At 50.0% G+C, this 72089-nt stretch overlaps 1 protein-coding gene and 1 pseudogene across 1 annotated transcript; both read right to left on the bottom strand.

Annotated features, from left to right (window-relative positions):
* Positions 1 to 20106: 20106 nt before the first annotated feature.
* LOC144140043 (uncharacterized) lies at positions 20107 to 41883 on the bottom strand. Its single transcript, XM_077672251.1, has 4 exons — positions 41836 to 41883; positions 40815 to 41453; positions 38774 to 39391; positions 20107 to 20193 (listed from the first exon to the last, which is right to left on the bottom strand). The coding sequence occupies exons 1-4, from the start codon at positions 41881 to 41883 to the stop codon at positions 20107 to 20109; spliced, it is 1392 nt and encodes a 463-aa protein (XP_077528377.1).
* A 282-nt stretch (positions 41884 to 42165) lies between these two features.
* On the bottom strand, positions 42166 to 45608 carry LOC144140042 (uncharacterized; annotated as a pseudogene).
* Between the last annotated feature and the right edge of the window lie 26481 nt (positions 45609 to 72089).

Raw genomic sequence — 72089 nt, 5'->3', positions numbered from 1 at the left:
TCTGGATCAAACTCTGGACGTCCTCGTCGTCGTCGCCGTCATCGTGAGGCAGCATTGCATCAAGCATGGTTTCCGCCTCGCGTCCATGGACAAGTGCAAACAGTGCCATGCGCGTTGTTTCTTGCCGGGCGGTATTATAAGCAAATGTCACATAAGGAAGAATTTTGTCCCAGCATTTGTGTTCCACATCAACGTACATGCTCAGCATGTCAGCAAGGGTTTTGTTCAACCACTCGGTCAGGCCGTTCTTTTGCGGGTGGTAAGCGGTTGATTGCCGCCGGGAGGTACCTGTGAGGTTCGTTATGGCGCGTACAAGGTCGGCATTAAACGTGGCTCCCCTGTCTGCAATAAGAATCGACGGGGCGCCGTGGCGCAGAACGATGTTTTCAATGGAAAACTGGGCCACCGAGAGTGCTGTGCAGCGCTGAAGCGCTTTCGTTTCTGCGTACCGCGGTAAATAGTAGGTAGCGACAATTATCCACTTGTTGCCTGCGTGGGAGGTTGGAAAGGGTTCCAAGAAATCCATGCCTATCTGCTCAAATGGTCTTTTCGGTACTTGAACCGGCTGCAGTAATCCAGCTGGTCGGCCCTGCGGAGTCTTGCGTCGTTGGCATTCACGGCACGTCTGTATGTACTGCTTCACGGTGGCGGCAAGGTTCGGCCAGTAATAATTCTGTTTTATCCTGGACGTCGTCCGAGCGTAACCCAGGTGGCCAGCCGCTGGGTCGTCGTGGCACGCCCGTAGTATTTCAGTTTGAAGACACGCGGGGACAACTAGGAGGTAGTCCCTTACGCAAGGAGCATTGTTTCGCTTGTAAAGGATGTTGTTGCGCAAGCAGAAGAACTTCCACCCGCGTGCGAAGGGCCTCGGAACGTTGCTATTCCGGCCTTGTAAGAAGTCTAAAAGGGGCGCAACTCCTCGTCCTCCATCTGTTGCTGAGACAAGATGGCAGCGTCCAGCGCAACGAGGAAGGCCGGTTCGTCATCATCATCTTCATTGTCGGCGTGCTCGACTGGCGCTCGTGAAAGGAAGTCAGCGTCAGAGTGTTGCTTTCCGGACTTATAAATCACCGTTATGTCGAACTCCTGAAGTCGGAGGCACCAGCGAGCTAAACGTCCCGTGGGGTTCTTTAAATTGGCCATCCAACACAGGGAGTGGTGGTCGCTTACTACTTGGAAAGGGCGGTCGTAGAGGTAGGATCGAAATTTTATGACCGCCCATACAACGGCCAGACATTCTTTTTCTGTTGCCGAATAGTTGGTAGTCGCCCGAGAAAGGTTTCGTCTTGCATACGCGACTACTCTGTCCGCACCGTCTCGCGACTGTACAAGTACAGCTCCAAGAGCGACGTTACTAGCGTCTGTATGGAACTTGGTCGCAGCTTCGTCGTCAAAGTAGGCGAGAACCGGCGGCATTTGTAAGCGAAACCTGAGTTCTTCGAAAGCAGCCTGGTGCTTCCAGTCCAATGGAAGGTGACATCATTACGGGTGAAGGATGTTAACGGGGCCGCCATGTTTGAGAAGTTTTCTATAAACCTCCGGTAATAGGAACAAAGGCCTAGAAATCGTCGAACAGCCTTTTTGTCCGCAGAGGTCGGGAATTTGGTCACCGCTGCTGTCTTCTCACGATCGGGTTTGACAACGGCCTGGCTGACAACATGGCCCAAGAAAATTAGCTCCTGTTATCCAAAATTACATTTTTTCCGCTTTCAGCTTGAGACCGGCCGATCGAATGGCGTGAAGAACGGTAGATAGCCGTTGCAAATATTCCTCAAATGTGGGTGCAAACACGATAACATCGTCGAGATAAACCAAGCACGTCTGCAACTTCAAGTCAGATAAAACAGTGTCCGTCATCCTTTGAAATGTGGCAGGTGCGGAACACAGCCCAAAAGGGAAAACCTTAAACTCACAAAGGCCATTCGGTGTTATAAAGGCGATCTCTCTCGCGGTCACGCTTATCAACCTCGATTTGCCAATACCCACTTTTCAAATCCATCGATGAAAAGTAACGGGCATGACGAAGCCTGTCGAGGGAATCGTCTTTCCCAGGCAGCGGGTACAGGTCCTTTTTTGTGACTTGGTTCAGCTTCCTGTAATATACGCAGAATCGCAATGTCCTTGTCTTTCTTTCTTACAAAACCACGGGGGACGCCCAAGGACTCCGAGATGGCTGGATAACGTCGCCTGGCTACATCTGTTCAACTTGGCTTAGGATGGCGTCGCGCTTATTGGTAGATACACGATACGGGTTTCGGCGAATAGGTCTCACAGCATCGGCCGTAATGATGCGATGCTTCGTCAGTGGTGTTCGGCGCACAGCAGACGATGATGAAAAACAGCCTTTAAACCTCATTAGCAACTCACGAAGGGCTCGCTGCTCCGCGTGAGGTAAGCTCGAATTGATGTCAAGGATAGGATCGGGAGCGCCTTCTCCAGGTTCAGTGCCTTCTAATACAAAACAGTCATCGTTGCCCCCGATTTCCTCGAAGTAAGCAACGATGGCACCCTTAGCGACGTGGCGGCGTTCCTTGCCAAAATTGGTCAGCAATAATGCCGCACGGCCCTCGGTGAGGTGCAGCACACCTCGAGTAACTGCGATGTAGTGATTCAGCAACAGGGCGTCCAGACGCTCGGTGATACCATTGACGGTACAGCGAACATCACACATCACAGAAACTATCCTGCAAGACCGCGGCGGCACGTTCACATCATCGTCGATAACACGCAACGGCGCACGCCGTACTCCATGTTCTGGGCGGCGATTGCTCGCGGCGAACTTAATGGAGCGCTCCCCAACGTCGATGAAAGGGTTGTGCTCACTTAAGAAGTCCATTCCTAGAATTAAATCTTTGCAGCACTCCGGGAGGACGACAAAACGTGCAACGAACTCGGAGTCGCCGATACCAATCCTGGCGGTACATTTGCCCACAGGCGTCATTAGGTGACCACCAGCCGATCTAATCTGGAGCCCGAACCACGGTGTCTTTACTTTTCTTCGGCGATCAGCGAGTGTTTCGCTGATTACGGAGTAGTCCGCACCAGTGTCGACTAAACCAGTTAATTAGTGCCCGTTTATGAACATTACAATGTCCGCGCTGCCAATTTCACCGATACTTATTCTACTCGCCGTGCGATCAGACGGCGACGTCATGGCTCCCGTCGGCGGAATAGTCGGTGCTGTCGGCAAGGTCGCGTGTTCTGCTGGGGAAGCTGCGTGTTCAGTCGACGAGGTCATCGTTTGTCGTATCGGCGAGGTCGTGTCTTCGGTCGGTGGCGTAGTTGGTTCTCGAAGGTCTTGCAAAGGCCTGCCGGTAGCAACCTTGCCTCCTGAGGTTGCGGCGGTTAGTTTCCCCGCCCACGGCTAGGGGATCTTCCACGCGGCGGTCCTCGGGGGTCTCGACGGTCAGGTGACGAGCCGCTAGATGGTGACTGTGAACGTCGGAGGATCGGCGGGGGAAGGTGACTGCGAACGTAGGAGAATCGGCGCGGGACTTTGTCTGGCAGTAAGGTAATCTTTGATTTCCGCAGGTGTTTGGTAAAAGCGAGGTCGTGAGGCGGCGGGTGAAAATCCACGAAGCCCAATTTCACGGTATGGGCAACGGCGGTAAACGTGGCCTGCTTAGCCACAATGATAGCACAGTGGCTGGTTGTTGTCATCGCTCCAAACGTCCATGTTGCGCACCTGCGTTCCATGCGAACTCTGTTGTTGGGACCGAGAGTACGTGGCGGAATCTGCACTCTGGAGTCGGGGGTCGGTTCGAGGCACCAGGGGCGGCAGTGGCGTGTGTGCGATGGGCAGCTGGCGACGTTGAGCTGTTACATAACTCGCCCGTTGCGGCTGTACCTGCTGCTCCGCGATCGAAAGCGCTTCTCTGATCTCTTGGCGAACCACATCAGCAACCGAGGCAGGTGCACGTTACAGCCCGCCAATGCCACTCAATTGCAGCTCTCCTCGCACAATTGAGTGGATGATGTCTCTAAGAGTTGTATCATTGGCCATACTTGTTAGGGCGCCAGCAGTACCGGACGAAGTGCCGTTCACGCGATTGAATGGCCGGCATCTTTCTTGCAGGGCTCGCTCGATGGCTGTTGAAATGTCACGTGTTGCATCGGCGCCAATAGACGACTCTGAGGACGAAGAAGTGGTTTTGTGCGCGTGCTCTCTCACCATTGTCATTCAGAGCTCTGGCGCTCGCGCTTGGAACTCTGTGCTCGAGCTATCCCACTAAAAAGGCTCCGGCTGCTTGTACTGACCCGGTCCTCTCCTTCAAGGACCCCGGCTCAGCATCTGCGTGTTTATAATACGCGACACTGGTGGCGGTGCGGGGTACGACAACACCATGCAAAGGACCCCTTCGGCCAGTCCGGAACGGCCTCGCCCGGTCCACACACCTGTCCATCGGGCTAGCCGTCGCAAACGTGGACTGTCTCCAGAGTACGGTCGCCTTGACTTGACGGCACCTAGACGTCAGGCTTCGGAACCTCAAGTAATGGCGCAAGCACTTACTCCCCAGGTAACTCTCCAACAGCCATGTACCCTAGCCATCTTTCAGGGTGAGGTGTTTGAGGACTTCGAGTACTGACTGGAGCAGTTTGAGCGGGTCGCATCGTTCAACCAGTCGGAAGCTCGCCAAGCGCTGCGCGAGGACTATTACGCGCTCGAACATGGTGCAAGGACGGGGTTCGAGAACCGCGAGGTGAGGTTGTATACGTGGGAAGAATTCGGGCAGGAGCTTCTGGAAAGTTTCGCTACCACAGACCATCGGGACCTTGCACAGCGGCCGTTGGAGTCGCGGATCCAGAAACCCGATCAAATACGTGACAAGATGCTATTTGTACAACATTTAAACAACATTTTTTACGCATGTTCAATACCATAGTCGAAGTAGCCTTGGCATGTCAACATCGAAAGCGGGCATATATTAGATGTAGACCTGGCGGAAATCAAGAAAATACAATATGCGTCTAAAGGAAAATAAGAACAAACCATTGGTTAGTTCTCTTGACCTTGGAGGGAACGTACGAGGGAATTTGATGGGAGGGAACGTACGTGGCCTGTCAGAGAATTTCTGTCCTATTGTGCGCAGAATTAAACTTAATTTAAATGTGCCAGTGCGTGGGTGCTAAGGGGAAACCTTCACGTGATGATTTCCTGTTGTTGTTGGCAGCTTAGCTAGCAATACATAGTCAGCAGATGACAAGCGACGCCGCGAGCGAATGATCCGGTGGAAAAAATTCCCTGATTTTATGCGTCGGCCCGCAGAAAGGTCGGTTAGTTTCAAGTATGGAAGGGCCGAAGTTAGTGAAACGTTGCGGTCATATCGGCAGCAGATAAATCATACGGCTTTCTTTCGTATGGCGCAAAGGTGTCCTGAAATACCTTCCGCTGATGCATGGATGTACATGTAACCAAATAAAGCAATGTATTAGCAATATCCTCCCGCAAGAATTTTGTTAAAGCGATGAGTATTAGCTGAGAAATCGTAAATCAGAAACCACGCGTTATTGTCGCGCCGCATTTCCTCCTCCTTTGAACTGTTGAAAGCGCGCGAGCATTCCCTTCCATGATGCTGTGCTCCTCAGCGGCGACGTACTTCTGCTGAAGGCTGGAAAACGCACGAAAGACCTGGCCGCATGTGTGCGGCTTGGCCTTGCCCTTTCGCGGTATACGTTGCTGCAGTTGACATCGGCGGGACGTGACGTTTTATTGTCGCCGAACTCGCAGTAGCCGCACGGGGATGATCGTGCGCTCCTTCCCTTTGATGCACCTTCCCAGCACTTCAATCATGTCCCCAGTTCAGCTTGAGGCGACCCGTGGTGGAGAGCGGCAACGTTGGCAAAACATGCTCCACCGCGGCTCTGAGCTTTCTAGCGCTGGCGCGAGTACCTTTTTGACTATTTCAAACATAGAGGTTCGGTTGCCTTGGCAAAAAGGCGCAAACCGCCCTCGAAGTTTAGTTGCGGTTGCGTGAGCCCGGTTCCGCTTGGGGCCCAATCTTGCGACATGTGGGCACAGCAGGCGTAGCACTCAGTCCCATTGGGAAGTGCGCGATGCGTTTGGCATTGTAAAAATACAGGAGGCGATGGTGTTTGTGTTGTGGACGCGTTTGTTTCGCGATGAAATGCGGGTCTCGCGATGACATGCGGCGTCTGCGGGTGGATAGTGCTTCCCAAGGTTTGGATTATCTTTCTCAAGCGACGTACGACTCAACCTCGCATGGGGTATGCACAGTTTGCGTGGCTAAAAGCCTTGTCGGTTTGCGCGCCAGAGTTAAGTGAGTTGCTGTTCGTCCCCGCGAACCGCGCGCGCGGTGAGTGCCGAACTTGCGACGGGTAGGAGGATGCAACCGATGGTCTGTCAATCGCGGTTCTGACTTGCAACGCATGTTGTAGTGTTGTGTTCGTTTGAAACGTATCTCTGGATTGTTCTGAAGTTGAATGAAATGTATGCGTCAAACCCGGGCATTCGGCTCAGGGCGTTCTCTGCGATTGCACGAAAGAAGTTCCACGGGGCTTCAACACTTTCTTTAGGAACATATTTAGGTAAGAGAATATCCGTGTCGTGTTATGGCCGTGTTGCATTCAATACAAACGGTTGAGCGTTTGTTTACACTTTTTAGATAGTCGTAAAATGCCCAAGCACTCCGGCACTCCGCTGGCAGATCAGCAGGCGAGCCGACGCTGAGAAGACGACACATCTCTTTGCCGGAAGTGCATAAAAAAGCCGCCCAATAGCAGGATGTCTACCTCATGGCGAACATCTGGGAATTGGTGACGTAGACATGTAAAAATGGCGGCGTCCAAAAACGCGCGGGGAAGGGTGAGAAAAGAGCGACAAACTTTGCAACAAAAGTGTGAGCTTTCCGCTGCGCGTAAAAGAGTAATACTTGGCACAGATGACACTGACGGTCCAGTCTGACGATTGCGCTAATTCATTTAGTGTGCTGAAAACGCCTTTTAGGGCCCCTTTAATTGCGGTTGATATCACATTGTTTGTGCGGCTTCCACACCACAAAGGTGTAGTGAAGTATCGGGCCCATTTGTGTTTGGTACATGAGTAGCATTGTGTCTTGTGGGGCTTTGGTAAGTGTACGTTTCAGATAACCAAGTTTATTTTTAGCTTTAGCCGAGATGTAATCGATATGCTTAGACCAAGATAAGGTATCTGTAATGTAAACGCTAAGATATTTAAAATGCGCAACCGTTTGCACTTAAATATTAGCTGAAGACTATAAGAAATTGAACGGGGATGCAATAATAGCTGTAATGGACTTGTGCCGTCCATTGTGCACTTGTGCCGTCACAAGGGCTGTTCATCTAGAGCTCGTGGAAGACCAAACAAAAAACTTCATCTGCGCCTTGCGGAGGTTCGTGTCCCGACGGGAGTTGTGTAAAACCATCTACAGCGACAACGCACGAAGTTTTGTGCGGGCTTTGAAAGAGCTTCAAAGGTTATGGAAAGCTATCAGACACCCCGATGTCCTTACATTTTTTACGACGTTTAGAATACACTGGAAATTTATCTGCCCAAGTTCTCCTTGGTGGGGTGGTTTCTACGAGTGACTGATCCGATCTATCAAGATGTGCTTAAAGCAAATGTTGGGCAGGCGTCTAGTATGTTACACGGAATTGGATACACTTTTAACCGAAGTGGAGGCCCCTGACCTAGATATTTAACGGCGTAAACGAACAGTGCCACCGCTTCTTTGTCACATGAACCTGATGATGATGCAGCGTCGTCTGCTACCGCGTAGACGAGGAAGAAGTTAGAAGTTCCAACATTCTCCCCCGCCGACAGATGACGTAAGTTGGCCAGAGTAGAACGGTTTTTGCTGAGCGGAGCTATTGACTATATACTTCGGCAGACAAAGCGTCGTCGAATGTCCCTGTTACTAATCGAGGAGTGGTATCCGGAACCGGTTGAGAACTTGGGTCAGGATATCTCGTACTCCCCCATGGTGGACCTGTGCGGGGGCGTGCTGGATCACAGGCGATGTTAAGTTCTTTCTTTGTTCCTTCTTTCAGGTGGGCACCAGTCGTTGCGGTGTACTTCCTCTCGAGATCGACACTTTTTCGTAGTTTTTTCGTTGAACTGTGGAGCCGCACCGTCGCAGCATCAAGGTTATACCCTAGGTCAAGGCTTGGTTTCCACGGGAAAACCCCTTCTCGCTCGTTCGTCTGTTCCAATGCTTTTTCAAGCTTTGTCCTCACCAGTTCAGTCTCTGAGTTTTGTGCGGCCTTGCCTTTTACGCCGATGTTTCCAAAGGTCGAGTAACGGTTCAGAGACTTCGAATCCTTGTTGTCTTCCACACCTGCTCGGAGCACGATAGCGTTGGCACAGTGCATAACGCTTTCTCCTAATGGCAAAGGTCCCTGAACAGTCCAGCCTAGCAAGGTTTCGACGGCTTTGAGCGTAGTGTTCACTTCCTTTACGTTGCCTGTCACAAGATCCCAGTAGTGATCGCATCCAATCATTATCGATATTTTGGTTTCGCAGTATTGTTGTGCGCAGATTGCCCGAGCGTCCAAGTGCATTCCTTCCATTGTCTTGATGACTTGGTAGTTTGGTGTGGGAATATGGTCGTTGCATATTTTGTCGATTTCAAGCGCTTCAATCGGCACAGGCTTTTCTGTCACTGCGGCAACGACGAAGGCCCGCACTTTTCTGATGGTTCTTTTCGTTTTCTGCCCTCCGGAAACCTCCACAGTCAAACATTCCTCTCCTAAAAACTCGCATCCTAGTTTCTTCGAAGCTTCTGCGGTGATGAAACTCCGTTGGCTTCCGCCATCGAAAAGAATTCGGTCGTGTCCCGAGGATGCGGAGCCCGCGACTGTTGCTGTCAAAGTTTGGAGGAGGACCGTGGGGCCAGTTTGCCGAGAAACCAGGCTGACTGGTGTAAAAGCAACGTTGCGGCTGCTCAGGGCGTCTGCCGTGCACATGGTGGTTGCATGCTTTCGAGCACACTTGCCGCACCGTAGTCGACCTCGGCAGTCCTTGGACAAGTGGCCTTTCTTCAGACATCTGAAGCATCGACCTTCCTTGGCGAGCAGCTGCTTTTTCCGTGTGATGTTCCATTCATCAAAGTCGCAGACCTCTGAACGATGCTTTGTGGACTGGCAGAACAGGCATCGCTGAGTGTTCTTCGCTGAAGTGTGTAGAACCGACACGGTGTGCACGTCACAGTGTCGCTGCTGTCTAGGTTGCTCTTCTAGGTTCAGAGCGACGTCTGAGGTGCTTACTCCCGTAAGGTTCTCCACGGCTTCTTGACACTGGACTTGATGATCGATGAACTCGAGAAGCTGCTGAAGCTCTTGTTCGGGCTGTACCGTCTGGTTCTGTCGGTCCCTTATGGCTTGAGTTGAGGTGGATGCCGTTGTTGAAGGTGTCGGTGGGCTAAAGCGCTCGTGAAACTCCAGAACCATGTCGCAAGGCAGTACTCTGAGGAGGATCTCCCGTAGCATTAGGCAGTAATTACCAGTACTAATGCCAAGTGCCTTCAAACTTCGTACGTGTACTTGAACCTCGTCGTATAGCCGTCAAAGTTGATGCACGTTCGAAGACGACGAAACTGATTTTAAGTCCAGGAGGCCTCTGAGGTGATCTTGAATGATGAGCCTTTCGTCACCGAAGCGCTTCTTCCGGATGTCGATAGCGTCTTTGTAACACTCCTCGCTGGCCTGGAGTCCAGAGAGGGCCGATGCGGCAGCTCCGATCAGGAGGGTGTTGAAATAGTTAAATTTGTCTGCAGTGCTCAGTTCATCATCGTTATGCACTGCCGACACAAACTGCACCCAAAAGTGCTGCCAGTTTTTTTTGTTTCCGTCAAACTTTATGAGGTCAAGCTGAGGCAACTTAACCTTGCTGGGGATCGGTGTCTGGTAATTCGGCGGTCGCGTAGGTCTGGATGCCAGCGCATCTTGCAACCTGAAGCGCAGGGCCGCTGTCGTGTTCACGACCTTGTCCCCATATTTGCCCGCATCCGACGTCTCGCTTTCGAATAGGCTGTCTGGTGTCTCGTCAAATATGAGGTCGTCCTGTTTCTTTATCTGCTGGTGGAGCGCTTGGATTCGTTCAAGCAGAACGCTCACCTCGGACGCCAAAAGTCCAGGTTGCCCTCGCAGTGCCTCTTCCGCTTCGGTTATTATGCCGTCCAGTTGTAAGCGGAGGCTCTGGCGACGTCGTAGTAGCCGTTGCATAGCGGTCAGCTGGCAGCCGGGGTTTCTGGGGCCAAGGTCGCCGGCGCCGCGTCGGTTCAAAGGGCTTGCGCGGCTCCGGGCGTCGATGAGGTAGGCCTTGTCGCGAGATCCCGGGTTTCCGGCACCATGTAATGGACCTCGAGGTCCTCCGGCTGCCAAGCTGTCGATAGAGAGCGGAGAGAGCACGTCAGATGATAATGAGGGCTTTAATCGTACTGGAGCGCGTAAAGCGCCAGCGCGTGCCACCGCTTCTTTGTCACATGAAACTGATGATGATGCAGCGCCGTCTGCTACCGCGTAGGCGAGGAAGAAGTTCCAACAATAGCAAAAGACATGACTACCACTTAGCTAAAACAATGGTCATCTACCATAATTCACACCATGCGGAAAATGTTCATAATGACCCGGTTATTGCATCGTGCAGGACGTAATCATCCACACAAAAGCGAATGTCGTTAGCTAAGTCATTTGTGTATATTAGGAATATAATGGCCCCAGCACTGACCCCATACAAACACCCGATGACACAGTGGATAATGGTGATTCTGACCCATTACATTCGACAAATTGGGAGCGATTGGTGAGAAAGTTTGAGATCCAGTTAACGACTTTTGTGTTATTCGATATGATATGTAATTTGCAGATGAATTTTGCTTGGGGCACTGTATGTAAAGCTTTCGATAAATCAATAAATTTAGCATCGGTTTGGGTTACGAGATTAAGATTTTGAGTGATGTCATGTACAAGTTCGGTTAATTCGATTAGTGAAACCTCACCTGAACCGTAGTTGAACGTTAGACAAAAAAAATATGTTATTCATTCCTATATACTGCAATATGTGTTTGTAGATTATCTGCTCCAGCATTTTACACGAGTAAAGTATTAGTGATATGGGCCTGTAAATACTGAATAGTTGCTTGTCGCCGGATTTATATAATGCCAACACTTTAGCTATTTTCCATTAGCTAGGGACTGTACTTGTTACAAGTGATTTATTGAAGATAATAGTTAGATAGCGGCATCTCCATAAAAAGTAGCGTACTGAAACTATGCTAGGAATACCGTCATGTCTTTGGGATTTCTGCACGTTAAGGTTAGGTATACGATTTAGTACACCTGCATCACTGACCGTGACATCACGTATGGCTAGAGAAGGTTTAGGACTCGAAAACGGTGGAGAGTGGCCGTTATCTCTGCTGAACACTGAATGAAAGAACGTAATAAATGTGCTTGAGATTTTTACTGGATCACTTGTAGTTATGTTGGATATTTTAAATGAGTTAGATGCTGTGTTTTTGGGCAATATAGATGACTAAATTTTTGGGGGTTGCTAGTTAGCAAGCTATGTAGCTCCACTGAGAAAAAGAAATTCCTCGCACACTTTAATTGTTTTTAAATTCTTGCTTTGATTTTTCGAATGTGGCGACACAATGCGGGCGACTGGTGGATTTCGAACGCCTTGGTCTACGCACACGTCGTGACAACTGAATTTGCCCATTTACCCAAAGGTCATTCCCATTTTTCTTCTTAGTTTTGATGGCAACGAAAGCTTGCATACAAGATGTAACGAGGCTTTCGAAGGTGCTAACCAGCCAGTCAATATCGCTAATAATGCTAAGCTCCGAAAAAGATTCGAAGGGATCGGCTAAAGTGACAAATATTGAATGATCATCGGCGAAGTTAAAATCCGGAAAAAAGATTGATACAGGCGTATCTGGAACCGAGCACAGGAAGCAAACGAGTACTGTCCTGTGGTCCGAAATTTCATCGGCAACTTCACAGTCGTAGCCGCACAGTCGTAGCCATTTTCGTGGAGATTTCAACTAAGAAATACCAAATCTAGTCGTGCATTTAGTTGTGTATTTTCGGCTACTGTTTGGGAGAGCCCAAGTGACAATTTTATCTTTATTAGTTCGTATTTCACATTTGTCTCACGGCCAGGAGAGGTCAGAGAGTGCCAGGTTATTCTAGGAGCATTAAAATCGCCCATTGGGGCCAGGTTATGAAATTCCTTTATCCGCTCGTTCTTGAACTGGTTAAGGCTATGCCACACATCAATTTAAAAGCCCGGAGGGCGATGAAAAATGCTTTAAACAATTCAGTTACGGTTTATGTGAAGCTTACACCAGACCGACTTAATATCTGATGCACCCTGTATGATTGTGAATTTTAGATCGGAACGGATAAGCAGCGCAACGCATCCTCCCCTCCAAGTAGGCCGATCTGCACGCATCGCGACGTAGTTATAGGGAGTGAACTCATGATGAGAAATACCTGCGTGCAACCAGGTTTATATCATACCGACTCTGCGCGGCGAATTTGAAGAAATGAGGGTGATGTGGTCATGAAACCTATTGGTTATGCTTCGGACATTAAGATTTATTATGACTACGTTGGAGGTAGTATGTCCGCGCTGTGTGGGGAAATTGTAGCAGGTGTTACTGAACAGGAAGCAATACAAGCACCAGGCTGCGCCGGTGGTGATGGAATAAAGCTGCCCCCGTATGTTCTGTGCCTGTTGCTATAGGTGACAGGGGACCATACCTAGCCCACTAGTGACTTTGTCCAAGTGGTAGCGAACGTCATGAATGAATAAGTGATTAAAACGCACTTTTTCAGAACAGCCACTACTGCGAAAGCTTGCGGAAGCATCCCAGAATTTCTTTCGTATAACGCGCACTCTAAACGAGTAGTAATCAGTAATACTCAATGTGGATTCTTTGGGCTACGGAATATTTTTCAGTAGAGTTATTTTACACCACAAATCCAGAAACCTTATAATAACGGGGTGCGAGCGCCCTGGGCGTGTTTTACCAAGCCTTTGTAAGCCTTCGACAGGTGGGCATGCTATCTATAATTTCTCGGAGAATAACTGGGAAACTTCAACCGTAATGCTTTAACTGTTCTTATTACTGTCTTCTGGTAGACCGTGAAGAGTAATGTTATTGCATCTCCATCGATTTTTCAAGTCGTCTACTTTTAAAATTATTTTCCTTACGGTTTATCAGCTGACGTGATTTTAGAACGTATATTATCACCCGTGGGTTCACTGTTCTTTTCCAGTAATCTTGATTATAAGGCCGCAACACGAGCCTCACGTGTATCAAAGTGATAATTGAACTGTATCTTGATATCCGTTACATCGCCAGCGATTTGTTTTTGACTGGCAAGCAGATGCTCAAACAGCGTGGTTACGGTGGGGCTATTGGAGCTATCTTGCGCCTTCGGTTGTGCCGGTACTGTCTGCAGTGTGGGAGCATTGCCTGTTTTCGAGCGGGTTCGAGGGGATTTCTTCGGAGGACCTGGGTTTAGCTCGACATCACCACTCAATATCAGTCCGTTGAAATATTACAGTGCATTGGTGGGCAAAGAAGCAGATTTGGTGGGCAAAGAAGCAGCAGCAGAAATCCATCATCAGACCTGACGCGGTACGCAATGTTCAGATAACGTGCCTGCGTAAAAGATAAGAGCATGATCATGCTGCTGTTGCTGCTGCCACATTGGCCACTGGATGAGAGCGCCGTGGCCGGGACCTCTATACTGTCGCTTGTTGAAGTCACGTGTCTGCGGATCACGATGATTGGACAGTCCAAGTTGATGCCAACCAGACTGGGAGCTTGCAAGCCATCCGTGCTCACGCTGATGTACGCATCAGCTCCATCGCCAACGACAGCGACAGGACGGTAGCCACGCATTCGGCTGATAAGTGGTTCGCGTTCTCCGGAAAGGTCGACAGCAGCTGTTGTCCAGCGTGCTGTAGTAACGGGCATGGCGGCGCTGTTCATGGTCGCTCCGGCCAGGCAACTAAGAAGCCGCGTAAAAGATAGCAGCATGAGCATGCTGCTGTTGCTGCCGCCACATTGCTCACTTAAGGCTTGCAACAAGAAAAATGGCATGCGCCTCCGCCATATGAATACTGGTGTTTATATTCATGGTTCTACATAGATTAAAACTGGGACTGCGCGCACAACAGGACACGGTGGGGGATGTTTTGGATACATCGATGCAAAACTCTGTGCAGTGATATTTATCCCGTAAAAACAAGAACTGCTTCAGGACTGTGCTTCTTAGAACTCGATTTTTCTCGATTTATACAAATGACAAGTTGCGTAGCAGAGGCCGAACAAGACATGGGGATAAAAGAGGGTTACAGGACGTTTTACAGCTATCTGAAGATGAAACAGTAAGTTCAGACACCTTCTCTTTTAGCTGAGTGAGAAAAGAGCAGAGATAATTGGGTAATTTAAAAAGATGTGGGATGTAGAGGCATCATTATGACAGGTTTAAAAGGATGCTTATTCATTGATGAAACTTTAAAAGCGTTTAACAAGTCAACACAGGTTCGCTGGTTCGATAAGCACCAGTTGTCACACTCGGCATAAAGTCTCTGGACAGGGTTAGTACGGAATGCGCCACACGAAAGGCCAAGCCCCAAGTCCAGTACAGGGTCGAGAATTTAAGGGGCTGTTTTTGTTGCCGACCCATAGACCACACTCCCATAGTCCAGGCGAGAGAGTGAGAACAAACTTTTATTTTCCGCAGGACCTACGTCCAGGCCCTAATTTGATCCCACTAAACTGGAAAACTCGCCCAAAAGGAGTTGTTTGTCTGCACCTTAGTACTGGTGTGGCAGGTTTTTAAAAATGTTGATTGTTTTCAAGCATTTATGTTTCAACTGTTGGATGTGGGGAATGAATTTGAGTGTTTTATCAAGAACTAAACCTAAAAACGTGTGTTCCTTTTTTACAGAAATTGAGTTGCCTTGAAGTTTAACGTCAGGATCCGCATGGATCCCGCGCCTCTTTGAAAATTTGATGCAGCTACTTTTTGTGGCATTCAGTTTAAACGCATTTTGATCTGCCCAGCGAGCTAGACAAGATGGACTTGGCGTTCGCAAATGGGCAGATTACAGGATTGGAAAGATATCTGCACATCGGCTACATACATAAGCTAAGAGATTGTTCGAGGCAGTGCTTTGCCTGGCGAGTTCATCTTCACAATAAACAACAAAAAATGTGCAGCTCAATACTCCACCTTGAGGCACACCGTTTTTTTGTACATGAACTCTGGAAAGCGCAGGATCTACCCCCCACCCGGAATGTTTTGTTAGACAAGTAGCCTTCAAATGTCTCCATCATGTTTTCCGGATATTCCAAAAGATTTCAAGTCCATGAGGATGCCATAGCACCATGCCGTTTCATGTGCTTTTCTGTTGTCAAAATATATGGTCATGGAATACTGTTTGCGAACAAAGGCATTAAGGCCGCAAGTTCATCATTCGTGGATCACCCCACCCTGACGCCTGCCTGGCAATTCTCGAGAAGATCATTGTACTCAAAACGTACACCAGCCTTAAGGTAATAATATTCTCAAGAAGCTTGCACAGGCAGCTCGTCAGTGCGAGTGGACGATAACTTGCGGGTACGTGGGGTCCTTTTCCTCTTTAAGAAAGGCTACTACCATCGCTTCCCTCCAAAACATGGGAAGGCGCCCCGCAAGTCGTATCTCGTTGTATAAGTTGAGAAGTGTTTCAAGTGTGGCTGCATGTATGTGTTGTGTCATTGCGTATGTAGTTGTCTGCAACCGGAGCTCAAGGCTTACATGTGCGCACGGCAACCCTTAACTCATGAAGTGTAAATTGGACGTTTTAGGAAGATTTTGATTTGTCTTTGTCGTGTAAGGGCTTCCTTTCTACAGATCTTATGTGTTTCACGAAAGTGTTTGATAGAGTGCAGAACTGCACACGTGTTGTGCGAGTCCGTTCGGCTGTTCTTCGAGTGTGTCCCCTGTTGTGCTGTCAAGGTGCAGCCTGTGTGTCTTTCATGTATCAAGGGCATCCCCTGAGAGGGGATGCATCAAAACACAAGAAAAGGTAAAAAAGAACAAAAAAACGCCAATTTCAACGGTGCACCAGGAGAGCACCAATGAAAGAATGCCAGCGCCTTAACCCCTACGCACCATGGTCAAAAATGACCGCGTGCTGCTCAGCCAATTCCAGAACGCCGCGCCGGAGATCAGTGGCCTGATGACCACATACGGACATGAAAAGGCAAGCAGCCATTGATAGCGCGTAGCGATGAAGCCCAAAGGTTTTGAAAGGCGGGCGCATAAAGAGAAAGGGGAAGGCAAGAAACTGAGAGGCAAGAAACCGGGAGGAAAGAAACCGAGAGGCGCCAAGAGCACGTGAGCTTCAAGAAACCAGCCAGGCGAAGACGGCAAAGCCACCGACGAAGCCTACCAAGCGTGGGCTGCAGCGGTCCGAATTCGCATCGGCTGCAGCATCGTAGGCGCACCACGAACCTGTGTCTTCGTGGCTCCAGCGGCGGCAGTCGGGCACCTGCGGCCAACCTCCACGCTCCATCGACCCCCGCTTCGACAGTCCCTAAGGGCTACGTTCGTGACGAGCCTACCTGGGGCCTCCCGTGGCAGCAGGCTACCAGGGGGCAGCCACCGCGGGAACGTGAGGACGAACGGAGTCCACGCCGTTCAAGGAGCGACCGGGGGCATCGGGCGCCAGTATCAAGGACCTCCAGCTGCAGCGGCTACCAGCAGGTAGCCACCAAGGGAACCAGTCGGGACGCGCGGAGCTCACGCAGTCCAAGGAGTGACCGCGCGCATTGAACGCCGGCACCGAAGCGAGACGGGTCAACTACCACCGAGTCGCGGCCTCACAGCGCCGACTACAGCGGGGAAGACCAGTTCATATGGGACGCAGTCGTAGGCCACAACTCACAACTAAGGAGTTGTGGGTTAGAGAGATTACCTAGAGGGTGATGGAATGCGTTGATTCGAGCCAATTGTGTGGAACCTTATTGTACAGACTTTTGGCTTTAGATTTGAATTGTATTTTAGGATTGTTAGTTAGAGGTGTGAGTGTTTATCGTTCGTGTGTGGTTTATTGCTTGAGGACTTTGCTTTAGGGTTTGTCGAGGGTGCATTAAATGTGCGTTTTGTTAAAGGGGCCCTGAAAGGCATTTTGAGCACACTGAATGAACTAGCGCAACCGTTAGATTGGGTCGCCAACGTCCTCTGTGCCAAGTATTACACTTTTACGCGCAGCGGAAAGCTCACACTTTTGTTGCACATTTTGTCGCTTTTTTCTCACCCTTTCCTTCGTGATTTTGGACGCCGCCATCTTCACATGTCTACATCATCGATTCCCAGATGTTCGTCATGAGCTAGACATCCTGCTATTGGGCGGCTTTTTCACGCACTTCCGGCAAAGAGATGAGTCGTCTGCTCAGCGTCGGCTCGCCGGCTGATCTGCCAGCGGAGTGCCGGAGTGCTTGGGCATTTTACGACAAACGAAACAAGTGTAAAACAAACGCTTAGCCGTTTGTATTGAATGCAACACGGCCATAACACGACATGGATATTCTGTTACCTGAGTTCGTTCCATAAAGAAGGCGTTGAAGCCCCGTGCCACTTCTTTCGTGCAATCGCAGAGAACGCCCTGAGCCGAATGCCCGGGTTTGACGCATACATTTTATTCAACTTCAAAACAATCCAGAGATGCGTTTCTAACCAACACAACGTCACAACATGCGTTGAAAGTCTGAACCATTATTGACAGAGGATGGGTTGCCTCCTTCCCGTCGTAAATTCGGTACTCACCTCGCGCGCGCTTTGCGGGGACGAACAGCAAGTCACTTAACTCTGGCGCACAAGCCGATGGCTTTTAGCCACGCACACTGCACATACCCCATGCGAGGTTGAGTCGTACGTCGCTCGAGAAAGATAATCCAGACCTTGGGAAGCACTATCCACCCGCAAAAGCACAACGTCGCATTTCATCGCGAAACAAAGGCGTCCACAACACACACACCATCGCCTCCTGTAATGCCAAACGCATCTCGCACTTCCCAATGGGAGTGAGTGGTACGCCTGCAGTGCCCACATGTCGCGAGGTGGGGCCCCGAGCTGAACCGGGATCACGGAACCGTAACTGACTTCTAGAGCGGTTTGTGCCTTGTTGCCAAGGCAACCGATGCTTGACATTGTCAAAAAAATGGCGCTCGCTCCAGCGCTAGAAAGCTCAGAGCCGCGCCGGAGCATGTTTTGCCAACGTTGCCGCTCTCCACCACGCGTCGCCCCAAGCTGAACTGGTCACATGATTGAAGCGTTTTGTGCACGGGTTCTGTATCGGTTTAAAATGTCTTTTTCACATGCCGCCGGCAGGAATTACCACCTCCGCAAAATAAGGCCCGGCACCAGCGGAGCCACATCTGATACGGCGCTTTTTGGATAAACAGTGCGCGGTACATCAAGGGAACGAGCGTACGACCCTCCCCGTGCGGCTGCGAGTTCGCCACCGATAAAAAGTCATGTGCCGCCAGCAACGTACACTGCGAAAGGGCAAGGCCAGGCCGCCGCATACATGCGGCCAGATTTCTCGTTCGCTTTTCCAGTCTTGATCGGAGTGCGGGATTCATGGTGTCAACAAAGCTTGCCCGTAGCAGACGACAGTCTGAGCAGCGCAATAGCGGTAGTACTTCACCGCTGCGGAGCGCAGCATCATGGGAGGCAAGGCTGGCGCGCCGTCAACAGCGGAGAGTAAGTGGAAAGGAGGAGGAAAGGCGGAGCGACGATAATGCGTGGTTTTTGATTTACGATTTCTCAGCTAATACTCATCGCTTTAACAAAATTCTTGCGGGAGGAGATTGCAAATACATTGCTTTATTTGGGTACATGTACATACATTTCAGAAGGTATTTCAGGTATTTCAGGACCCCTTTAAATACGTCAAGAGCTTGCCTGCGCCCATCTCGCTGAGCTAGTAAAGACAACACCACCATACGTTCATGTGACACTGTCCTCCGTTTGGTTGCGTATTCGTGTCGCTACCTTCTGTGTGTGTATGAGTTTATGGGTGTGAGGAAGCGCGCCCACTCCCCCTTTTCGACTCACGGCGCATACGCTCTCCAAGTGTTTGGCCGTTTACAGGAGAGGAGTTTCAGCGATGAGGGGTATCGACGAGGATACCCTAGGCCTTCCTCTGAGCGCCTCAATCCTACCTACAGTCCTCATTTCACCAAGGCCTCCTTTGGTTGTGCTGGGCAACGGAGGCGTGGGGAATGCACTCTTCGGCGGCATCAAGGATGTGCGCCGTGATGCGATCGCCTGCTTCCTCCACGTGTAGGTGTTTTATGGATGTTCGGTGTAGTTTAGATATTTCTGTGAATATACTACAGTTTGCTTTTGGTTCATTACACCCCTTGTGAGAAGATGGACTGCTTGGGCCTTTACTTATATGCGCAAGTGAATTTCGGAAGTGGTCACTGCCGTATGAGACCGTGCCCAGACCCCCCTTAAGCCATGGAAGGAGAATTGCCGCAACAATAGCCAAGTCAAGATGTGAGCATATATTGTGTCCTAGGGTACGGTATGTAGGCTGTTTTTGTTGAAAAGCATGCTCCAGAGGATGTTAGAAACGTTTCTATAGGGCGACCTCGGGCATCCTTCAGGCAGTAGTCCCAAAGAGAGTTGTACGCATTAAGGTCGCCTGTGAGGATGTATGGTTCGGGTAGCTGGTCACCTGTGTCTCGATGTCAAAACTCACAAGCGCAAAATCAGGAAAGATATAAATGAAGCATACCCTTATCAACGTAATAAATATTATCCTACGGATTGCTACACCCTCAAAAACAGTGTTTAAAGAGAGAGGGTGGCATGCTAAGGATTTCCAAGCGACAATGGCCACACCGCCTGAAGAGTATGCACAGCCTACCGTGTTCTTTCTGAACACCTTGTCCCTATTTAATAAATTTGTTTTTTGGAACTGATACTTGGCTGATTGGCATGCAGCATCTCATACACATCGTCAAGATATTTAAGCTGGCCTCTGCAGTTCCATGGGATGATGGTTTATGTTCCTATTATTTACGTTCAAGACGGGAGTGTCTGTGTTCATGTCTTGTCTTTCGGGGCTTGTAGTCTCGAAGGGGGCTTTTTGGGTATTGCTGTTGGCTTCGACGTCGGAGGCCGCTCCTTGCACTGCGTTGCAGGGAGGAACGGCCCCACATCTATGTCCTCGTCAGATGTCAGAGGGGTGCCTGCGGACCGGGCCCCTGGACTTGGCTCCGTTACTGGGACCCTTCGTTTTAGCCGCCACCACTGAGGGTGTTGGGGCACCAGCGGTGGCACGGGCGGTGTGGTGGTGGTGGGAGCCGATGCGGGGCCCCCGGTATGCATCCTCTCGGCACCTACCAAAGTACTGTAGGATGGGTAGGCAGCAGCGGGAGTAGCATTGGTGCCGACGGTGACGGTTAGCACCACAACCGCTGCTGCCTCCGCAAGCAGTGTGGTGACAGGTTGGGCTGCCTGAGGCAACCCAATGGGCGGCGGAACCAGGTCATCATCATCATCATCACCAGCCTAACTACGCCCACTGCAGGGCAAAGGCTTCTCTCATTATTCTCCAATTACCTCGGTCCTGTGCCAACGGTGATCAATTTATCCACGCAAACTTCTTGATCTCATCTGGCCATCCAACTTTCTGCCGCCCCCTGCAACGCTTGCCTTCTCTAAGGATCCACTGTGTTACCCTTTAATGACCAACGGTTATCTTGCCTTCGCATTACATGCCCTGCACACGTCCATTTCTTCTTCTTAATCTCTACCAATGCGTCCCTAACACGCGTTTGTTCCCTGACCCACTCCGCTCTCTTCTTTTTACTTAATGTTGCACCTATCATTTTCCGCTCCATTGCCCGCTGACTCGTACTGAACGTAAGTTGAACCCTCTTAGTGAGCCTCCAAGTTTCTGCCCCGTAAATGAATACCGGTAAGATGCAGCTGTCATACACTTTCTTCTTCCGCGACAATGGTAGGCTGCTGTTCATTATCTGAGAATGTCTGTCATATGCACTCCACCCCATTCTGATCCTTCTAATTATCTCTGCCTCATGGTTGGAATCTGGGGTCACAACTTGGCCTAAGTAGATATATTTTCTTACCACTTCCACTACCTCGCCCCCTATTCCAAACTGCTGTGCTGTCCCGAGGTTATTGATCATTGCTTTAGTTTTCTGCATATTAATTTTCAGGCCCACGGTTCTACTCTGTTCGTACAGTGCGGAAAACATGCTTTGCAATTCGTCTGCCGACGTAGCAAGAGAACGTCATCAGCAAATCTGAGGTTACTGAGGTTTCTTCATTAACCCTTACTCCCACCAGTTCAGATATCTTAACTTAGGCCCTGTGGAAACCTGGGTCCCTCAGGAAACCCCAGGTGACCTGCGTTGCCATATTTCCCCAGGGGTAAAGAGGCGAACCTCTTCCCCGCATCTGAGAAGGTGATGTTCTCAGTTACCTTGATATTGATTATCTTTTTTTCTAGTTGAAATTTTCTCATTGGCTTTAGTGTGCCGCGTGCGGCCCCTGGAAGTTGACACAAGACAGGCCATTGGATGGACAATTGACGCTCGGATTATCTTGTTCCACGCATTCTTCACAGGTTGTTCGGCAAGGGCAAGAACATGTACGGTGCCTGAACCGCTGGCACTTAAAATAGCGCCGTTGGTTCGGGATGTAGGGACGGATGGAGCATCGGAAAGACCAGCGTTTATGTCGTGGAAGTGCTGAACGGTCAAAGGTTACGATGGCGTGTATTGTGGGAATCTCCTTGTCTCTGCTGATTGTGATGCACCTCACGGCTGTGACGCCCTGATCCTTCAAGCGCGCAAGGGGATAGGTATTCGTTTCGTTCAGAAAATCTGGCTCGGGTATCCCACCTTAGGGGCTGTTGAGGCTCCGGTGGGGTGTGGCCCTGTATTTCAGATCAGCACGTCAAGTTTGAGCTAAAAGCTTCGTAGCCTGATGCTTTCACCAGTCCTATATTTTTTGGCATTATATGGTTTTCCAATTATGGCTTCATATTTTGGAATCAAGAAGGCTGATGTGATGTAAGAGGTTGGGTAGTGAGGGACTCCATGCCTAGAAAATGGAGAAAAAGTACCCTGTCCGGGAAAGGTTAAAGATGGCAATGGGGGAAAAAATACTTCGGTGCGGCCCCTTTTCAGGAACCGATCACGTTTGCGTGCGGGTGTTCGACAATACCATATGATATACTGTAAATGCACGGAACGGAGGTACATTTTTTATCACCCTTACCCTGATAGCTAAAGAGGTCCCGGAGCTCTGCCTGGTAAAGAGACACAGAGCCCATCCGCCGGTGCTTAACCTGGGCTCCTACGGCCACCGTTTGTTGTTTCTGCCCTTCACGTCAAAACTCCTCGCCACGGGGTAGATTATAGCGTGAGTATGGGGGCTCGGGGTCCGCGGTGTCGCCTATACCGTCACCAAGATTACTCAAAGTGCCCCGTTCTGGGCGCTATCTCTTCTTGACAGCACAAGAACTACGGTGCACCAGAAATACTTTTTTGTATCCTGCACAGGAGCATATGTGAACAGGGTTCAGCTCGTCAGTCGCCGCCACTTCACGCTCTACTAGCGCTGTCATGAAGTATTCTTTCCTCATTGCTGTCTCCTCTTTTATGAGCTTCGTTGGAAGTGGTCTTGGATGGAAGCCTGCAGAAATAGAACTACAGATATCTCAACGTGCATCACACCTGTCCTTAAGGCGACTTTTTCATAGCAAACACAGATGTAAATAATTCCAGGTCAAGTTTACTAACATCGTTTTTTCTTTTTACCCCATGACTCCTGAAGTTCTTCGCATCTCTTACAAATTCCTTTTTTAAAGTTTGGCAAGATCAGTGTTGCCGGAACTTCCCCGAAAAAGGAAACATCCTCCGCATGGATCATCACTAAGGATGATGTGGGTATCACCAATACTTAAAAAAGGACGCTGTTTGGCGTTTTTTTAGGCATCACGACGCGATGGGGGGAAAAAACTGACCTTCGTCGTCTCCAAATACGTAATTGCACAGTTATCAGTGAAAGAAAAAAAAATGGGCCTACTCCCCACGAGGGGGGACTCGAGTAAATGCGTCGCGTAGGGGGTGGGTGTATTGCGTTAATGTTGGTGTTTGGGGGGTGGTGGTGGGGTGATAGTGAATGTTTTAACTATTAATGCTTATTACTATTATTTATTATTATTTCTATCATATATTAATTATTACTTTCGTGATTTTGCGACTCGAGTCCCCCCTCGTGGACAGACGGGCCCAATTTTTCTTTTTTTTGTGACGCCAGAAGTGAAGGCAAGGAGTAGGTTGTTGTAAGTCGTTATTATTTATTTGTTGCTGTTGTCGTTGTATTGGACGCTGAGAACGACGGCTTCGTGGTCGCTAAAGTGTACTGTTAAGGGATCTTTAAGCAGTGGTCGTGCGTTGCAACAACTGGTGAAGACGAGATCGATGCAACTGCTGCCCTGTACCAGCAGCTTCTTGACGTAGTTTGAATGAGTCAAGAATATAAGGCGCGTTCGTACCCTTTGATTCTGTGTCGCTTTTGTGGCGCAGTGGAAAGAGCACCATGTACCTCGCGTTCCACCCACAGGGTCGTGGGATCAAAACCAGGCGCCGATAACTATTATTTTTTTATATACTGTAGGGGGAGGGGTGGGGACCTGTTGTTGAGAGCGAGGAGGGTAGCGTGATGCGGTAGAGGAGGAGTGGGGGAGAGGGCGCACCTGCACGCTTAGCTGTTGCGGACGGACGGCGGACGCTACATGTGAGTTAAAGAAATGCTCTGCATTTAAAACTCCATGGCCAGGATTGCGTCTCGAGAGCAGTTAAGCATTTGACGAATGCAGCAGGGTACGCGGTGGCGTCTATAATGATAAGCGACGCATAGGCGTGACGACATGGCTCCCAGTTGTGCCTATGTGCGGACCGTCCAAATTTCATTTTTTTTTTTTTTGGTCTCGACGCGAATGATCCGCTGATCACTGAGTATTGGGTTTCCATGTCTATTACTGCGACTACAACAATGCGATCTATAAATAGCTGCACATCGAGTAGCCGTGTTCCCGTTTCCAGTTCGTGACGCGTAGTTGAGACAAGTGGCTTGGTGGTCGGACGAATCATTTGTTCCCCCACATATTAGTGCGATCCATGTATATCCGGAGTTTTTGCTAAATATGTAACGTCGTCTAGCTATCGGATGTGAAAGCGGTCGTCTGTATGAGTGCCAGAATAGAGAAACAGACCCTATTATCCTGCATAGGCAAAACTTACTTCGGCATTGATTAGCAAGTTAGAGTTGCTAGTTGCTAGACGGACAGTGAAATACAGCGGGGTTTTACAGCAGTTGCAGCATTGTCATAGCTTTGGTGCATGAGGCAAGTATGTACCGAGTGCAAAAGGTAATTGGAAGACGCTTAGATGTAGCCAGAATTTTCCATTTGCAGTTGCTCTCGTCAGCAACTAAGGCGTTTTTCTCGTCTATTAAACATATAAATATTCACTACGCTTGGAAATCGACGCTGGTTACTGTCAGTAACACCTGCCTTATTCTTGCAGCACTTTAACTCTTTCATTGGCCGTTACTACCTCGCCAATAGTTTATTCACCACAGCGTATTACGTCACCTCACCGGGAAGCGTTTTTCCCTTGCGCTTCGCCAGTCCTTGCCATTACCAGCCGCTCGAATAACCCTAGGTGTTTTTCTTATATTTAACCTCGATCTTTTCCCTGTAACACAATGTAAAAAACCCAGTGACTGCAATCATTTGGGTTTTAGAAATCTAAAACTGTCCCCAGCCATATGCGCGAAATGGGAACGACCACGCCATTGCGGCGGATTAACCACATAGCAAAGATATTAAATGTTTACTTTCGGCTTCCCTTTACACCTTATAGATCGCCGGGGACGAACATTTGTTCCGCATTTGTGCCCACGGCACAAACTCCGCCACAGTCAATCAACTTGAAGATCAATGGTTGCCCGAGAAGACTAACGACCGTATTTTAGTCCCTATTTTGCTCCCTTTTGCCTAAGAGTGTGCAGGCTTAATGGTCTTTGCTCTACAGTGCGGTCCAAAACGGCTTGGCAGTGCTGGGGTATGGATGCTCGCTCTCTTCTGGAATCCGCTTTCAGTGTGGGGATAAGGTGGCCTCCCAGCTCTGTAGTGCCTCCCCCTTGCACCACTGTGGCAAGCTGCTCAAATTATTGAATTTCCCCATTCTGGGATGGAGGAAACCTACCACGTGCGCATTCAGCGTTGCTGCGGTTGCTCTGACATACGTATGGGTAGGATGACGGCGGACGGTTGTTACGTGCTTGGCCCTGGCTGCTGCAGGTCAGATTATCGTCGATGTCGTGGGAACGCTGACCGGGCACCGGTCGACGTGTGTTGATAAAGAGAAATTGAAGCCTGAGTCGCTTGTACGTGCAGCGTGGATCGATGTTGCCGCCTTCACCGCAGTATTTGCAAAGCGGTGGACTCTCAGAGGCTCCTGAGATATCGGTCTTTGGGCGGAGTGTTGCACCACAATGGGTCGGGCGGGCGACCATGGACCGCGTTATGAAGGTTCCTGCTGGCTAGTAGCAACAAGCGGGATTGGGCGGAGTACAATAGCAGCGCACGCCATACCGTGCGGCTCGTGGGGTGGTTCGGTAGACGTAGTGTTACCAGTTCTTGTATCACTTCTTCGCGTATCACGTGATACGCGAAGAAGTGATGCAAGAACTGGTGCAACGATGGCGCAACCCCAAGTAGCGTCATTGAGTGATGTACATCACTCAATGACGCTACTTGGGGTTGCGCCATCGTTAGGAAACGTTTCCGTAGCTCCTCATGGTCTACTGCGTGGGTGGTCTCCCATAGTGTATCGCAGCTGATGAAGCCTGTACCGATAGTTTCTGGAACCAGGGTATTCACAGGGTTATCGTACTGCCTCTTACGAATCTCTAGCGTTTGCTTCATCGCGACCGATTCAGACGCGAGTGAGGGCACACCTGTTTAGGGGCTTTTAAACCAGGCAAGATAACAGATTTTGCGGTAGCCGTCGCATTAAAAAGTATAATTTTTTCTTTCCTAATCTCCGGGTCCGCATGGCGAAATAATCTCTCCATCTTAAAAAAAAGGCCACGATCCACCCTTTTAAGGTTTTTCGTTCTCATGTCAAGCAAAACCTCAGCTTAATTCCTCCTCATAAAAGTATTTAAGGTCTTGAGAAGCTCGATTTTGAATTGAGTTCGAGTGGTCCGGAATCTCATCTGGTTCTCGAACCAAGGGCGAGGTGCAATTTTTTAATACCGGAGCGCATTCCGAAAATTTCGTTCGCCGTCCCACCTGTTTGAGATCCGGGCGCACTTCATCTACTTCTACCATTCTTCTGGGTGTTTAGCGGATGTTCCTCGGAGCGATGGCGGTTCCGGGGAGGCTTCAGGAAGACCGGTAGTGTTCCTCTAGCCCATGGTGTAGGTTTCAGCGGAAGTTTTATGGGTGGTTCTGGTGGAAGACCAAACTCGGGTGGTGAATCTTGCAGTCAGCGACTGGCTCTAGTTGGACTGTATTGGCGGCATCCATACGGCGTAGGAAGCATACAGGGAGCGTACCCAGCACCTCACCAGATGTCATGTATCGAAGGATGATGCAGGTTTCGTGCACGAACAAACGTTTAATGGAGCAAACTTGTCCTCTGCTAATAACTCAAGGAATATACAAACGCTAAAGGAACCGTCAACAAAGTGATGCGTGCAGGCTAGTGTCATCAAATTAAAAATCACAGCATTAACCCTGCGAGCATGTATCTTCATCCGCAGTTTTTCCAGAGTAATTAAAGCAACGAGAACAACGGTGGTAAAAGTAGAACATTCTTGTACAGTGACAAGAGGGCAGTACACTCTCCCAGAAAAATTAGATAGCGTGCGCGGCATTCCAAAAGAGTGAACGATACACGCGTTTTGCTTCAACCTAAGATAATACAACCGGTCGCGGATAGGCAATAAAAACAAAACACTTGCGGAAACAAACAATGCATCGTTCACGCCAATATAGAAATCTAAGAAATTGCATGAAGTTGTAGATTCAGGGCCTTGAAAATATTTAAAATTTATTCAATGCGTATCCCCCCACAACCCAGTATGAGGCACCTTGAGCAATCTTGGTGACGGTATCGGTGACACCGTGGACCCCGAGCCCCCAAACATAAGATGGAACCAACCGTGGCGATGAGTTTTAATGTTAAGGGTGGAAACCTCAAACGGTGGCCGTCGGAGCCAAGGTCAAGCAACGGCAGATGGGCTCCCTGTCTGTTTACCAGTCTGGGAGCTCCGGTACCTCTCTTGGTATGACGGTAACACGAGCGAAGAAAGTACCGCCGTCCGCTGCCTAATGTTAAGCATACAGTATTTCCTAACCCCCCTGCCCAATCGAAACCTGATCGGTTGCTGAAAAGGGTCCACATCGAAGTCTCTTTTCCTCCATTGCCTTCGATCTCTCCCAAAGCACGATAATTTCGCGCGCTTTTTGATGGAAGCCCTTGACAAGTCAAAGCCCATCACCTCCAAGTCTGTCTTTTGATTTCCAAGTTTCTTGAACGCCTCATCGGTAATTTACACAATGCTAAGAAGCTCACAACGGGAGAAGTCCTCATTGGACAAGAAAAGAAACTCCAATAGTATAACATCATCAAGCAAAAGCGCATGGCCCATATTGACCTCAAGATCGCTCCCCGCCGCACCCTTAATAGCTGTGAGGGCGTTATCTCTGATCGTGATCTAATAAGTGAGACCGAAGCCGATCTGTTCGAGGGCCTTCTAGATGAGGGCGCGACGACAGTGAGGCGAATAACTATACGCCGAAACAACGAAATCATAGCAACCAAGCACAATCGTTACGTTTTACCACTCAACACTTCCTGAGTCGGTCAAGGCAGACTGTGAGATATTCGGTCCGGCCCTATACCAAACCTACGTCGCTATTTGAAGTGTCAGCGGTTTGGGCACGGCACATCTTGCCGTGGTAAACTGATGTGCACAAAATGGGGGCCACAAGATCACCCAACCGACAATTGTGAATCCCAGAGCTTCGCTTGTGCGAACTGCCAAGGACCGCACGCTGCCTACAATAGGAGTTGTGAAATGTGTAAACAAGAAAAGCAGATCATTACTTTGAAGGTCAACGAGAACATCACCTGCCCAGAGTGGTGAAAGAGGTTCGCATATATCCCTCTGGGAAAGTACACCGACGCAGCTCGCCGGGGTGCGGAGCGGCGTCTGGTTTGGGCAGGGACACAGCACTGCCAGTCAGACTTGGTCCCGCCCACCCCCCAGGTTGCCTAAGGCAGCCTAACTCGGCACCACAAGGCCGGGCCAGCCCGAAGCGGTTGCGGTGGCATCAAGCACCGAAGGGACTGCTCCTCCCACCTCTGCTTCCCCGGTTCCCACTACATCTGCGGGCACTGTGGAGATGCAAGTCGAGAGACCCTCCGTGGCTGTCAACCTTGCCGCACCGCCACTCATGGCGCTCCTACCGCCCGCGGTGGTGACGGCTGAAAGGAAGGGCACCAGCAACGGTGCAAAGTCTGGGGGGTCTGGTCCGCCGGGTACATCCCCCACCCTGAAATGTGACGAGGAGATGGATGTGGAATCTTTCCTTTCTGCTTCACACCGAAAGAGTGGGTCACCTCATCCAAACCTCCAGAAAGGCCGAAAACACCCCCTCCGAGGGTTCAAGGGACACTGAACTGAATTTGTCAAGCACCCGTTTTGGCTTGCACTGGGTAGACTGGCATAAATTAGCACACTTTTCATCGTTTATCCGGTTGACATGTCTGTAATTATTTTACAAAGTGCGAAAGAAGAAAGACTACCATGCGCGGTTTGTGGCGGCTGCACAAACTAAAGGCTGTGACGACGGGAGGAGACGCACCGTGATTGGACGATGCCCAAGGTTAGCAACCAAACAAGTTTCGGTTTCGGTGCTGTAAAACAACGTGCTTGACATGCGATGGCATCGTTGGGTGGGCATTCTCAATATCTCAGTAATCGCCGTACCGCGCTTCTGCCATGCTGTCGGCGTAAAATGCATAAGATAAGCCTCCCAGGACGGCTTGGAATCGTTGCAATCACTAGCCGAGGCCTACGCAGTGGCTGAACGCCCTCCGCGTCCCCGCAGACGCTCAAATGCCATGCGCTGTTCCCCCATTATTGGAGCTTGCATCACTCATGTCTCTATCATAAAAAGCGTGTTCCCACAGGCCAAAGGGTCTGTTGATTCTGGCTTTTGCCCACTGCCCGCAAGCAGTCGGTGCTTATGGCAACAGCACGCCAATGAGAACTCGCTGGCGCGCCAGTGTCAGCCTGCGCGCGTTCTCTGAACTACTTCGTGGAGCAATGAACGTTGCGGAACAAAAAAAGGTGAACTCAGTATAGGAAACATCGGCGGAAAACGAAAAAGTTACTTTACAAAAAAAATTGCGCCCACCTCCCCGCAAGGGGAACCCTGTGTAGATGCGACGCATCGTGTGGTTCACTTGGTGTTTCCGTTGGATTGGTTCTGCAATCGCGTGAAACGCGTCAGGAACGCGTATGATTATGTTTTATGATTAATATTCTGTTTTATTGGCCAAACTTGGTCAATCTCTCTAAGTGATATGCTTGGGGCTTCGCTGTCGTAACGACCTTTACTCCGTCATTGTTGCTGTAAATGGGAGCTTCTTTTGTTTTATTGCAAGTGTTAATCATTGCAGCATCATGCGTTGTATGAGTAGCTTCTTGGCGTAGTTTGAATGCGTCAAGGATATAAAGCGCGTTCGAGGCGTTTGATTCTGTCGCGGTTTTGTGGCGGAGTGGGAAGACCCCCATGTACCTCGCGTTCCGCCCACAGGGTCATGGGATCGAAGCCGGGCGCCGCTACTGTTATTTTTTTTATAGTGTAGGGGGAGGGGTGCCGACGGACAACGCTGTATGGAGGGACAAGGCGAGTGAATGAGATGCAGTCGCATCTAAAAACCTTTACTCGCGGGGATTCGAACTCGTGACTTGCAAAACAATTGCAATGACATACCTAGCGCTCCAGACCAATCGGCCACGGGCGAGCGCTGCCGAGCTTGTAAATACAAGGTATATAGTGTATAACCAGTTTACACTTTTATTTAGTGTTAGCATTTCAAGCAGCTTAGGTGACTATTTGTTGCATTGCGGTCGTGCAGTAAGCATCTCCAAAGTCTCCACAGTATCTCACATCTAGAAATTGCATTTCTTAGACGGGAAAGCGTTCGCAGATGCGTAGTCGTGCTGCTGACCGCTGTGCTTGTTCGCCCAGCACAAGAAATCTTCCCGCACCCTAGTTTTACGCTTTACGGTAAAAGTATCAGTGGATTTTATTTCCTTAGTACGTATATTGAGTTCGCTGACTTTGCTCCCGCCTTCAAGGGGCCTTATATTTTCCTACTGGCGCACCAGTCAGCGAAGCGTCGCATGTGCGCTTGTGCAGCGCTTGTGTGAAGCGACGTTGACTTGGAGCTAGATACAGTGTACAAACTAACGAAGTAAAGAACCGCACATTGTTCCGTTCACAAACGTGTCCTGGCTTCGTTTCAACTGAGCGAACGAATTACGGCTACCCGTCGGCGGCCGGCGGACGAAACGCTGGGCCGACCGACTCTATCTGAAGGCCGCGGAGCCGTGCAGTAGCGCAGCCAATTGCCAGCTCATCTCCTCCCGACGTCACACGAAAACGCCACAGAAAATGGGCGAGGATGCAGAGAGGAGGACAGCATTTTAAACTGATTTTTCTACTAAATAAATTTGCGTAAACGCGCTCAGGGTGGTCGAAACAGGGCCTTAGGAACTCCGGACTTCAATTTGCGCTAGTAATCCTGCAATGTTAACAAATCCCTTCAGTATCCCTTTCAAGCCCCGAAAGACCATACATAAACAACCCACTCTAGTAGCTCTGAACAGTTCTTAATGGAAAACGAAAACATAATCCAATGTAACTGCAGAGCCCTTCTTAAAAATCTGGATGATGTCTATGAACTCCTGCATTCCAATCAGCCAAGTATGATGTGTCTCCAATAAACCCGTTTAAACTCCAGGAAAACGAATTCTTGAATACTTACATGGTATTTAGGAAGGACAGGGATCCTGGTGGAACATCTTCAGGCTGTGTGGCCATCATTTCCCGAAAATCCTTGGCGTGCCACACTGTCCAACTACATACCATCCTACATGCGGGGGTAGTTAGAACCATAATCTTTAATATGCTTATAACAACATGCTCTCTTTCCATCCCTCGTGACTAGCAGCTCTCAAACTTAGATTTCGAGGGTCTGGAAGATCGGTTTCCCGAACCTTTTATTCTCGTATGCGACCTGAATGCACACAATTCCCTTTGGGACTCTGCTCGCACGGATGCCCGAGGCCACCTCATTGAAAAATTCTTAAGATTGTCGGGAGCATGCCTTTTCAACAAGAAACAACTTACATACTATAACATAGGACACAACTAACTCTTATCTTAACTGGGCCGTTGGTTCTGCAGTTCTCCGTTTTTGTATTGAGTTGGGCGTGGGCACAGACCCATGTGGTAGTGACCATTTCCCCACTTCACTAACATATATAGGTACAGTTCCAAGCAGTCTATCTTCCCATAAGATGTTCAATGAAGCAAGAGCAAACTCTAATACATTTACAGAGACATCCAAACTACAGCACACAGCCATAGCAAACTTACACGAAAATGACGCCGCCAAACTCCTCACGGCGTACATCCTCGACGCTTGCCAAAAGTCCATTCTTTAGGCTTCCGGTGCGTCGCGCAACCCAAGGAGGCCCCGGTGGAATAAGGACTGCAGGCAAGCGCGAGAAACCCAGACCAAAGCGTGGGGTTACCTTTTCCGGTACCCCACATCGGATAATCTCATTTCTTTTAAATGTGCAAAGACTTTTGGAAAGCGTGTGCGTGGTAAGCGAAAAGGAAGAGTTGGCGTGCCTTCCTCACTTCCATCAAGTGGTACAGAGACACACACACAAGGTCTGCACACGAATACGAAAACTAAAAGGACAACAGACCCACAGTCTGCCCCTTCTAAGGGCTACAGGGAACACACTCGTAGACCAGGCTAACACACTCGCACAACCCTTCCAACACGTGTTCGGTTCAGCACACAACACAAACACTTTCATGCAACACAAAACATCTGCAGAAAAGAAGCCCTTACGTGACAAGAAGTCCAATTCTGCTTACAACACTGAATTCACACTTCATGAGCTGGAGGTTACTCTTCCCACTTGTAAGCCTTCAGCTTCTTGGGCAGACAGCATTTCATTCACTATGATAGAACACCTACATGCAGACACTCTTGAGACACTCCTACACCTATACAACCAGATATGGCTTTCGGGGCAGCTTCCATGGTCTTGGAGGGAGGCCATAGTTGTGGCCTTTCCAAAAGGTGGGAAAGACCCTTCCTCTCCCACCAGCTATAGACCCATTGCCCTTACAAGCTGCCGGTGTAAGCTCCTCGAAAAGATAAGCCGTAGTATCGTGTCTTTTTTGGAGTCAACGTTCTTCTCGAGGGCTGCCAGGCAAGCTTCAGCACGGCGCATACACCAATGATCAGCTGGTTGATTTAGAATCATACATAAAAGAGCCTTTGTACACAAGTTGTACTGCATGACTATTTTTGATATCGAGAAAGCTTATGATACGGCATGGCGTTACGGCATTCTTGCTGCCTTAAAATCCTGGGGTGTAATAGGTAATATGTTCAACGCTCCTGGTAGTTACTTGTCCAAATGAACATTTCGTGTCACAGTCGGGTCGGCACTTTCAAATTTCACATTCAAGAAAATGGCGTACCTCAAGGCGGAGTTTTGAGCTTCACGTTGTTTAAAATCAAGATGAATTCTTTTCGGAAAGCATTGCCTCCATCAATTTCCTGTTTAGTCTATGTGGATGATGTAGAAATATATTTTAAATCTTGTAACATGTCCATATGTGAAAGTCAGGTCCAGCTTGGGGTAAATATATTTCTCGCTGAGCAGACGAAAATGGTTTCCACTTAATCCTGTAAAAGTACCTGTGTCGTATACTCTAGTAGACGCGTTGTAAGGCCCGATTATGAAATAAATCTCAATGGTGACCCAATTCCTGTTAAAAAATAACACAAGTTTTTGGGTGTAGTGATGGACGAAAAGGTAACATTCATCTCTCACATAAAGAAACTCAAACGAAAAATTACACCATCTTCCCATAAGGGAACCCTGAGTAGTATGCGAAGAAGCTATGGGGTCGACTCAATTTACCATTAGTTTTCAGTTCGCCGTTTCTGTCGGTGCTCATTAGCATCATGATGCGCTACTTCGCTTCGCCTCTTCTTGACGGCGCGCACCATCTGAATGAGTGAAGGACATAAGGCGCGTTCGTAGCACATGATCCCGTGTCACTTTGCACCGCCGTGGGTAGAGCGCCACGTACCTCCCGTTGTGGCCAGAAAGTCGTGGGATCGAAACCGGGCACCGCCGCGACAATGGCACATTTTTTAACGGGAGATGAGACAAGGAGAGTAGAGGAGAGGGAGGAGGGTGCGCATGCGCAGTGGACTGCGGACGGCGGCAGAGACAGGGAGGAAGGAATGCAGCCCCGACCATAAGCTGCTTCGCATCTAAAAATGTCTAAAAACAATGAATATTCTGAAAGTCCTATCTCACCAATCTTACGGTCCAGATAAACAACTCCTTCTGCGCCTTTATACCGCTTTGGTTTGGTCTCGCTTGGATTAAGGAAGTGTTGTCTACGGGTCGGCCACAAAAGCAGCACTAAAAACGCTCGACCCAGTGCTGCTGCACTTAGGGCTTCGCCTCTCCTCTTCTGCTTTCCATACAAGCCCTTTCTAAAGCCTGCATGTGGAATGCGACAAATAGTGCCTGGAATACCAGCGAACTTCTTTCAAAATCTCATCAATCGATAACTACCCTTTTATACCTGTTTTTAACGATACATCCACATCACAGCTGTTTCTAAATCGCCCATCGCTTTCTCTGCTTTCCTCACTTAGGATGAGAGGGGAAGCTTCTGAACTGTCAATCACTTTTTGAACACGGTCTAAACATCTACCATTGACCTTATAGCCCCCTGGCGTTCCGGCCTGTATCGTGTGAGGTGTGCTTTACACAATTACAGAAAAGCAGGGTACCACAAATCGCGATTTTGCCGCATTTTCACTATCTGCAGCAAAAATACCAGGCTGCACAATTTTTAGCGGTGCATCAAAAACTACCATCGCGGTTTCTGTGGTGCCAATGGACCCAACTTTAGGTCCTCTACACCAACGCATCTAATTACGAGCATCTTCACGGCAGAAGCGTATGGCATTTTTGTTGTTGCTGGTCAGATTGTTCAACATCACTTTGAAAAAAGTCCATCATCTACACAGATTCACTCACCGTTGTACGCGTGTTATCCTAAAAGCGTTCCAAGATCACGTGGTAAATGTACTCTTATGTTAAAATAAATCTTAAAAGACTTTATGTCAGCTTGGGCCAAAAATTGCAAAGTGATTATATTTTGGTACTGGGTTACTGTGGGTTTGCAGGAAATGAGACAATATGATGTATATATTGCATGGGCCCGCAACTAGCAAGGTTGCTAAGGGTCGAGATGATGTGTTGCAAATCAAAGTGTATTCCCTTCTTGGTAAATAAAGTTGAATTCAATTGAAAGGCGATTATTGCTCTTTACCTCAAAGGCGCAATTCATACAATCATGCTTCAAAGGATACTTCGCTAGTCCCCCTGATCTGCGAACTGCGTGGCAAATATTTACAGCTACCTACCCTCGATGCTCACATACTGCACACCCACCGCCGCTATTAAAGCTGTTGCGACTGACAAAATCTAACCTCCGATGAAATTAAAAAAGCTGAAGCCAGCCTTCTGCTCTTTTATACTTAATCGAACCACGAGGAAACTAACCTTGAGAGCCCTGACCATGCTTTTTATATAGGTCACATTGCAATCTGGAGTACGTTAGGGTTCTATGGAGTCGTTACCGCCGGCAGCAAGCCATAACCATTGTAGACATCCGCGCAAAAACTGGACCCTGCTGTTGTCACCGGAAAGGCCACATATACAAACAATCAAGCAGAAACAGCGTCGTACAGGGCAACCGGACATCCGCTTTATGTAGCCATTGGGACTACTGTTAAGTTCGGGCTCCGCATGTAATTAATTAAGGCCGCCGGGGGCTCATGCATCCGCGTCGCCTTCGCTGGTAGCTGCTTTCCCGGGTCCCTTATAGGTAGCCGCACGGACGCCAAGTTCGGAGACGCGGAGAGCGTGTGTTGTGCTCGTCCTTTTGTGTGTCAAAGGACGGGGGCGATTAGCCTGAGTATCTCTGTCGCGTCGGAGGTGGCTGGGTCATTCGGCATAACAAGCTCACTGGAAGCCAGATTATCGTATCTCTTAGTGTTGAAAACGCGCGCGGTGTAAGTTTTTAAATCTTCGACTCCGGCGGCGGTGGCGGTCGTCGTTGACGGGTCAATCGCCTCGGAGACCACCGAGTGGGCCTGAAGCGCGTCTTCCGGTGGGACTGGCGGCAGGCGGCGGCGCCCTTCGTCTGGGAGGGAATTAGCAACCCTCATTGTCCCGCCGCGCACGCAGACGGATGGCGTCTTGGGAGGCGCCGCGCGGAGGGAGATCAGTCGCGCCAGGACCGCTCCGGGCCCTCGGCTTGGCTTTTGTGCAGATGCCGCCCGCTGAACGTAATGTGTGTCCACTTAGGCCACAGATGTCCTGTGTTAGCTTGTCGGGTGCTATGGCGTTCGTGGGAAACGCACTATGAGTGTGTAAGAGAGAGTGTTAGTTCACGTGACCGCAGGGGGGACATGTGTGTGATTGGCTGGTTCCTGTGGCCAATCAATGGTTTGTAATAATTGTTTTGAAAGGCTTTTCTCTCTTTCTTGAAAGCCCCCTTTTTGGAGGCGGGGTTTTTGCTATCAAAACCGGAGTGTTGGGTTTTGTCGAGGGTCGGTCGAGAGGGGATCTAGTTCAGTATAGATCTCGGCCGAACAGGCTGCTGCTGTCAGAGTGACAATGTCACCGTCACTCTGACCTGATGTAAAGTTGGGGTAATGTAAATAGTGTAAATAAACCTAATATCCAGCAAGGAAGGCAGTCCTCATCCCTCACCCGCTCCAAGCATCGGTCGTCGGTCATCGGAGCGAGTCGAGATCGTCCTCTCGGCTCGCGCATCAAAAGAACATCACTATTTCGTCTGCATCGGTCACTAAGAAGATGCAGAGGCGAAATTTAACTACTACCACCCGCTTTTAACTACTTCGCATCCCCCGCCGTCGCCGACAAATAAATTTCAGAAACAAGATAACCCACACATCGCGGTGTCGCATTGGGGTTCTAACACGGCCATGGCGACGACTTCTCAAAAGACAGTGGAAAGTTCAAACTTCCTTACATTTTCGGTCAGGTCAGAAATCATCCGGTGACGATAACTAATCAGGAGCCCTCCACTGCGGCAACCAGCATATACCAGGTATTTATTAGGGGTATTAAGAGCGCCCTCAAATTAACTGCAAAATACACTTATTCAAAAGGGATCGACACAGATAATATAGGATGTGTACGACCATTGTAGAAACCTCACTGTGGAGAATGCGGATCCTATCGTTCAACTGACGGGTTCCTCAACAATGAAATCATCCATGTGGATTCTGTTGCGGCTACGTAAAGGTGACCTCCGACGGATAGGTGCTCTTTTCAGATCCTCTCGCATACAAACATTTTGCCACGACACAACGCATGTAGGAAGTGCCTGCTCCAGTTCCGCATGGCAAACATGGCTCTAGAGATCCAGAAGTTCTTACTGTCAACAAGAGTAAAGATCCGTTTCTCCGAAGTCCGGTGTCGATCAGGAACCCAATCGCCCGGGCTCCGGTTGATGTGGCAGGAGGCTGGCAGGGCGATGGTGTTGAAGTTCTTGGAGGTGGCGGTTGAATTGACGAACTCGAGGCGTTGAAGTTAATTAAGTGAAACGGAAGTTTATGTACAGCTATTTACAGTAGGATAACTGGGAACATGAGTAATAAAAAGAAAAAAACTTCAAACTGCAGCTAGACGCTAGCTCCAAGTGCGCACAAATCACTTGAGCTTCTCAACTTCGTCTAACTCTCCTATTCTCGGAGCGTACACAAACCGCTCGAGAAACAACGGCTGAGACCCTGTCTCGCCGCAAGATCCGTCTAGTTGCCCGGTACGGCGCTCCACCCTAAACCTCCGACGCGATCTTAACCTCGACTAGGGGGCTCACAACTCCCAACCTAGTGTTAATGGTCGAGACTCCTTGTCCCGCCAGGAACTGGCAGCTCAGCGCTCAGACAAGAACAATTTCCAACGGCCGAATTCGGCCTTATAAAACCTCGAGATCACCCTCTCTCGGGAATGCCCCTGTAGCGTTCGTACACGCGTATGGGAGTGCCCGAATTCACGTAGACAGCTGTCACTCAGCACGTAACGGAATATTCAACGAGGCGCCACTATCTTCGGGTCAACGGCACGCTTGCAGACGAGCAAGTTCGGGCGACCCCGCGGAGTTAAAGCGAAAGACGGCGACAGTGCGTCATGCTGACCAGGGCGCGACAACAATGGAGACGCCCGTAATCCCCCCCCCCCCTCCGCGCTCTAGCCGACGTTCCTCGAATTCGGCGGCGCCGTCTTCTTCTCGAGGGGGGATTAACCCTGAGGTATGCGGTGGGCCAGACGATTTGTCTCCCGTGTGCGCCGTGACGAATTATCGTCGACTGCTCTGTAGTGTTGGCAGTGCTACGTCGTTAGACAGGGCGGCGGGTTCCCACGCGCAGCCCGGGCGCCTGGCCGCTAATCTCATAAGTGGACCTTACAACTCCCCCTTTTAAGAGGGTTACTGGACCTCTTGGTTCAGTCAATCCGAAAAGAATTTAAAAGGGCCACTCGTTTCGCCTGTCTTTCAGCAATAACAGCGGAACAAAAAACAAACAAAAAAACACGTGGAAGGAGCTAGGTATAACCACAACTGAGCCCCCTTCTGTTTCTGCAGTACAGCTGATCCGACCTCTCTCTCACCTAAGCTACAAACACAACCTATTCACTAGCCGTTCAACAGGGACGGAATACTCTAGCAAACCGAAAACACACCAAGACATTGCTAAAAACACTAAGTGCGTGTAAAAAGAAATTGGCTCGTGTCTCCGGGGCGCGTAAACGGCGCGAACAATGAGGCAACTCAACCCTTACCACTGATGCGCGCTATAACTGCAAACACGCACAAACATTCCGGCACTCGACAACAAGCACAAAATTAATAAGGAGTAGCAAAGAACACGGGCAATTCTGCAGTCAACGAAAATAAAACGTTAAGACAGTTTGCATTGCCACTATGCGCACGCGCGCAAATGTCCTCCTTGACGGCGTAGCGTGATAACGTTCATTCCAGAATGTTCGGCTGTGCTTTCGCTCAATTGCGGTGCACAGAAAGTTCGGTTCGGTGCGCGGATCGGTCCATTGGGTGCACGGATCGAACACCCCCCAAGGCATCTCGTCGCGCACAACCACGGCACACACACACACCACCAACGAAAAAGGACGGGTGAACGGGAACGTTCACGTCTTTCGTGGCGGTGTTAAGGCTGGGAGGCAATTCAATGATGACCCCCCAAGTAACTTTGTGAAGGCGCGACAGTGCGTCCGCGTTCGCGTTGTTTGCTCCCTTCCTGTGAGAAACCACAACGTTGTAGAATTGCAAGGCTAATGCCCACATTGACAATTCAGCCCCATGAGGCGTACAGGTCGTCAGGTAAGACCGAGGGTTATGGTCAGACACGACATTGACTTCTGCCCCAAAAACCAAATAATCAAACTTTTTAAATGCCCAAATAATGGCAAACGCCTCGCGCTCGATGGTTGACCAGCGGGTTTGGGTTGGAGTGAAACGATGGCTGGCAAAAGCGATTGGCTTTTCGCGGCCCTCTTTCCCCATCTCCGCCAGACATGCCCCGGCTCCCACCTCAGACGCGTCAGTAAACCGCCAATAAGGCTGGTGCGGGTCAGGGGTGTTTAGCGCGGCGGCTGAGCAAAGGGACTCCTTTAGCTGCTCGAACGCCCGCTCGGCCTCGCTACTCCAAGGAATCGGGTTCGGTACACCCCGCTTTGTCAGGGACGTTAGCGGCTCCGCTACCTCCGCGTAGTTGTTGACGTACTCCCGGTAATACCCGCAAAGGCTAAGGAGGCTTCGAAGTTCCTTCTTAGTCTTTGGATGCACGAGACCTCTGATTGCGGCCAGCTTTTCCGGATCGGGACCGTGCGTTCCGTGCCCACTACGTGGCCGAGGTACTTAATGTGGCCCTGAGCTACCTGGCACTTCTCAACGCTCGCCTTTAACCTCGCGTCCATCAACAAGCCGAGGATAGTGTCCACGTGCCTAAGGTGTTCCTCCCATGAAGAGAAGACGGCAATGTCATACAGATAGGCCGCGGCGTAGGACCGGTGTTTGGCGAGCAACGTGTTCATCATCCTCTGAAATGTTGCTGCCGCATTTCTGAGACCAAACGGCATGACGCGCCACGCGTACTGCCCGTCGTGCGTGACGAAGGCGGTTAGGTGCTGGCGCTCCAGCGCTACCGGCACCTGCCAGTAGCCCCTCCGCAAGTCTATGACTGTGATAAACCTCGAGTGACCCACTTTCAGGATCAGCTCCTGCGGTGGAGTCATAGGAAATGCATCGGTGCGAGTCACGGCATTTAGTCTGCGGTAGTCAATACACATTCTCCACGACCCATCTTTTTTTCCGACGCAAACGACCGGGTGAGCATGCTCACTTTCCACTGGGTAAATGAGGCCCAATTCTAACAGTTCGTCTACCTGGTGGGTGACTTCTTTTCTGAGCAGCTCGAGAACACGGTAAGGCAAAGCCCTCTTTGGCTCATAACTTCCCTGCAGCTCGATTCGGTGTTGCCCCACCGCGGCGAGTCCTGGCGTTCCATCGAACAGGTCGGCGTGTTTTGCAAATACGCTTTCAATTTCAGAGCCCTCTCGCTCACTTAAGTGTGACAAGTCCTCGATCGGTAAGGGGAGGGTACTTCGACACGGCGGCATAAAGCGCGGGGCACACTCTACGTCCCCAAACTCGCTATCTTTATCGAACACTACCCCCACGTGACTGACGCGACAGTAGTAAGGCCGCAGGCGGTTCTCGTGCCCCTCCGAAGTTCTATTTTATCCCATGTCGAGACGGTATGAATGCTGCCTCTCCTGTGCAACAACCGTGAATGGGCCCAACCATCTCGGGGCGTGTTACGTTTACCCTCCGTGTTGAACAAAAGGACCTGTTCACCCACGCTGAACGTTTTGTTACACGCGGTTCTATTGTACGCCTGCGCGTAGCTGCCCTGGCCTGCGCTGGACGTGGGCCCCGCCTCTCCCGCCGCTACCTCTAGCTGCTCGCGCAGCTGCCGTAGGTATTTCGCTGGCTCCTCTTTTAATGTGCCCGGTACAGGCAGTTCCCCTGTCCAACTGTGCTGGAGGATCGCCAGCGGTCCTGTGGGGTTCCTGCCATATAGCATGCAAAACGGGGCGACTCCGGTTGTGTCGTGCGGAACCTCTCGGTAGGCCCACAACACGAACGGTACTAGTCTATCCCAGTTCCTTGGATCCTTCTCAATGACGTGAAACAGCATACTCTTAAGTACCCTATTCCAACGCTCCACCGTCCCATTGCTCTCCGGGTGTTCCGGTGTCGAGAAGCATGGCGCGCAGCCCAACCTTTCCAAAAAGCTTTGTGTCAGTTGGGACGTGAAGTTAGTACCCTGGTCAGAGCATATTAACTCAGGGATGCCAGTCCTGCCGAATATTGTCAGGAGAGCCTCGCAAGTTGCTTTCGCCGTAAGTGACCGCAGGCACACGACTTCGGCCCAGCGTGTGCAGAGGTCCACCAGACAGAGCGCACACTTGTGCCCCAGACCCGACGGTACGTCCAGGGGACCGATGATGTCCACGTTTACTACCTGGAATGGGTGGTCGGGCCTTGTTAGGGGAACAATAGGGACCCGGTCGCTGAGCCATCTATCTGCCCTGATTTGGAAGCCATGACATGTTTGGCAGTGATGGGATACGTCTGCCTCTAGGCCGGGCCAGAAAAAGCTATATTTTATCCTAGCCTTCGTCTTTTTGGGGCCTAAGTGCCCTCCCCATAGTGACTCGTGGGCCAGCAAAAGTACCTCCTCGTGTCTCTCTGAGGGCAGCACAAGTTGCGTTACTTTCGCGCCGGCTAAAGTGTCCCTATGAAACAGCAACCCGTCAGAGACAAACATGCCGGCTTTCCCTCTTTTCGCGTCGGCCCAAGCTTTCTAGGATGTCATCAGCCAGCTGAGATGCCAGTAGCCTTGCCCGTGGGCCCTTAACTTCGACTACCTCATCAATCTCCTCGGCCGGAGCTTCGGGTGCCGTCTCTCCCGTAATCTCACACACGGCAGCCGCCGGTTCCGAGATCGCCCCGGTGCCGACCTCGCAGTCCCCACTTGAGGGGACGAAAGTTTCAACCGTGCTGTTCGCCTCCCGTTTGGGGTGACATTTCGTCAGCAGATACCCAATCTTCTCTTGAAAGCAAACAGTCTAGTCCCTCGGCGAGATTGGTGGTGACAGCACAGATTAGCTGCACCTTGGGGCTCCCGACCACCGACACGGCCTGCCTCAAACTCGCAGGCAGGCTCTGACCGCTCTCGCGCTAACCGACTCGCCAAATGCTGGAACTAGCCTGATGGTGCCCGATGGCTGCATAGCGTCCTGTGGGACTAGACTTTCTCGTACCACCGTAACTTCGCTTCCCGTGTCGACCGTCGCTGTAACTGTCTTGCCTGCACAGTCGAGTTCCACGTGCTGTAGTCTAGACTTTCTCAGCTCATCAATGCTTCCGAGCGCATTTACCTCGGCCACGAGAATTCGCTGCCCCCCGCTCGTTAGGCCGGCATCCTGAGCCTGCACTGCACTTGCGTCCTCTTCTATCACTCTCTGCACGTGCGCCCTGCGCCCTGGGTTTCCTGGCTTGTCAGCAATTTTCGGTCACAGCCGGAAATGTTGACCCTCTCCCTTACAGACGCTACATGTCCACATTCGCTTGCCACTGTTGGTATTGCGCGGAGGTACTTGATCTCTACGCCCAACAGCGGAGCCTCTTCCCTTGGCCTGCTCGAAGGTTTGCAGCACGTTAGCTATCTCTGGCGGCTTCAGCCACGTCTCTGCTTTGCGCAGGCGAACGTACTGCAGTCGCTCAGCGCTCAAACTGTTCTTAATTCTATCGGCCACCATGAGGGCCACTACCTCCTCTTTTTTTTCGACCTTCCTTGATTTCAGGTAGTAGTCAAACTGGGTGCCAACGCGGGAGGCTAATTTCGACCAGATTTCGTCGTTACGTTTCGCTGTCGTTGCAAATCGGTCGAGGTATTCTGCGGGGCTTAGCCTCAGCTCCTGCAACACAGACTTTTTTACCATTTCGTAGTCATTGCACTCACTGTCCCCGAGTCCACGTAACATGTACCTCACCCATTCCGACAACGCAGGTATAACTAAATGGACCCGACTCGACTCCGGCCCAGCTTACGTCACAAACAACCTTTCAACTTCGCCTAACCACAACGGAATATCCGCATCGCACGGCAGCTTAAGCTCTTTCAGGACCTTTGCGCACTGACTGACCGGGTCTAAGCCCGGCCGTATACCCTCGTCTGAGTCCGAGCCCGTAGGCGTTTTCGTGCCAGCCCTCGTCTCCAGCTCCAACCTTCGCAGCCGCTCATCGGATTCGAGCTTCAGTTTTTGTATGCGTTCTTCCGATTCTCGCGCCTCTCTTCTCTCTCGCTCCGCCACCTTTCGCGCTCTTTCCTCCACTTCGTGCGCTTCTTTTCTCTCTCGCTCCGCCGCTTCTCGCGCTTCTTTTCTCTCACGCTCCACCGCCTTCCTCTCTCGCTCCTGAAACTCCAACTCCATTCGTTTATGAATTATCGTTTCAGACTCCGCTTGGACCACCCCTCCTGACGCCGTTCCTCCTTGAGGTGGCGCCTCGTGTGTCTGACCATTTCCGTCTCCTTCCGCCATGTTCGTCTCCATGCTCCGCGTGACTACCATGCAACACCAGACTCAGCCTACATTGCCACAACGAAATGCAAGAAATCCCACTCACCCGCACCTCCGGTGGTCGGCCGCTGCGTCGTTGGCCCCGTGCGCTGGTTGCCTCTGCCGCTCCACTCCGTGCGGAGCTCGGCTGCCGACGATGAAGGCGGGCTGGCGTCTGCTTGCTGGCCCTGGTTGCGGCCCGGTGATTTCTTCTGCCAAACCCTGTCGGCTGCGCCAGTAAAGATCCGTTTCCCCGAAGTCCGGTGTCGATGAGGAACCCAATCGCCCGGGCTCCGGTTGATTTGGCAGGAGGCTGGCAGGGCGATGGTGTTGAAGTTCTTGGAGGTGGCGGTCGAATTGACGAACTCGAGGCGTTGAAGTTGATTAAGTGAAACGGAAGTTCATGTACAACTATTTACAGTAGGATAACTGGGTACATGAGTAATAAAAAGAAAAAAAACTGCAGCTACACGCTAGCTCCAAGTGCGCACAAATCACTTGAGCTTCTCAACTTCGTCTAACTCTCCTATTCTCGGAGCGTACACAAACCGCTCGAGAAACAACGGCCGAGACCCTGTCTCGCCGCAAGATCCGTCTAGTTGCCCGGTACGGCGCTGCACCCTAAACCTCCGACGCCATCTTAACCTCGACTAGAGGGCTTACAACTCCCTACCTAGCGTTAACGGTCGAGACTCCTTGTCCCGCCGGGAACTGCCAGCTCAGCGCTCAGACAAGAACGATTTCCAATGGCCAAATTCAGCCTTATAAAACCTCGAGATCACCCTCTCTCGGGAATGCCCCTGTAGCGTTCGTACACGCATATGGGAGTGCCCGAATTTACGTAGACAGCTGTCACTCAGCACGTCAAGGAATATTTCATAAGGCGCCGCTATCTTCGGGTCAACGGCACGCTCGCAGACGAGAGAGTTCGGGCGACCCAGCGGGGTGAAAGCGAAAGACGGCGACAATGTGTCATGCTGACCAGGGCGCGACAACAATGAAGACGCCAGTAATCCCCCCCCCCCTCCGCACGTTGAGCCGACGTTCCTGGAATTCGGCGGCGCCGTCTGCTTTCTCGATTGGGGATTAACCGTGAGGTATGTGGTGGGCCAGACGATCCGTCTCCCGTGTGCGCCGTGACGAATTAGCGTCGACTGCTCTGCAGTGTTGGCAGTGCTACGTCGTCAGACAGGGCGGCGGGTTCCCACGCGCAACCCGGGCGCCTGGCCGCTAATCTCATAAGTGGACCTTACAACAAGGATGGCTGCTAGTGAAGCCCACCTGAGAGAATATCTTTCACTTGGCAACTGCATTCGTAGCCGTCCTGTAGACGACTGACGTCCCAGCCTACACGGTACTTACCACATAAGACTCAGCTAGCTACTCGGCTTTCTAAGCTTTGGTGACAAAAGCTAACAAGACAGATGTTACGAAGCCCGCGTTTCTGACACTTTCGACAACAATACTATAAAATGAGAGGAATGGACCGTTCCTATGGCAATTTATATATAAAGCCCCTACATATCAGCGCACATGTGCGCCAATGTCACATTCATAAGCTGCATGCTATGCGTACGCGGTGGTCATGTCTCGCATACGGTAAATAAAACTGGTGATCCTTGCAGCTGTTCATGGAACCCCAGCGCAACAATACCATAAGTGGCTTTTTGCTATTTGTTGGCCCATGGCTCAAATACACTTATGTTTGAGAATTATCAGATGTCACTGCATCGTCGATCTACGCTCTCTGAGAAAGCAATGACTCGGCCAGGACACTTTCTTAAGCACTGCATAAAAAGGAACATTTCATGTCAAGAGCGCACTCAAAGCATTTTCATGTGCTCGAATCTTCAACTCATTCGGGCAGTCTCGCGGAGCGTAGATCAGGTAGCTGTCATCCAAGATAGAATAGCTAACTAAATAACACCAGAAGTAAAAGAAGCAACCTTATTAGTAGAAGTGAACATTACTAGTCATGTAAGATACATGGCGCCCTTACGATTGAAACGATGGAAACAAAACTTTAAGCGTTCTCATTCGCCAAGGGTGCAAACAAGCTCATCACTTGCTCACTTAGGCACCAAACCTAGGCCTTGGAACAATGGAGATTTACAACAGTTGAGAAGAATATTCAGACTCAACGAAAAGCAGAACTCCAGAAAATTACCTGTAACACCTGGCATCACCACAATATTCACACGATGCATATTACCTGGGCCCCCCAGAGAGGGCAAATGTATTTGACTTGGTGCACAGATCACAGGGCGCCTAACCCGTTACCTGGCAACGTGCTCCCCGGGCACAAAGCTCTGCGTCACAGGTCAAGACCACAGACACTGCATAAACATTTCCAAAAATCGCCTTGCATGGTCTACGTAGATGGAGTCGAGCACCATGGCCGTGCCGGTAGGGTCAATCGATTGCCTGCCGGTCAGTCTGCACGGGCCACCCAGATATTTGCGCAGAGGCTGTCGTTTTCCAGGAACTTGCCTCCTAAACCGCCAAATGTATACGAAGCGATGACATAACTTGTAGCAGAGTTTTCACGAAAGGCGTGATGTCAAATGAGACGCCGGTAATACTTAAAACGTTTGCACGAGAAAGACTTGAAAATGTTCAACTTTAACAGGCACCAGCAAAATGGCACATACCCTTAAAATAACATTCTGGCGCTGTAGTTCGAGGTCCCGGCAGATGTGGCTGCCCTGATACACCAGAATGGACCCAGGAGGAAGCAATGGAACGCAGGGGAGTGTAACTGTTCACAATGACTGGGCCGCCCCAGATACCCGGGCAGTACATCGTAAATTAGATTACTGGCTCTTGTACCGTGAGGACTTCCACACGCTGCCTAATCCCATGACCCAAGCATCATGCGCGTCTCCGTCTAACGACGACAACGGCTGAGCGCGAAGCTTTCTCGCGATGGATTCTTTGGTTGGCGAATGATATACTGCGAGTATGTGGTACTCTGTTATCAAGCACTTTTCTAGAATACAGAAACCACGTAAATTCAGACTTCAGAAGGTGGTAGTGAATGCCGGAATTATTCACTTGTCAGAATTATCGTGACTACGATCAAAACGCTCCAAAAATGATTCCGATACCATGAGACATTTATTTCTTAAATTTTGTGATCGCAGTTTGCTTTGTGGAGTAATCGTGCGAGGACGCTGCGGGGGCTATTGCAGGAGATGCCGGAGAAGCCATCCCAGCATCAGTTGCGCGTTGGCGCTGCGCCGATATGCAATCCCACGCTACAGCAGAACAACCACACCGCAACGCAAACGGGTCGGACGCACAAGAAAAAAAGGGCCCATCTCCCCGCCAGGGGGACTCGAGTAAATGCGTCGCATAGGGGGGTGGGTGTATTGCGTTAACGTTTAGTGTTTGGGGAGTTGGTGGTTGTGAATGCGTTGTATCAGCAGCTTCTTGACGTAGTTTGAATGAGTCAAGGATATAAGGCGCGTTCGTAGCCTTTCATTCTGTGTCGGTTTTGTGGCGCAGTGGGAAGAGCACCATGTACCTCGCGTTCCGCCCACAGGTAGTGAATGCGTTGTATCAGCAGCTTCTTGACGTAGTTTGAATGAGTCAAGAATATAAGGCGCGTTCGTAGCCTTCGATTGTGTGTCGGCTTTGTGGCGCAGTGGGTAGAGCACCATGTACCTTGCGTTCCGCCCGCAGGGTCATGGGATCGAAACCAGGCGCCGGTAAGTATTATTTTTTATGTAGTGTAGGGGGACGGGTGCGGACCTGTTGTTGAGAGCGAGGAGGGTAGCGTGATGCGGGAGAGGATGAGCGGGGGAGAGGGCGCACCTGCGAGCGATGCGGACTACTACGGACGCCTAGAACGGTTGACATCGTGAGTTAAAGAAATGCTCTGCATTTAAAAGAAATGGCCAATTCGGCGATTGCTTGTTGCTGATGACAGTAGCAATGCACTGCCTATCATTTTGGTGGTTACGTAAACCAGCGCGATGTGCGTTTTTTGTTCCTCGGAGAGGGAAGCTCATTCGTAGCTCTTTTTTTTAAATCTGGGAGGCCGCGATCTCATATCGCGGTTGTTTAGGTGTGTCGTGGATTTCGGCTGCGAATCCCAATTTATATCTAAAGCACGCCCCCGGCGGAATCTGCTGCTACTGCTGGTGCTGTTTGGAAACACAGATCGTCTCGGTCTGCAGTAGTTACTCGGCTGGCTCTTGGCAAGCCCCCAGACCGGTTGAGTGACCTCCATCCTTTCGCACTGACATGTACCAGTGACACGCTACTCGAACGGATGCTTGGACTCGGCTTTCCTTGTAGCTGAAAGGATAGGGATGGTACCACCCAGCTCCGACTTCGTTTTGTCGACACCTGGAAGGAAAAGATGTCATGGACCAACTGTGATTCACCTTAAATCTGTACGACATTGGCCTGCGATGCTCAAAATGCATACACCAACTTAATCCACTCTACTCTAATTGGTATACAACAGAGACTGTGCCTTTCGCCAGCACTATGCTATTTTGTTATGTCCTTCCTTTACAGCCACCCGTTCTCTGTCTGCATCGGTTAAAACCCCGTGGGAGACAATTTTCTTATGCGTGCCTAAGGACTTCGTTTTGCGTGCTGGGCTGTTCAACGCGGCCTTGTTACTCTTGGCGTGGCAGCTGGATGGTATACTGGGTGCGTTTTTTTCTTGTTTACGGGGACAGTATGAACAGTGCACGAGGAATTGTGCCATTACCACGCTGGTCTGCAGGCTGCCGGGGTCATTACCTCTAGTGGTTTTCACGTGTTGCAGTGGATCTGTCTGCTACAAAGAATACTCACATATCCATCACAAATCTTAAGACTCAACAACGGCTGTCGCAGCCATTTATGTCTCTTTTGGAATTGCGAGCACTTTGCCACCACTGCATATACTGAGGCCGGGAATTACTGTAGGTGGGTCGGCACGCTCATGGGTGCGCTCCTTTCGAAAAAAAGCCACCAGCATGCGACACTTGTTCAGCCTAATCGGACAGAAGACAGGAGGTACCTGCTTTTCAGTCTTGCGGACGCTAGTGCATGATATATCTTCAAGCCTCGAGACTCGTTAAATAAGCCCAGATTCAACATCCTAGCTTGCGCGACTAGGATCAATTGGAAAATGCAAATGGCGCACAAATGCGAGCTATCACCATCCTTCCTTGCATAACCTCAATGCCAAAACTTCAACATCAGCCGCAGCTGAACAAACCACATGAAATTATGCAACATCATCAATCGGCTCGCCGTTTAAAAATTCAATCGATTCCTGCCATGCCAGCACTTCTACAATAACATGACCGTGCATTGCTTTTGGTACTTTGTTCAGCAGAGCAACCTCCATGGCAGCCATCTCAGGATATGGACGATCCACCTCTAGGTTGTATAGAAAGTATCCGTCATTAAGAGAATCAGGCCAACCCACCACACCCCCTTGACTTGCGAGATGTCGTTCAATCGTATGCTGAAGCAGGGGTATCCTCCACGCAAGCCTGGTCAGCCCCACTGTACGAGATAATGAGCCACTTGGTGCTACAACTCTGGAGGGGTGCCCAGAGAGTCAGAGCACGTCTTCATAGGAGGAGGCTTTTATAGGGATGTTACGAAAAAACTGAGCGACCAGGCGGCAGCTGCAAGAGCTAGGGACGCTCAGCAGGAGCAGACTGAAATTGATGATAATTGTCGTCTGCTACAGGGTTAAAGAAAAGGAACTCACAAGTGCCGCTAGGTACAATACCCTGACTTCCGGTCACGTGCGCAGATGGGTTTTAGCTCAAATACATGGCGGACATGGGCGCTGCCTTGTAAAAAGTAGCCCTGTGCTGTCTTCTTCAATAAATGTTTTGCTTAGTAGGATGTACTGCGCCTAGACACCAGACCCGCAACGCCCACACAGTTTTTTTCACCATCGAAATTTCCATCGCCTGACCTCTTGCACCTACGATCACTGCACCATGTGCAGCAAAGAACAATCGCTGGGAGAAGATAGGAGCGATAATGGTTTCTGAGACTTGTAAAGTTGGTTGAAGTGGAAAACTTTTCTTGCAGCCACTGAACCTTTCGTGTATGCATTCAAGTTTCTGCAGCCTTTTGTTTGGGTTTTTATCAAAGACATTTGCGGCATTGTAGTTTCTCCTGTTCTTGTGATCTTTGTCTGCAGCACGTTAGTTTTTACTTGATGTTTCACTCAGGTCTCGAGATAGTGTTCTTGCTCAAACTTCCTCTCCTTTTTTTGCATCTTCTGTACTCTGATGCCTTTGAAGACATTCCTTCACGAAGATTTCTACTACAGTTCGATGTCTCTCCGATGGTCATTGCTCCTCCCCGATGATATGAAAGATGCTGAATATCTTGAACGAAATAGCATTCTGCGGCTAGTTGCACTGAACTCCCAGACTTTTGGGTTCCGGAAGGCAAGCAAAATGATTTTTTAGTGAAGTCATTCGTTGTGCTGAGACGTCAGAAACAACAGGGTCGTTGATGGGCAATATAAACGCGCTCATTTAGGCATCCTGGAAGGTCAGAATAATTGGGTAGAGGGCTCGCCTCCAATGAGCAGGTAGCCTAGGGAGTCTTGCGGCAGTGGTTTTGTCGATGGGTACTCCTATGGTATCTCCTGAAAAATCGTCTCGTCCAATTTCTCAAATATGGCTGTAAAATGCGCCGATCCGCTCGCAGCTTCCGCCGCCTCCAGATTTCCTCTAAAGAGGCCTTCCGCTCGCACTAAATGGCCATCCAGCAACGCCTTCAGGATGAGATCTCATCGACACTCCCATTCTATTCAGTCACACGCAGCCGAGAACTTTTGCCAAGAGCCCAGGCGCCACGTCTTTTTCTCTGTTTTGTGTCTCCGTGCGTCGATGGACTTGGCGTCAAATAAAAGTCCCTGGTTTTGGCACCGTATGTTAGACCGCTTAGTCCTAGAACTGCGACACAATGCTCAAAGAGTGGAGAGACAAGTCTTCATTGTAGGAAGCTTTTATTCTAATGATATAAGAAACCGGGCGGGCCGGTGCAGCCGCGAGTGCAAGTGACAGGTCGCAAGGAGCTGAGTGAAAATGATGATAAATGTCTTCTGTTGAGGGATGAGGAAAGGATATCTCAACACTATTGATTAAGCAGCCAATGCATGTATATCAAGGATGCGCCAGTCCCTTTTGTGTTGGCCTAGCTGTTTGCCATTCGTGGTGGACTGTGTGCTTGAGCATCAGAGCTCTACGCGTCCACAACAGTGTGTTTGGTAATATACGCCGATTCTACACAGGCTGCTGGAGAACTACGGTGCATAAACAGCACACAGTACATGCGAGGTTCACCAGACACTGCATTCGTTACCGTGCCCTGCTCTTGTTCTCTGGACCAGCCGGAATGACACCGTGCAGTCTCGCCGACTCGGTAGCTCATCCGCAGCAAGTGGTGTTTCAGCTCCCGCTTTTGCAGCTGTCACTGGTGGACATCCTTCTGAACAAAAACATATTCTTCAGTGCAGCAAGGGTTCCTTCTCCGTAGGCATCGCCCAGACCTTCGTGGCTGCTTAACCCGCCATGAACAGGTGGTGCTTAAGATCGTTCGTGGTGGCGTCACAGTGACGCCTGCTGTCCGAGCAACGCAGACTTCTATTCTCGCAGACCCCTCTCTTACCTGCCCCTACTTCACTGACCCTGTTCCTCGGGCGACATTAGACCATTTTGTAGGGACGTTCATAGCTCCAATAGGCCCATCGTCATCACACGGGGCCCAAAAAAGTCACCCAGGAAGCCCTCCTGGTATTCATCCGTGGCCGCACGGCCCGTTTAGAAACAACTTTCAACCTTAAAACTCATTTCTGAAACTGGGCTCTATAGTTCCCTTGATGCATTTGCAGGGTCACTTTTTCTTTCTGTGTAATTGCACGATCGTGTCTTGTTCATTGTTTCTTTATGCCCCGGTCACAATTGTATTCTCTACGGATCCACTGCGTTACGCTTAATGACCAATGGTTATCTTGCGTTCGCATTACATCTCCTGCCCCCGCCTATTTATTCGAAATTTCTACTATTTCATTAGCATGCATTTGTTCCCTGACCAAAACCGCTCTCTTATCCTTTAATGTTACACCTATCATCTTCAGTTCCATTGATCGCTGGCCCATCTTCAATTTAAGTTGAACACTTTTAGTGAGCCTCCAGGTTTCTGACCCATAGGTAGGTACCGGTAAGATGCAGCTCTCACACACTTTCTCCTTCAGAGACAATGCTAGGCTGCCATTCATTACCTGAAAATTCCTGCCAAATGCACTCCACCCCATTCTTATCCTTCTAATTTTCTCTGCCTCATGGTTGGGATCCGGGGTCATGACTATGCTAAAATACATAAACTAGCTTACCACTTGAACTGCCGCATCACCTATCTCAAACTGCTGTGCTGTCCCGAGGTTATTGATTATTACTTCAGTTTTCTGCACATTATTTTCAGGCCCAGGTTCTACTGTTTGTCCAGTGCAGTAAGCATGATTTGTTATTCGTCCGCCGAGTTACTTAGCAAGACGACGTGATCAGCGAATGTGGGGTTACTGAGGTATATTTCATTACCTTTACTCTTACCTGTTTCCAATCCGATGTTCTGAATTCTTCTAGTAGACATACTGTGAACAATATTGGAGAGATTGTGTCTCCTTCTCGGGCGCCCCTCTTTATAGGTATTTCACTGCTCTCGTTATGCAGAACGATAATAGGTGTGCACCAATTGTAGATATCCTCTATTATTCTTACGTAATGTTCGTCTGCCCCTTGATTCCGCAAAGTGTGTGTAGCTGCTGAGGTCTTAACCAAGTCAAATGCTTTCTCGTGATTTCTGAAGGCTATATATGGAGGGTTCATTATACTCCACGCTGCTACCCGCCGGAGCAGCGAGAAACGTTAAGAGGTCGGATAATAAAAAGCGTGCCTGGCTGGCAAGCAGCTGGCGCAAAACTAGATTGCATCACACCTGCCGAGACTGCCACACACGGACCACAAGTTGTTTCTGCGACTCAAGGGCGGACTTGCACTCACAAAACTATCGGTCTCCTACGTAGGGGGAACGCTAAGACTTGCCGCCGACGTATTGTAGGGAAAAGGCAAAGAAGAAGTCAAGTTGTGTTAAACGACAAGCAAGGCACCATAACATACAGCACGCCGAGGCAAGAAAACGCCCTGAAAGTACTGTCTGAGAAAACTACCAATTGGAGACAAGGCCTACGAAGTCACTGTCCTACATGGCAGCACCGGATAACTGCGGTGGAGTAGTAGTACATGGCATCGATCTCCGTTTCTCCGACGAGAAACTCTAGGTCGGTTTCTCCCAATGCACTAACCCCCCCCCCATCACCGGGGTTGCGTAGGATGGGAAGATACGAATCAGCGATCATCACTTTTGTTGATCACCAAGTCCCACAATGGGTCAGGTGCTTCGGATCGCCCATCAAGTGCTTTCTATACCGAAAGAAGTACGAAGACTGCTTTAAGTGCGGCGACATCGGCCATCGGTCGGGCGTCTGCAGCAACAATCCCACCGAGAAATGTAGGAAAAGCGGTGACCCATCGCCCGCGAGTGAACACCCTTGTGTACCGAAATGTCAGCTGTGTGGAAAAGAACACGAGACGGGTGACAAGAGGTGCAAGGTTCTCTACCGCACCCCGTACGTCCTGAAAAAGATACAATGGGAGGGAAAGCTCGGAGAACATGCAAGGAAAGAAGAAGAAGGGGACGAGAAGCGGAGGCACAGAGAGACGCAGTCAACCATCAAAGGATCGCAACGGGCAAGCCGAAGGGACCAGAGCCGGGATCGCACGAGGAGCGTGACTCGAAGCCGAAGCAAGTCGAGGAACCGATCCGTCTCTTTCTCTCACCTGCCACATCTGAGGACTGAAACTCTATCGACTGCTAAATGCTCGAGTGAAAACCGTGAGAGTCCCCGTGCATCGCTCGAAAACTCGAAGACGAACGCACCAAAGGTAGGTTGGGTGAGTGGGACCACCCAGGATGCAAATGCGGAGGTCGTAAGGAAATTGACGAAGCAAAATAAGTTTCTGATTGAGCAAAATAAGCTTACAATGAAACAAAACGCAGAGCTGAAAGACAGCCTGACGAAATCAAGGCCCTGGCAGTGGAATAGTGGGGGCTACGGCAGAAAACGTTCGGTTTTGCAGGCTTTCCTCGACAGTGGCGAAGGTCGTCCGGAAATAATTGCGATTCAAGAATGTGGGACAAATTCTAAATTATCGGGGTATAAAGCCTACCCGGGCTTCAGAGGCGACACCCGGGTAGTCACGTTCGTCAAGCAAAACGTAATGGCAGTGCAGCACGAGACTGGGAAAACCGAGATCGACCACTCGATGGTGGAGCTCATCCCGCGTCAGCGCACGGATAAGGGTATATACGTCTTGAATATGTATAGCTCACCCAGACAAAGGAAATGCGATTTTGGAGACTTGTATTTCAGAGCACGAAATCTAGCCAAAGGTTCTCCCTTGCTGGTCATGGGGGATTTTAACGCCCCACATCCAGCTTGCGGGTACAAACACACTCTAGTCAAAGGTAGGGCCTTGTGCGAGACAATTCAGCACCATGATCTACTGCTAATCACCGACCCCATGAATCCGACGAAGCAAGGTAATAGTGTGTCGTCAGACACAACACCCGACCTCACCCTCACACATGGCATAGTCAAGGCCGCGTGGCGAAATACTGGGGAAGACCTAGGCAGCGATTATAAAATCATAGAAATCGTACAGCAATGTTACCCCAGTTCCTAAAATGCGCAAACACAAAATCACAAGCTGCGAAACTTTCAGAACCATAGACAGGACGGCAAGGGAACCGGTATGCGGCATTGGGGAGTGGAGTAAGAAAATTGTCGAAGCCGCTCAAGCGGCAACGGACAAGATAGAGATGGACGAAGGAATCAAAACGACTGACAGCCGCATCGTCGGCTTATGGAGGAAAAAGAAGGAATTAGAGGAGAAACTCAGACATAAAAGATGGGGCATTAACCTACGTAAGAGTATTGCCACCTTAAATAGGGAGCTTTCTATGATTTTGTAACTTCTAAATATCATAACAGCGACTCGCCCACAAATTTAATGACTGAACTTGGCATTCAATCCCTTGAAAAGCGGAGAAAACTTTTCAGACTTAATTTTCTTTTTAAGCTGTATAACAGGCAGCTTTCACTGGATCTTGAGCCATTCATACAACCTTTGGTGACACGACTAACAAGACATCGACATGAAAAATGGTTAACACCTTATAATGCCAGAACTAATCTTTTTAAAAACTCCTTCTTTCCCCGTACGATAACGGATTGGAAAAGCTTGCCTTTGTCATCACTACAGTCTACTCATAGCATAGATCTAATTAGTGATTTTGTTTTTCTCTAGCGATTCCTAGATTTGTGTAGTGAACTGTTTTTTACGTATTCTTATTTCCATGTGTAGTTCTTTTTCTTTGACTACCGATTGCTTGATTTGTGTAGTGAATTGTTTTTTATGTATTGTTGTTTCCATGTTTGATATTTTGTTTGCCATAATGTGCGGCTACATTTTTGTGCTGTTTATTTGCGTGTATTGTATGTGCTGAATCGCCACTCCTGCTTGGGCCCAAACTGGTCCTGCAGTATGTACTAAATAAATAAATAATAGAGGACTATTCTTTGGAGCTGACTGAACTAAATTGGGCAAACACATGCAGTCAGAGGAACAAAGAAATGGTAAACGCGAAAACGTGAACGTTACTTAGACACCTACTCGATCCGGAAAATACCACATCGGAGGCGCGCTAGCAATTCCAAACCCTTGTCTACAAGTTCGAGGGAACCACGCAACACTTACTAGACGACGTCCGTAACCGATGCCTGGGGCCGTCCACCCGCGAACCTCTTCCCGATTACGCGGGAGCCGCAAACGAGGACCTGGACGCCCCGCTTACACTAGCGGAAGCAATTTTAACACCCTTGAGCGGAAGTTAGAGCAGAGCTAAATCGCCTTAGAACTAAAACTGCCGCCGGGCCAGACAAAGTCAGCAACAAAATGCTACGAAACCTCACCGAAGAGTCTATCTGTGACTTAGCCGCTTACATGCGAAAATGCTGGGACAGCGAGGAGAGTCTTTCGGAATGGAAAAGGGCCAATCTGGCCCTCATTCCGAAACCTGAAAAAACACTAAGCCTCGAAAATCTAAGAACGATCTCTATCACGTCATGTGTCGGCACGCTAATGAAACGCGTAGTCCAGACCATACTTAGCCGATATCTCGAGGACGAGGAACTGTACCCGCAGTCCATGATACGATTCAGAGCTAAGCTTTCGGTCTGCGATGTAATGCTCCAGATCAAAGAGGACATCATAAACTACGCCGGTAAAGATACTAGAGCCATCGTCGGTCTTGACGTTGCCATAGCCATCGACGTCAGACACACAGCCATTCTTCAAAACTTGAGCAAGTTAAACGTAGGCACTAAAACATACAACTACGTGGGACATTTTCTCTCAGATCGTACGGCAGACATAGAACTAGGAGGTATGTCCCTTGAAAACATCAATCTAGGCCACACGGGAACCCCACAAGGTTCGGTCCTATTTCCTACCCTCTTTAATGTGGCTATGATAGGACTCCCGGAAAAACCCGACAGGATAGAAGGTCTAAGGTACACCATGTATGCGGACGATCTCACGCTGTGGGCAAATCGTGGCAGTGATGGACATATTAGAATGTTCAGAATGTCATAGATGAGATCGAACGCTACGTAGAGTCGCCGGGACTCAAATGTTCAGCCGAAAAATCCGAGGCGCTTTTCCTCGTCCCCAAAAACAACAGTAGGATGGGCAGAAAATACTGCAACCAACTACTGAATGCCGGCGGTAAGTCTATACCCACAAGGGACAAGCTCAGAGTCATCGGGCTATACGCTCAGGACTCCGGTAGAAATACTGAGACCATCCGAAAACTAGACAACGCTGTCGCACAAACTTGCAGAATGTTAAGGCGCATCTCCAACAAGCACGGGGGAATGAAAGAGACTAATCTACTCAGGCTCTTTCAAGCCTTTGGCATCAGCAGGGTACTCTTCGTAGCCGCCGTCGTGAAGCTAACCAAAGCAGAAAAAATAAGCTCGACATCATAATTATAAAGGGCATCAAATGTGCGGTAGGTGTTCCGCCAAACACCTCGACGTCCAAAATACTTAGTATGGGTGTATGTATACTATCGATGAACTGATTGAGGCAGTAAATGCGTCACAACAACAAGGGCTGCTGAGAAGCAAGACGGGTCGGAGAATATTAGAGCGTCCGGGATACCAGACAGGAGAAAGAGTCAAAGACAGTATGCAGCTACTGAGGCAGCTCAGGGAAAAACATACCGTGTCACCGCTGCCAAGAAACATGAGCCTGACGCATCCTGAGGCTAGACGTAAAGGCAGAGAACCAGAGCCCTGCAAATTGGATATGGTGGCAGGACTGACGTGGTGTACACAGACGCAGGGCAATAACAGACGAAAAAAGCTTTCGCGGCAGTGGCGGTTACGGAAAACGGGGTCCCCGTTTCGTGATGCACAGTACTGAGCAAAGACGTAACAGAGGCAGAAGAGTCAGTCATCGCTCTCGCGATGACTCAATCAGGAATGAAAACGTTCGTGAGCGACTCGAAGTCCGCCATCAGAAACTTCGATCGAGGAAGGATCTCCAATATCGCAAGGAAGATCATCGCGAACGCAAAGGCGCCCATCGAACCGGCAACAATAGTGTGGTCACCAGCTCATGGGAATCTCATCGGGAATGAAAAGGCACATGCTACCGCCCTAGGTCTGACAGTCCGGACGATCGCCGCCGTCACCGAGACAGACGCGGTTCCTTCGTACGCGGAGCCCCTCCCAAGTGCAGAGACAGGTTAGGAAATTTCCATGAAATAGTACAATACTATAGACTAGCGAGGAAAGTACTACCCCCGGCTCACCCGCACCTTAATAGGAAAGAGGAGATATACGGGAGAAGGTTATGGGCGGGGGTCTTCCCATACCCCGTATTCTACAGTAAATGGCACCCCAAAGACATCATCATCGTCATCACCATCCTATCTACGCCCACTGAAGGGCAAAGGCCTCTCCCATTATTCTCCGATTACCCCGGTCCTGTGCCAACTGTGACCAATTTATCCCCGCAAACTTCTTGATCTCATCTGCCCATCTAACTTTCTGCCGCCCCCTGCAACGCTTTCTTTCTCTAGGGATCCACTGTGATCTGATCCTATTAAGTGTGAATGCACTTCTTAAGCGAGCCTGAATCGTCCGCCGCCGTCGTCCGCATAGCAACAGCTGCGGGTGCGCGCGCTCCTCGGCTTCCTCCTCGTCTTCCCTCGCAACGGGGGGAGATGGGCGCGCGCTACTCTCCTCCTCCTCTCTCCGCTCAGTGACTGCGGGTGTTGGGCGCCTCCTCTCCACTTCGGGCGGGAGAGCTCTCGCTCGCGTAGCGGCCGCTCCGCATTCCGACGCGTGAGGGCGCTCGTGTAGCCCTCGCCGTAACGGCGGGCGCTACTCTCCTCCTCCTCTCTCCGCTCAGTGACTGCGGGTGTTGGGCGCCTCATCTCCACTCCAAGATCACGATATCCACCGTAATCGCGCCATCAACAACCGTGCATTCGCACTTACACACTCTCCCCCTCGGGGAAGTGCGAGGGAATTTTTTTTGATCTGATCAGCATCTGATTCCACAAGCAAAATATGTCAGGGCACAACGAATCTCGTTCACATGGTCTGGAAGTGTCCCTCCTACAAAAAACCTCGCAGAAATGCTGCATCCTGGGAGGCACTGCTACTCAGCCAGGCCTCCAGCACTCAGAGAAAAATCATCGGTCTCGCCCTGGAAGCCGCCGAATCGCAAGGGATTGTGGCTGACTTATGGGGGGCACACCCTTTTGTGCTTTGACTGGTGTAAATAAAGTTTTCCCTCCGCCTCCTCCCGGCTACACAGGGCACAGGGACTGAACGCGACCACGCGTGCCCCAAACGATGAGAAAGCAAATCCATATTTCTTTAAAACTTGACACGCAACCAGCGGGCACAAGCTCCGTCACTGAAGCAACCTCTACATTAGTGGGGCAATTTCTCAATTAGCGTGCTACCATGCAGTTGACGAGATCTACAACAGAGGAGACAATTACGTGCATAGCACCGGACATCACACAATAAACTATAAAAAGCGAGCTGAACATTACAGGCAACAAGATCGTGAACCTAGTGAATATAGACTTCACCAACTCCATTTTGGTCATAGCACAGGGGGCACGACGGCCAGGGCATGTCCGGATTTTCTCTGGTAAATTGAGCATCCCAGAGATATGGAAGGCCCCAAAAAGCGTGACCTGCCAAGAATCGGGCTGAGTGGGACTGTGAACCCCTATCGCACGACCTCCCCTCGCTGCCCTCATTGCAGATGCCTCCGACCAGACCCACGGGTAAGAACAGTACGGTTTCTGATGCAACCGGCGAGTAGCAACTTGGACAGTGTCATGCAAGCGCTCCGCATCTCGCTCCCTGACGACGCCCTTGAACACCAGGCGGGGAAACTATAGGTAACGGGACTCTAGCGCGGATCTTGCCTTGTTGAAAGAAAATAATTTGGAAAAGTGCATTTTAGAGACCAGGATGGCTGAAAGGACCATTTTATCTAATACATCGCATTCCAGGAAAATTTAAGCCTGCAGCCAAAAAAGATAATGCGTCACACTGGAATCGTAAACTATGATAGAATTCGGCTCAAAATGGATGCACACCAAAATGCTAAATTATGGAGTAGTAGGCAAGTAAGCTCTGCTCTTCCACACCTTAGTTCAAAATACTCACCTCCTGCAGAAGTAACTACCCCTTCATAGATATACTTCTTGCCCGTTTGTGTGGTGGCCGCCATAAAATACTGGCGTGACTGATGCTGACTGCATGGCGCGATGCAGCTGGCGGGAAATGGGCGAAAGTATCAACGGACGTCTTCACCTCGCCACTATTTGGGAGATACCTATAGCAATCCTGGGGCACACATAAAACACCCCACCCGGAAGAAAGTCCAGCTTACTTTGCAGCTCCATGGTGAGGAGTAACAAAAAGCGTTATGTGACGCCCTTTACCCACAAACGACGATTGAAGTCGTACCGCATTACGCGGGTATAACGGTTCTGTCATGACCCCTGATTTTGTAGCAACCAAACTAATAAAGACGATAGCATTTCTTGGGCAACTTAAACCTAAAAATTTTGGTCCGTCCGTCAATCCGTCCGTCCGTCCGTCCGTCTGTCTGTCTGTCTGTCTGTCTGTCTGTCCGTCCGTCCGTCCGTCCGTCCGTCCGTCTGTCTGTCTGTCTGTCTGTCTGTCTGTCTGTCTGTCCGTCCGTCCGTCCGTCCGTCCGTCCGTCCGTCCGTCCGTCCGTCTGTCTGTCTGTCTGTCTGTCTGTCTGTCCGTCCGTCCGTCCGTCCGTCTGTCTGTCTGTCTGTCTGTCGGTCTGTCTGTCTGTCTGTCTGTCTGTCTGTGACTCGATTCAGCCACCCGGCCAAAGTAAAACAAAGCCTGCGCAATACTCTAATATTGTCACAGCTAAATCTACCCGCCTAAGTCCGTTGAAATGTTTATACTTGCCAACATTGTTGAAGAAGAACAAGACATTACGCAAACATGAGACAACCAATTATTGCAGAAGTGATGTTTGCAGTGTTCCTTTATAAAAAAAGCCACACGCTTGATTTTTGCACAAACAAATACTTCATCAACTGCTGAAAAAAGGTTCACTCCGCCGTTGCCGGCTGTCGCCCGCGCCATTATGGCTTCTGGCACCATTTTAAGAAATCAACCGGCAACAGTTACAAAAGGTTCCACTAGATAGGTTTCACGTTCTGCTTGGAGCGCACTTGAAATAGGGCGACGTGGTTCTATCAACGTTGAAGTAGGACGCCTCAATTCACGCGCGTCTCCGCCGTACGGCAGTGTTGGCTTCGAGACACCCGGCCTGTAGCAGTGGAATGCCGTAAATTTAAAATGATTTAAGCAAACCTTTGGCGTCTTTACCTTGGGAGGAGAGCGACGGAAGAGGACCAACATGAGAGGTAAGTAGAAAAGAGAGGGGAGCCATTTGCTTGGCAAAAGTTGATAGAGACTATCGTCTTTTGTCGACATTTGCAACGAAAGGAGCAGATATTCCGCGACTTTATATGGCACTGTAATGCATCCCCAAAAATACTGCTCTTGGAGCGAATGAGCTGATTTTCGCCTAGCTCCAAACATTTTGGGTGACCAACAACATACACTGTTTGAATTACCAAAACGTGGAGGAGTGGGAACTTGCCAGCACAGTGTAAGTTCGCCACCATCGGCGCCATCTCGAAACCCGGTAACCACAGGACTCCTGCCCTAATCTAAGGCCAATTTTGCTAACGGCTTGCATTGGAAATGTTTTGGTGTAAATGGACCTGAACAGACGCGAATTGCACTGAAAGCAACATGCACTTCTGCCAACCTCCCTTTAATGACTGCGCAATGATGTTTGGACCCACGATATAGCGCTCTTGATTGTTATGCTTGTTGAGAAGAAGCATGACCCTAACCAACATTATTTATTTGTTTTAGTTATTTACTTACTCTCAGAACCGGACAGCATTACAGATGGGAGAGGTTACATTTTTACAATACAAACATAATAAAAATGCTTCAGTTACAATACAAACGCAACTACAGCAATCAGCTTGTTGTGTAAAGATAAATTCATTCAGATAAATTCAATTAAGTAATTCAGGTACATAACCAAAGCAGTCGGATGACATAAAAAACGCAAATAAAGCAGTCAGTTTATTATAATGGGATTGGATGTCCTTAAGGCATTCGGCAACACCAAACAAGTGGCAGTTCTTTAGAAAAAACACAGCACTGAACGAAGAGAACGCTTCGCAGGTTCAAACGCAGCTTTCTAGTTAATCGCTAAATACAGATTCGCCAGGGCAAACCAAAACGTATCGCCGCCAGCCCCCGCTGACACGAGAAACGCTTCAAGACTCCATCGTATCGCGTGCTCTTATTTGTGTCGCACACAAGTATCTTCTACCGCAACTAGAAGAAATCGCCGGGATCAAGCATGTCATCTACATGGATAACGTGACACTGCGAATCTCAAAAGGAAACCTAGGCGAAAAGTAAGAATTTACCCAACAAGAAATCAACATCGTGACAGCATACATCGATACTGCTAGTCTGAAATGCTCTCTGGAGAATAGTAAACACATAGTAGAATCGGACAACCAAGCAAAAGCAGAAGAAAGCCTTCGTTTCCGTCTCATTAAACTCACGGTCAAAGGACAACCTTTACCACGAAAGCCAGAATTACGCATGCTCAGATTCTATTCGCAATTGAACGACATCCCAGACACATGAGGCCGGCCGACCGGAAAGTAGATAATTCAGATAGCAACTATGCAAAAAGGATTTACCACAATACCTTTGGTGTGAGGGAAACAGACTTCCGGTGCATTGCAGAAGTCCTGCTCAACATGTACGCTCTTCCATACATGCGTATCACCGAGCAACAATGCCGTCAGATGAAAATTGCTTTAAGACTCGTACTCTCTTCATACTCGGAGGCCCCAGTACACGGGACATAATTTAATTGAGCGTTTCTCTGTATTTAACACCTTCAACGACCGAAGCATTATGCACCAGAAAGCATCTCATCACATCACAACGTCGAAACAACGTCGTGCCCTACTGGAGCATTTGGGTCACAACACAACCAACCTGGTACACTAGGTTCAGCATCGCAGAACGCTATTCCGTACATCCAAATAAAACCAATACTCAAGCATGTGAACCGTGAAGAAAACGCCGCACTGCGAAATGCACACAGCCGCATGAAGCCCCACACCGATGCGGTTACTTACCACACCGGCGCCAGCTTTACGCTGCCAAAGTCGTCACTGCAACCATAGATTCTCCATTTGTTAAACATCACCATTACGCCACCTCCTCGGTGACACCAGAAATGCTGGCCATTGCACAGCCATTTCAGAACATAAGCACCTATCACAGAGCATTGCCATTCGTGCTTTCTCACAAGTCGCCGTTTACTCTTTACGGCGCAACGAACGGACCTCAAATGTAAGAGCGGTACTGGCAGAGTGTATGTAGTTCTATCCGGCTATCAAGATCACCTTAGAAAGTAATTAAGGACTCTCTTCATTCTTAGGCAATGGTCGCGTCCAGGCTATCAAGATCACCTTAGAAAGTAAGTCAGGGCACTCTTCATTCTTAGGCAATGGTCGCGTCCACGCTAAAGCCTCAACAGCCTGGTGTTCAAGCAATTCCCAGTCCTGGCACGAGTAATGCTGTCCGGCGGAGGACAGGAAAGAGCGCTACCAGGAACAATCGGCCTTCAGGAAGACAGACCAGACTGAGAATGGCCCAGACTATATGTTTTCCTTAGAGGAGATACACGACACTAGTAATACAAGCACAAACGCACTCCCAACCAAGCGACAATGCTCTACACCGAATGAAAAACACTCCAAATAAACCGCATTGCCAAGTGCATGGCTCTATACACACTATCACCCACACTTACTGGACCTGCCTTGCGTGCTATTCATCTCCACCTGGGAAGCCTGTGTTGCACACTTAAGCAAGCCTACCTTGTCGTTGACAACCCTTTGTCGTTGACAATCAGAGAAAAATAGTTGATATGGTTGCAGAATAGGCTGTCCGCGTCGTGGACTACTCCTGGTTTTCCATACGTTTTACCACACCAGCTTAGCCCGGATCCTCATGTGAGGACTCGAGGTATGATAAATTTGTGAGCCTAATTGATGAACTGGGCATTATTTTGGAATCACACGCAGCCCTCTTCCACTGAAGCCGACGTGCATCCCGTGGCTACCGGTACCCCTGATGTTGGTATTATTGTCAATTCTGCTATTCCGTCGCGCTCACTGAACCTGGCCCTCCAGGCGTTTGTTGCTATCCTCGTACTTTCTCTTGTACATGCTGCAAAGGCAGCCACCCCTGTTCGTAGACAGGAAAATAGGAGACCGGACACTGGTGCGAGCAAGTGTACCCAGTCAAGCAGTAAGGCACGCCTTTTACATTCCCCACAATGTGGCAGGACACCGCTTCAAGGTAGTTACAGAAGCAGAGGTCGGTCTTACCGGCATCTTCACCAGGCCAACGAAGCCGAACAGTTCCCTCCCCGTTAATCGTCGTTAAAAATCCAGTGATCCACCCCGGCGGCTAGCTGCCACTCACAGTAAATGTTGCCCTATGTTGCGCCTTCTCAGCTTTTTATCATGCTGAAATGAAGCAGCGCATTCGCGCTAATGATTTTCCTGTGTTTTATAAACTCGCGCTGAACATCAGCCCTCGATCCTGGGAGACACGATGACGAGACTTTCAGTGCATACCGTTCTCTCCTGTGCGACGGCGACCGCAAGTGTCCTCTTTGTGCCCTCTTTGACCTACGATAATACCCTTGCCCATTTTTCCGCAATCCGAACGCCCCACAAGATAGAGCTTAAAGTGAAGCACACCCCCACGCACCACATTGCCACCAATTAACCACCTGTAATCAGCCGAAAGATGTTGGCTCGCCATATCCGGATACGCTATCTCTTCCCTAACGTTCGAGTACATGCTAAAACTGCGAATCTTCCATCCATTGTCTAGCGACTGCATGTCAACTGTACCTATAGTAGCCAAGTAGGACCCCGTGGGTTGCGGTGCCCTCAACGTGGCCACAGTGCCCGACCGGCACCCACGAGCACTCGTCTGATACCTTTCTTGTGAAATAACTGGATATTCTTCTCTCTTTGCCCCACCATCATCATAAAAGTCTGTCCGAATAAAGCCAGCATTTGGGAGGGGTCTCCGCGACACGTTCCTTTGTCCACATATTTTTATTTATTCTCCACATATTTCCACATATTTTCACATATTTACACATATTCTCCGCCGCAAAACCCGCGAGAAGGGTCATCCAAAGGCGAGCTACAGCGAGCGTATTCCGCTTTTTTATGACTGCCTTCTCACCTATGGAGATCAGGAATGAAGCCTCACATGAAAGCAGCCGATTCGGGGAACACCGGGGCAGCCTAGGAGTACTGAATGAACCCATCTGTGAGAGATATCTGCCCGGCACAGCAGGAGATGTCCGTGAGATGAGACAAGAGAGACGCGGACACGACGCCGACCTCTGACTTCGGAGCCTGGTCGCCAGCTCTTGCAATTGACGCGACGCTGGACCGGACCATGGAGGCTCTTCTCGGAAGGCGGCGCATCGTCCAAATAGAAATGACTATCATCGGCCAAGTTGAATACCTCCTCTCAATGACACGACCCACAAAGAGTGAGTTGAAGGAGCTTGCTACTAAGTTAACAGTACATTATGACATACCATAAGATTAACCGAGAAATGGACGTCGATAATCTGGAGACCGAGGTTGAAGGTGCATCCAACTTTCACTACCTACTTACGGTGGCAAAGTCCAAGCTTGAACCTAAAATAGTTGAAAGAAAGCTCATGAAAACCTCTTCGATTCTCTCAACGAACCAGTTCGCGCTGAACGCAGGGAGGGCCGAGATAATCAGACCAGATATTTGGAAAGTAGAAAACGTCGTATTCAAATCAAACTCATGGAGCGGAAAACAATGAAAGCCGACCTACAAGGAAACTGGATTTTTAAGATATAATACCAATGTAAAGCAACTGTCTTGCGCATTGTCTCGACGAAACTGAACGCGAGAAATGAACCACTGCATTGTTGGAGCGAACGCCGATGACTTCTACAAGTACCGGACTTGTGCAAACTAAGGAAACCACCGGAAACTTTGACATTGATTACCGGACACCGAAAATGCCCCAGGAGGAAACTTGTAAAGGAGAAACAGCGCCCCAAGAAAACAATGCGAGAGAGTGCAAAAGTATGGGTCCCGCGATGTTTGGCACTGACTTTCATGGCGAAAAGAAAAGGATATCTTCGTTACAACCTGAGTAACTTAGTACTCCATTGCTAAAACGCAAGGCATTGAGAAAGCAGTAGGAGCGAAAGAAAGACGGCACTGCTAAAATTAACCGTTCAAGGAGAAAGGACCTCAATGGCGGTGATCTTAATTTGCCACAGTTCAACGCCGCAACGCGAATACCACCCCCGCACATCCGGCTGCAACAAAAAAATGATGCATTGTCAAAACGGAAAGAAATACCTGCAACGAGGACACGTAAATGCAGCGCAACGACTGCTTAATCACACACTCACCACCACCCGAGCACAAAGCGCAATTTGGAGGCCTTTTCACTCGGCTCCACGGATATGGCTTTGACAAAAGTTTGAAGTGCGTATTCGGCGTGCAGACTATCAAGTTTAAGGAAGCATCTGTCGCGACGGCGACAGAGAGATGCGAAGACACACGTCTGCACGCTACAGCGCCGTGGACCCAAACTGGGGTCCCCGCTTTATTCCACGCTCGTGCCCAGCGCGCACCGCAAGCGCGTGGTCAGCCCCAGCGTCATCGTTCCTGGAGCGTGCCCGTTTGCGGCAGCAGACGACGCAAGCTGCTGGGGCGCTGCCACATAGCCCCCCCCCCCCCCTTCTTCAAACGGAGTGTCGGCAAAACGGACAGTCTTTGCGCTGGGATGTTCACGGGTGGGGCTGCGAACGGAAGGGAGAGTGGTGGTGTTCAGGGTGGAGTGGTGGATGGTGGTGTCGAAGGCAGGCGGTTCGGCCTCGGTGAAAGCGGGCTTGAGGCGATCAATGGAAACGACAGTGTCGCGGCCGTTAACGAGAACTGTAAACGTCTTTTCGCCGCGTGAAATGATGAGATGAGGGCCGGTGTAGGGCGGTTGAAGTGGCCGGCGGGCACTGTCGACACGGATGAAAACGTATTGGCTGACAGAAAGACTTGGGTGAATAAAAGTGGGTTTTGTGGAACACGGCCGTGGCGGTTGGGGACGAATATAGCTGAAAAACCGGGTTAAATCCTTTACGTAGGATGGGCCAGGAGAGGAAGGGTTATCTTGAGGCTGTGGAGGGACCAGGAAGTCTGCCGGTAATCGCAAAGACGTGCCGTAGACCATTTGGGATGCGGCACAACCAAGATCATCTTTGATGAAGGCGCGTAATCCTAGCAGCACAAGAGGGAGGTGAACTGCCCACTGCTCAGGTGATTCGTGAGCCATCAGCGAGGCCTTGAGCTGACGATGAAACCTCTCGACCATGCCGTTGGCTTGAGGATGATAGGCCGTTGTTTTTAGGTGAGTAAAACCGAGTAGGCATGTCAAGCGGCGAAAGAGTGTGGACCCAAACTGGGGCCCGTCCGAAAGTGCTGTACCGTTGCTCAGTGGGAGAAAGCTTCTTCGAAAAGAAACCGAGCGGGTGCCAGCTGCCGCGGATGTGCTGCTGAAGTACACCTCCAATCGCACAGCTGGGAAGCATCTACCATCAAGCTTGTGGGAGCGTTGTGGCGCGGGTGCACGAGGAGGGTAGAAGAGGCCAGGCGCTCCTTGGTGGTAGTGAATGCGCGATCAGCAGCTTCAGACCATTCAAGACTGCACTCGGGAGACTTGGAAGTTTGAAGGAAAGTTTCGAGAGGTTGAACAATGGCCGCACATTCCGGGATGAACCGTCGGTAATAATTTACCAGCCCTAGGAAACGGCGCAGTTGGCGCAAGGACTCAGGTCGGGGAAAGTCGATTATGGCCTTCACTTTGTCTGGCAGAGGGCGAATTCCATTGCAGTCAACGAAATGACCGAGAAACTCCAACGACGGCAACCCAAACGCACACTTTTCGCTATTAGGATGAGGCCATGCTCTGCTAGGCGTTCGAAAACTATCAGCATATGGTGCAGGTGCTCAGATAGCGATGAACTGGCGACAAGAGCGTCATCTATGTAGGCGAAAACAAAAGGTAGACCACGGAGGACGACGTCTATGAAGCGCTGAAAAGTCTGAGCTGCGTTGCGTAACCCGAAAGGCATCCGAGTGAATTCGAAGAGGCCAAACGGTGTAATGATGGCAGTTTTCTTGACGTCATCCGGGGCTACGGGGTTTGGTGGTAGGCTTTTTGGAGGTCAAGCTTTGAAAAGATGGTACATCCACTGAGGGGTTTGGTGAAGTCCTGTATATTAGGTAGGGGGTACCTGTCGGGTACCGTGGCCACGTTCAAGGAGCGGTAATCACCACAGGGTTGACAGTCTCCTGATTTCTTCGGGACTATGTGTAACGACGAGGACCAGTTGCTCGATGACGGGCGAGCAATGCCGATTTCAACCATGTGGTGAAATTCCTGTTCCGCGATTTTATGTTTCTCTGGAGCCAGTCGACGCGCCACGGCGTGCGTAGGTGGACCGGTGGTGATGATCTGATGAACGACGTCATGCTTCACTGGCTTTGTCCAGTCTGGAGGGGCAGTCAGGGAAGGAAACTCGTTCAGCAATTCCCGGTACGGAAAACGTAGGTCGCAAAGAAGCGTAAATGCGAACGGATGGACTGGAGACGATTTGCCGATGACGGAAAGGCCGGTTTTGGCGTCCAGGATTCTTTTTCGGGCCATGTCAACCAGTAGGCCGAAGTGCGAAAGGAAATCGGCTCCTAGAATGGCGTGACTCACGTTGGCCACGAGGAAAATCCAGCGGAACGCACGGCGTAGGCCGATGTTTACCATCGGGGACTTTTTTCGGTACACGGGAATGCTGGACTTGTTAATAGCTTGGAGATGGCACAGTGGTGCTTGAGTGCGGTCACAGGAATTAGCGGGGAGCACACTCACTTCAGCACCAGTGTCAACTAGGAAACGTTGGCCACTGGTTGCATCTGTGATGTAGAAGAGGCGACTGTCGCTGGCTTGGGAATCGGTCGCCGCCGCTAACGATCCCTCGTCCCGTTTCCCGGCCAGCCGCAAGGACGGGTGCAACGTTGCGCCGCTGCACCGAAGCGGCGATGGTACCAGCACAATGAATCAGGGTGTTGAGGTGGCTTGCGCGTTGTGCCTTCCTGACGAAATACTTGCGGAGACGGGGTACGGCGAGAAGGGCGAAACCGGCGAGCTCGAGGGTTGCGAGGCGGCGGCGAGCTGTAACCAGCCGAGGCGACAAGCTCCTCTAAGTTTTGCATGCGCTCTCGGAGAGCGGCGAGGTCATCGGATAGCGGTGAGTGCAAAGGAGTAGCAGGCGCCGTCACGGTGGTATGGTCGGAAGATTGAGCGGATGCCACCGTGGACAAAGGCGAATGCAACGTGGCGACTTCCATTATCTTGTCAGCATGCGCGGCCAACGCGGATAAGGGAAGGTCAGAAGCAGTCGCGAGGATCATCTGCACAGAAGAGGGGAGCCGTCGCAGCAAAAAATCCTTCAACCAACGGGAATCCATGGCAGAAGGTGCGTCGCCGAGCAGGGTTTGCAGTTCGTGAAGGAGCTGCGAAGGTCGACGGTCACCCAACTCCTCTGCAGAAAGCAGCCCCTGGAAACGCTGCCGTTCCGAAGGGCTCATGCGGCTCAAGATGGCAGCCTTCAACGTGTCGTAAGGGTTCGTGGTAGGCGGGTTGGCAAGGATGTCACGAACCTCAACCGCGATCTCAATAGGCAGTGACTGTTGTAGATGGTTGAAGCGGGTCTCTTGCGACGTGATGTGACCCACTCGGAAGCTTGCCTCGGCTTGCAGGAACCACACGTCGGGGTGCTTAGCGCTGAAGGGGGGCAAACGGCAAGCGACGGCGGAGATGCCAGGTGAAGAGGCAGCGGAGGACACAGAAGAACCGCTGGTGTCGCGGGGAGGGTCCATTCTGAGTACGTGGCTCCGCTGCAACGTCCGGGTCACCAATGTCGCGACGGCGACAGAGAGATGCGAAGACACACGTCTGCACGCTACAGCGCCGTGGACCCAAACTGGGGTCCCCGCTTTATTCCACGCTCGTGCCCAGCGCGCACCGCAAGCGCGTGGTCAGCACTCGCCACTCGTGGCTCAGCCCCAGCGTCATCGTTCCTGGAGCGTGCCCGTTTGCGACAGCAGACGACGCAAGCTGCTGGGGCGCCGCCACACATCCTTTTACGGTTTTATGACAATGCTAAAGTTCCTTATCTTTATCTTAAACCTGGTTATCCACTGCAGGACTTCTACGCGGTTTTATTTGTGTTGTTGTGATACTGACTATATCCTGGTTGGTTGAAATAAGGCATGTTGGCTGATAAGAACACGACATGTGGTGTTCGGATTTTTGTGTCAATAAAGTTGGAAGTTGGCGCTTTGACTGTCGTCTTCTTTGTTTCGGTCCCTCGCCTTGTGCTGGGCTTTGATACTTCGCTATAGACGAACTCGTCCAAATCAATACTCTGCTGAATACATTGACGTTTGATGTGGTAGTTTCACTAGTTCAATCAAAATTTTTTCTTTTGAATTTGCGAATACCATTCCCAAACCATGCCACATAGGAGGCAGAAAAAGCAACACCGTAACGGGACACGAACCCGCGACTTTGATTGAGCGGGCGTGAGGCTTTAGTGCACTGCTCCACAAGAAAACCGCAGTTTGTGCTAAAATAACCTGCGTACTACTTTGACACTCATCATTTTTGTCGCATGAATGTTTTCCAAATAATTTTAAGGATTCTTTGCTAGTTACTTGAACATATCGTAAATAACAGTTCTGAAGTAAGGTTTCATAAAGCTTTCACCATAGCTGACCCCCAGTAACAGCACTGTTTCGGCTGCGACTTCGACTTTGCCCTGCGTGAAAAGGGCTCACCATGGTTTTGTTTTGCGCCTTACGCTAAAAATTTGGGTCGATATTGATTCCTTCTTAGGTTATAAACCTTCCGTAACTCCTGTTCTACTCTTACCTGAGAATATATTTCCAACAGTCGTTTTTGGTTGCACACGAATATCCAGTTTGCAAATTTGGGAAACAAATTGTCGCCAAAGCGAACGGCCGGAGCATCGTAAGCCGAAATGCGGAATGCGTGTGTTGAGCTGCGCGAACTAAAGAACGTTAATATGTTTATTAAATTCCAGAAACTAACAGAACACAGCCGCATTATTACGGCCCTTTTTGTAGGCGTACAGTTGTCACTTCTCGATCGATTCCCAACGACCGTTCAGCCAATCGGCATTGTTGGCGTCTTCGTTCGGCATCTAGTCACACAGCGCGGACTTCAGATCGGCCGACCTAATCGTGTCGCTGTCTTCGTCGAGTGACAATGCGGTTGCCAACGCCTAAGTCGGCGTCGCCGTAGTGCCATGGTCATGTCGGCCTAGCCAATGTGTCTTAACGAGAAGCGTGATAATACATTAAAAGAGGTCAGTATGGCCGAACTGAGCAGCGTTAAGCGTGCTTAAGGTAGCGATATTTAACCAAACGTGCCGCAGCGACCCGTCGACGCTGATGAGACGACGCATCTTTTCGCCGGAAGTGAGAAAAATGCCGTCGAGTTTTAAAATTTCTGCTCCATGACGTGCATTGGAGAATTGATGACGTACATGCAGGAAGATGGCGGAGCCCAACAGTATGCAGGACGGCGTGGCAACGCGGCAGCCATCTTTTAAATGATCGCGTGAAATATCCGCTGGACGTAAGGATGTTATTCTTGGCACAGACGACGTTGGCCACCCGACCTATTGATTTCACTAGTTCATTTATTGTGCTCAAAACGCCTTTCAGGGCCTTTTTTTAAAATAAACGAAGTTTTAGCGCACCGGTTTCCCTTTTTTCTGGATATATTTTTCAGGCGATATACCGAATTTTTAAAAATATGAATGTCAAAGGTTTTGGTGTGGTATTTGGTATTGCGGCAACGACCATCCCAGAAAAAATTAACTACACGGTGGATATTATGCGGTGAGTACACACGTTTTTTGACATTTCGGAGTGTATTCGCGCTGTCTGTTGCTGGCAACTAAAGTAAAACCCTGTTTTGAAACAAAGTGGACCCAGATAGGCGCATGGTTTTTTTTTTTAAAGCAGAAAAGGCCAACCTCGGGGACTCACTCTTGATGTATTTTCTGCAAGTGTGTAATCTCTTCTGAACTGTCAACGCCTTTTTGCTTATTAAACTAGAAGGTTTATTTTAACGTGTCGAATGATCTGCGGGAGGTGCACGTAGCCGTGGGAAATATGCCGCAATGTGCGCCCTCTTGTGTTGTTTACCATAAAAGGGAAGAGGCATTGCGTCACCAATTTACTGAAAGCTAAGCGCAGCACTACCGCAAAGTACAATACTGAATTTCTTACAAAGTACGCCTGCTCATACAAGCATGAAAATGGGTATAGGAAAAGCTGTGCTAGGGATTGTACCCCCCGCGTTGGCTCAGTGGCTAAGGAGTTGCGCTGCTAAGCACGAGGTCGCGGGTTCGATTCCAGGCCGCCGCGACCGCTTTTCTCTGCAGGCAAAAAGCAAAAACGCCCTTGTGTTCTAGATTTCGGCGCACGTTAAAAGCCCCAGGTGGTCGAAGTTAACCCGGACACCTCCACTACGGCGCGCCTCATCGCCTGCGTTGCGTCGGCGTGTTAAACCCTACAATCAAATGTTCAAGTACTGTAGTCAGGCCTGTTCAGTACCACCTTCTGAACACATATTAGAGCTTATACGTTTGAATGACAGGCCGACTAACACTTCCAGTAGCTTTTAGTTTATACCCGATTGCCGTACGCTCTGAGGCACAACGGGGAACACAATTTTCGGTACCACGGTAGTGCAGGGCGAAAACGGCCCCTGCGCTCTCTGGACGCACAGCGCCCGCTGTTGACACCGACTCGGTGCGCACACGCGTATTTGCTTACTCCAGATCGCATGCACGCAATGCGCATGACCTCAAATTTTCACGCTTTCGGCATACGCCCTTTGATTATC

This window comes from Haemaphysalis longicornis, unplaced genomic scaffold, assembly GCF_048455015.1.
Source record: "Haemaphysalis longicornis isolate Haplotype H1 unplaced genomic scaffold, Haemaphysalis longicornis Haplotype H1 scaffold_5, whole genome shotgun sequence".
In the NCBI taxonomy this organism is placed as follows: domain Eukaryota; kingdom Metazoa; phylum Arthropoda; class Arachnida; order Ixodida; family Ixodidae; genus Haemaphysalis; species Haemaphysalis longicornis.
Note: the sequence above shows the minus strand (reverse complement) of the source record. Positions and strands in the feature narration are given on the sequence as shown.

Coding starts and splice junctions, on each gene's coding strand:
- LOC144140043 (XM_077672251.1), bottom strand. CDS start 41,883: ATGCAGCCATCGGGCACCATCAGGCTAGTTCCAGCATTTGGCGAGTCG. Junction 41,454..41,835: donor TTCCAGCATTTGGCGAGTCG/GTTAGCGCGAGA, acceptor ATGACATCCTAG/AAAGCTTGGGCCGACGCGAA. Junction 20,194..38,773: donor CACTGTCGCGCCTTCACAAA/GTTACTTGGGGG, acceptor CCTGCAACGCAG/TGCAAGGAGCGGCCTCCGAC.